We start from the raw sequence: 72089 nt of genomic DNA, 5'->3' as shown, positions 1-72089 counted from the left end.
TTCAATGGCAAACAATGGAAACTTTTATGATAATTCATATCAAATTAAACAAAATCGATATTTTAGCAATAGTCAAATAAAAAGTACGTAATAGCTAGCCAATCACTTTTCAGTAATTGATTAAGGCTTTTATATTTATATTTGACAACATAAGACAACATTGCAATATTTTACAGAAACGCAGCAGTTTATTATAAACAAACGGTAGGATATGACCGGGCTTTGTGTTCTCTATTTAATTATTATCTTTCAGGTGTCTCAGGCTGCCTTTAGTTCGCAGTTATTTACCGCAAAATTAGAGTTTGATGATAAAAAATCAAATAACGAACTATTAGGAGAATACAACTCTCAGTCGCTGATCGAGTGTGCCGCGATGTGTCAAACGGAGTGTAGTATTTTTGGCTACAATCGAATAATGAAGAAGTGCCGAACCCACAAGAAGATCATGTCTGGAATGTTTGCGGAGGCCGAATGGAGATACTACTCTTATGATGGTATGCATTTATGTAGTTATATTTTATTTCGTTATATTCTATCCTACTTTTAATTTCTTTCATGAGTAATTAAAATTAAAGGCCTGTGGGACACATCGCATGTGTACTTTTTGTGAAAAGGCCTTCCCTTGGGCATAAATATTTTTGATTTCTATATATATATATATATATATATATATATATATATATATATATATATATATATATATATATATATAATACGTGTGTATATACCTAGTATATATGCCTAGTATATAAAACCTGTATATATATACCTTGATCATTTTTCCTGATTTAGTTTATCCTACTGATTGTAAGGATCTTCGTGAAGATGGTCACAATAATTCAGGTGTGTATGAAGCTTATCCATTTGGTACCAGCTCCCGTCCTGTCAGGTTTTACTGCGACATGGAAACAATGGATGGCGGATGGACGGTATATTTGAGTGATTGATTGTATGTTGTCATATGTTCCTTTCGAGATTTTTTCACTCCTAGAAGAGACGTTTGGTCGGTAAATATTTGACTTATTAGGTTTCAAAATGACGTACAGCGTGTAAAGTGGAATCTGTTTTGTTATTTAAATGTTCGAGAGATTTTTGAAAGATATATATCTTTTCAAGGCTATCCAAAAACGAATAGATGGTTTCCTGAGATTTGACAAGAATTGGACAGAATATAAGAATGGTTTTGGTGACCCGGAACAGAATGTCTGGATAGGTAAGTGTAGATCTCATTCAAAACGGGCCTTTGATACATTCTCATCCTTGACAAAAGATCGTTTTTACCTATATGCCAATTTAGAGAACAATTTCAAAAGGGTAGGGAATACATGTTCTGTGATCTATTATTTACCGTGGCTTATTGAATTCATGAATATATTTAAACCAAGAAAAAAGAAAGAAATATAATAAAGCGAGAGGGAGAAAATAAATTTAACTGAGTGGCAGGAGCATACACGATTAGTCTTCTTTATCGACAACAAATAAACCTGTAAAAAGGGTTTTAAAGAATTAAAGATTAAATAGTTTAAAATAGAAATTGATTACAACTATAGGGTATATATGATATTTATTCTTCGAAAAATTAATTATGTTGAAGTGCACTTATCAATTGATTTTCAAATACATCTAAAAAAAAAAAAAAAAAAGGAAATGACGTAATCCATCAATTAACGAAAGGAAAGGACTCATCTCTCTATGTTTCCATCGCACTGGTGAATGGTACCACACTGTATGAACTGTACGATAAATTCTCGGTTTCCAGTGAAACGAAGATGTATCAACTCCTTCTGGGGAATGCTACAGGGACCTTAGGTACGTGATAGCGAGAACAATTGTAACAAACAAGAAAAAGAGACAATATTGCACAAGTGAATGTAAATTTATATTGTTCAGAAAAGTATGGTGGAAATAATGAAAATAAGACTTCATCTTTTTTCATGCTATTTGCCCTCGCTTGTGACAAAAATGATAGATTATCGCAATGCTTTGCTTGTTTGAATAAATAAAACTCTTTAACATGTCAAAACTTCTCACTTAGAAGTACGTAATACATATCCCATGTCGATTATATTGCCTGAGATTCAAACTTGGGTCAATTTAATTACGATTTTGCAGCCCTCTGTTCACTTGTAAACTTTTCAACGCTTAGGGTTTTTTCCCCCAAAAATAAAACATAGTAAAATACAAACGATTCCCGCACTTGTTGACCTCAATTTGAAGAAAATGGCCATTGTACTTGATAATGTTATAAAATACGAGTTTATTTAACCAATTTGAATTATATAGTTGTGTTAAGAGATGGCCAATGAACTTTTAACTAGTATTATCAGGGATTTTCCTTACGACTTGAGTGTTAAAATGCTTTTAGAAGTTAAAACCGATTAAAAGCTAATAATATTTTCATTCGATATCAAGAAAAACGTTTTAAATAAATAAGAAATCATAGATGCAACGAGTATTATATCGGATGTGAGCTGTCGACAGGGGATGCTTACTCCTCCATGGTACCCGATCTCACCTCTGACGTTTTAGAGGTCCGTGTTTGCTCCGAATTTGCATTGTTTCAATGGACATTTAAGCTTGATTACTGCTCTTTATCTTAATATTTCATACATTAACATTAGAGCGTGCTGAGTATTTGCAAGGGGGGGGGGGGATAAGGCCCTGCACTTTTTTTCAAACACCTCTCGACTTCGACCGAAACAAACTTGCTTTCCTTGCTGAATTCCTATGTGTTTTGGTACTGATACATGTATGTATACAGAGAATAGATTTACATTTATACCACATTTTCAAAGTTGTGCATTTTGAGTAAGAATATATAGCAAATTTTAATACCGTTGTTACGCCTACTGATGACGGTATTGTTATCACTTGGATTGATGACAGTGGTCTTTAAGGAATGAAAATCAGTATTATTGTAAACAAGTAGGAACTGATCTATATTATGTGGCCGCGTTAATTATTTTTAATTCACTATATAGGAGACGGGATGTTAGACACGGGAGATCCTAGAACTGATCTGTCGGGGGCGTACTTTAGTACCCCTGACAAAGACAACGACGGGTGGAGTAGTGGAAGCTGTGCTGTTAATTGGGGCGGGGGCTGGTGGTTTAACGACTGCTATTACACCTATCTAAACGGCCCCTGGTCTCCGGAAAACTGGGTCAATCCGTGGTTTCGCACAGTTACATCCGGGACAATAGTGAGGGAGACGAGGATGTTAATTAAACGCCACTAGGTACAGCACTCATTCTTATATATATTATCTATGTTTTGTATTTCATGAAGATCTTAAACATATTTGATTTATTTTATATATTAAAGAATTCGGGCATTTCGTATATATTTTCTGAGGGACAGACGGTACAAATTTCGTATCTCTATATTTTTAAAATAATTTTATTTGCTTTTAATGAACAGATTACAAGAGAGAAGGTACGAAATTGGATTTCATGGGATTTTAGCAATGAACATCACGCTGTCTTGAGAGAAGAGACATTTCCTCTGTTTTAATCATTGAAATCTATTTATTTTAATTTTTAATCAATGTTTAGAAATACAATGGGAATAACTGTAAACGTTTACGTTGTGGAAGGTTTTATGATGATCTCCTGAAGTTTTGCATTATTTTTAATAACGATTTTTGCATATACTCTGTAAAACATACATAAATATGTGTAAATAAATTAAAAAAACAGGAATATTTTATTCTTATTATATAAATATTGCATGTGGTTTTCGAGGGGTGAAAATTTTCAATGTTCAACCTTGCGCGGAGAAATTCTGCGCAGTCACTTTTTTTTTGGAATATCACCCGTGACTACATGTTGCTACGCTGGAGGGCGTTGCGTCATCATTCAGCGGGTAATAGTGTTTTTTAACAAATATTTCTCGACGAATCAGATTTAACTAATTTACATGAAAGTATAATATTATCAAATGCTGTCAAATGGAGATACCCTGGCGGGTAGTTATAATCAAGATAGAAATATAGTTAATAAGGAGGACCTTAAACCATATATTTTTAAAAGGGCCAAAAGTAAGGAAATCCGTTTTTTAAACTGGCGTCAAAACTTCAAAAATATTTTGAATTCTGTGAAAGATTACGACAGGCGTTTGGCCAAACATGAAAAAAATTGGACATTTTTTTTCAAAATGGATTGAAAGTATCAGATAAATGTTGAGTTTCAGATTAAGCGTTCGAGGGGTAATATGAAAATCATCTATTCTTCTCTCTTCAATAATTCAGAGGTGAAAACGGAATTAGATTACACGATCAACATGTACCCTTTCAAGCTGACAAAGCAGGTAACAACTTTGTTTTTTATTGTACAGTTCATTATTTTAATTGTACTAGATGAAATAAAGCGCAAGCGCTGGGAATTGAATTTTTACCACCGCTGACGGAGTAATTCGAACTCTTCAGACTGTTAATTACAGATTTGCAGTGAACTTAAGGGCAGGCAATTCGGAAGTTTTTTTGTGCAAAAAATAGTCATTTACATTGTATAAGTATAGATTTAAAAGAAATTTGGATTTAATTCTGCAAGCGGTAATCCAACGTATAGTTCCATTTCTAATGAGGAAATTCTTCGAAATCATGTCAGTTCTAAATTTTTTTTTTATATTCCCAACAATCAAATTAAATTTGAATTACTATACCTATACTGGAATCCTAAACTACCATCCTTACAAATTGCGATACATAGCGAGTTTCAGTAAATGAACTACCAAGTGTCTTTCTTTACTCCTCAATAAAATATGAACAGCATTGAAAGTGAAACTTCAGAGGAAGTCGTGTAAATCAGATGTAAATACTTAAAATCTCTAAGGACTTTAAGAAAATTTGAATAATAAATTTGTACCAATGTCAATAAAATTAAAAGGAACGACTTTTCAACACTTTATACAACCATTCCCTGCGATACTTTTTGACATCATAGACAGCTACTTTTTAAATAACAAGAAGCCCAAGGGCCTTAACGGTCACCCGATTATACTACAACACTGTAAATTAAACCGATAGATGAAGCTATGTTGCCCAAGAGAAAAATGATATTCTGGGATAAACAAAATAATTAGTCTAACTAATCTTTAAAAAGATATATTTACTGGCCTGTACTCCTATCACCATGTAAACAAAATAATAGTGCTTGAGCACTATAAGTAAACCCATTTCATCCCCCCCCTTTGACCTCTCTTGATATTTGAATAACATTTATGTTGAAAGATAGGTATTTTGTCTTATATTTATTTTTCTATTATTCACAAGTCTACCTGATCCTTTAAAACTATGAAAGTGTTTTTTATATGATAAATTATGAAATCTCTTATATAAATCTCTTATTTAATTAATCTTTCAATTACAGTAATACCAGTGATTAATTATCATAGGTGAATAGCTAAGGGAAATAACTTCTAGTAGAATACAAACTAAAAGAGTCCTGCTCAGCACCAGAACACTCGTCCAAATGGTATAGAATTTCACCCCAATGTGGTAAAAAATACACTTGCCCATTACATCTTTGTATTTTGTATGCCCAGGAGCAGAGCAGAAGATCTTCAAAGAAATAACGCATTTTCACTATAGGTTCAACACAGCCCCACCCTAACACCAAAATCCCTGACCCAGGAACTAAGAAAATCACATTTTTTTTTAAAAAGCACACTTGCTCTTCATTACCATGTACTTAGTTAATCTGCTTAATACTAAGAAGCAGAGAAGATCTTCAAAACATTAATGCGTTTTCACTTTATAATCAATAGAGCCCTGCCCTAACACCACAGCACCTGACCCAGGGACCCAGAAGATACTAATTTTGGAAGAACGCAGCACCATTAAGGCAACATTTTCTAAAAAAAAAAAAAAAAAAAAAAGCAGCAAAAAATGAGAGACTTATCGTTTTTTAATACACATCTGAGAGGAAAGATTAAATCGTCCACATCAGGATAAGGGATGTCCAAATTGCTCTTATCCGCGCTGTTGTAAGCATACTTGACGGTATTTAGTAATTCTTCAAATTCCATATTCATATACAGTAGCTCGTCGGGAGAACGCTCGAAACGTGATCGGAAGGTCTTGCTTTTGAATCGCGACTGACCTAAGTCGATAAAAATTATAGGTAGCAACTGTTCCTTTGCCAAGCGCTCGGCACTTTTAAGTGAAAGTTGCGGGTCTTTCGAATGAGACCTTAAAAACCGAGGCCCCGTGTCACTCAATGGCCCCGAGTGCCGAGTAAAGGTCTAAATTTGGAGCCCTTCACCGGTATAATGATGTCTCTGTATGAGTAAAAAATTCTCGAACGGGACGTAAAACAACACGCAATCAATCAAATTCCATATTGGTATAAATGCTGGTTACATCGTATGTTACTAGTAAAACATCAAAAGAGAGTTCTAAAGATTCGATTGGTTGAATGAACATCTACCGTAACACGGGTCTTCGGTTTTTAAGGTCTCATCTGAAGGACCCGCAACTGCCGAGCGCTTGGCACAGGAACAATTGCTACCAATTTTTTATCGACTTAGGTCAGTCGCGACCGTGATTCGAACACATAACCTTCCGATCACTTAAAGATTCGATGTTATTGATAAATCAGTAGTGTCCTTGATGTAGGTTAATTATTTCTGTACGATTTGGATAAAGTATTCATAATATGCCCCAGTTTTCCTTGTTGGTGTATTGCAATGAGCAACAATTGGCCGCCCTGGAGGTAATCGTCTGATATTGCATAGGTCATTAAGGAGGGCATTGCAGTTTGTGTATTTTAGGGAGCAAATAAAAGTGCCCGCATTTTAGTGATTGATTTTTCTCTTTGAAAAATCATAGATCACCTTTATCTATGGAACTCTTGGATTGCATGTCAGTAATTCTTGTTTGAATAAGATCATGCAAGTTTTTAATTTGGTCTTCAACTTGCATATAATGCTTTGAGAGTAACTGACACTTTGCTTCAGATATATACTGATTTCTGTCCACTCAAACTATAGTATTGTTTTTTTTAACGACAATATTGATATTGTTCTTAAGCGAAGAAAGTGCGTTTCTTTCGCTTAGAGTTGTCTTTGAGTTTGTTGATTGTGACAGACGATAATTCCAACTTTGTTTAGTCGATGTATTCTTCAAAGTACAGGTGTATGGGGATTGAAAACTCGACGAATTTAAGTTCTAAATGGGTCGATTTTTGAATCCTCATTAGTATGAAAATGATAGTTGCATCTCAATTTTCTAGCAAACTCGTGGAAATCTTTTAGGAAACACCATTTAACTTGTTTTTGGTTTTGGTGTTGGAATGAATTTAAGCCCTTTGGCTAGTAGGTCATAATCATTGTCCTTTACTTGGTATTTTGACAAGTTGAGGACAAATTTTCGTGGCTCGGTTAGGTGTTTACACGTTTTGTAATGTCTGAGGTTAGCAATGTATGGTTTAATTTAATGCGTTCTTTTAGTGTCCTTTTCCCGTCTATTAAAATACATTGCTATTCTAATAGAGGAAATGATTATGGAATTTGTAATTTGTATCATGGTAGCGGCACTTTTCCTTTGAAATTCACTGTACAATAACTGGAGATAAACCAGCAGTGGGCGGAGCTTACTCTACAGCAAAACTGTGCTGTTTAAATAATTTATTGTACAACTTCCAATTATAAACAAAACATTGCATCAAACTTTATTCTGTCAAGATCTTTGAAAATATACAAAAGTTTTTTTTTCTTACTGTTATACGTATAGAACAGAAAAAAATACATGTGTATTTGAAATTTCCTTTCAAATAAAAAAATGTTCAAAATACATCCATCTTTGACAGTTGTAGACAATGTTTCTCTCAATAATATCTAATGAAACGAAAAGCTGCAATTATTGAAGCAAGGAAATGCTCCACCACTGCTCAAGTTGGTAATATCACTCAAAGCGCTCAGATTTTCACGGCTACATTCACGCTTGATACATGTAGGAAAACACGTTTCTTCTTCACCACCGAGCATTGTCGCAGGGGGCGGATCCAAACACTTTGACACTTTACAAGCGATATCTGCATTTGATCTTTTGTATGCCTGGACCCCCATCTCCGACCTGTGCCCTGTCCTGCCCATTATGTCTTGCTCATCAATTCCACTTTGGTATAATGCAGTCGCGCAAGTTCTTTTCCCAGGATGATTGGTGAAATTTCCCTTCAGTCGCGCACGATCACATATTACTTTCATCATAGATTTTAGTTTATTAACGCCGACAGCCTGAATGCCGTACCGTGGTGGTGATCCAGCCAGCGGCCTTCGGTAGAACAGACCTTCATTTCCAAGGGCCTCCAGATAAACTTTGAAGAAATCCGCCATGCAACGCTCGCCTACAACATAAAAATTCCAAATAAAATATATATAATATAAATCATAATTATGATACGCAATAGGCATAGGTGATCTCTGTTCAATGTTTATACCAGGGAGTCACTAAACCTTAGAATCTAAGTAAATTACGAGATGAAAGGGGGGGGGCGGATCCAATATTCTTCAGATAAAGTAATTAAAGACAATATACTTGCAATAATTTTATAAACAAAATTTAACTTACCAGGCTGGCAGTAATGCCTTATTTGTTTGTTGTAAAGCTCTTTATGCGCCAATCCTCCCTTAAAAGTTTTGGTAGATCTACCAGTGAACTCAATGTATTTTCCTCAACCGTCTTCGTCCACGACAAACTGGTTGCACTCAAGAGAATGGTGTTCATCGTGTCCTCTCAAACCGAAAAACTTGCAACAGTAATAGAAGATAGTGCACTGTGTGTCTCTGCATTTTTCAATCCAAAAACACCCTTCTCCCATATTTTTGCTTCGTCTTCGGGCAGTATCGGGTCGGCCTGCTTACGTTTCCCGCCAATACCTCGACTAAGCGCATCTTTCATTTTACTGTCTAAAATTTTCCGAAAGTCGGCAAATCTTGAATCCCGGGTATCAAGGAAGTTTTTGTCATAAATCCCATTGTCGCGAAGGTATCTTAATATGCCACAGGATATGTAATATAGAGTTTTTGCCGGATATTCTTGACCATCTTTTTTGCGCGCTCTCATTATAAAACGTCCCAAGAAAAAGTTAAGCTGCACAGCGTCCATTGAGACCAACTCTGGTATTGTGTACTCTTGACCTTGACCCTGGCTGTTGCTTTCGAGTCGCCAAGTTTCAAATATGTTGAAGGCCCAACGCGTATTCTTCTTCGTGTTAACATTTTCCTGGCTTTCGATTAAGGCTTGAATTTCGCTTTCGTCAACAACGTTACCAAATCTCGTGCCTTTCGGGTCATTGAGCTCAAAGTTGAAATCGAAGTTCGGTAGGCCTATATCGATAGAGTCCGTTGCTTCTTGTAACTGAATTTCTGCCAGTTGATAATTCATTTCAATTTCATCACACACTTGCGACAGCATAAGGTCATCTTGCTCCGATGTTTCAATTTCATCACACACTTGCGAAAGCGTAAGGTCATCTTTCTCAGATGTTTGCAAAAGAAAGTCTACATCGGCCATGTTTAGTGTCTCAAAGTCCATCATATCATTTAACGCGGCCATATCTTATGACTGTCAACCGAGCTATGCACAATTTGCACGGGACGGCGGGAAAGATTTGTCACATGACAGGAAAATTGTATTTCATTGGAGTTTGGCTGTTTCGTAATGAATAATTATTAAAAAAAAACACGTGTTCAAATGTAAACTTTTTCATTGGACCATGATACAAGACAGTTATTGAATATTTATTTTGGTGTATCCTGAGTTATTTAGGCGAAGGGCGGAGACTCGTGCTTCGCACTCGTCACCACCCTTCGCGATACACCAAAATAAATATACAATAACTATTACTTATTGAGGATTCAAATGAATTTTGTCTATTGCTCGTATGAATTTTGTAAGAGAAGTATAAATGTGAAGCTATACTAACCCGTTTAGTTATCAGAGTGATAAGTTAAAGGGTTTTGTAGTATTCAAATGCATGGACAAAACTTCATAGGTTATATCAATTTATTGGAGTATCACGTAATCTATGTCACGCCTTCAGGATATGGTATCAAATGAATCAATTTAATCAGAAGTCTCTGATGATACTGTAGTTCTACATGTTTTTTGTCCCCCGCTTTCTCTGAAAGTGGGGATATTAATTTGGGTTTGTCTGTCCTTCCGTCTGTCTGTAACACTTTCGTTTCCGCGCGATATCTCAGGAACCCTTTGAGCTTCCGCAATAAAATTTTGCAAGCAACTCCCTATGGCCTAAAAAAAGAACCCTATTGATTTTGAGGTCAAAAGGTCAAGGTCATAAATTCTGTCTGTTTTAACACTTTCGTTCCCGCGTGATATCTCGACAATCCTTTGAGCTTTTGCAATAAAATTTTAAATAACAACTCCCTGTGACCTAAGGAAGACCCCTATTGATTTTGAGGTCAAAGTTCAAGGTCGTAAATTTATACATCCCGTCTGTGTGTAACACTTTCGTTTCCGGGTGATATCTCAAGAAGCTTTTGAGCTTTTGCAATGAAATTTTATACCATAACTCCCTAGGGTCGCTCTCGCCCCTCTCAAAGTGTCCTGCCCCGTTTTTATTATTATTATTTATTGTATTAAAAGTCGCTTGGCATTATTTTTAGCAAAGGGGCATGTGGAGAGTTATTACTTATAATACAGGTTGTCGGTGGACTTTATATTTTTATTACCTCTATTATAACTGTTTAGTAAAGGCTAAATTAGACACCATGTATTGTGTAAAATTTTGATAATATCGAACGTGAATATAAACATTATATGTGACCTAAAGTTTGCATTTAATTTCGTACATAATCAAGTGCCTCCGTGGTCTAGGGGTATGACTCTCGCTTAGCATGTGAGAGGTGCCGGGTTCAAATCCCGGGCGATCCTTTTTTTTTTTGAATTTTTTTTTTTTGGATTTACTAAATGATAGTATTCAGCATGTACAAAGGAAAAGGTCACGGCGTCTGGTTTGTAAACTCATAAAATCATTATTACAGTGTGATAAATATTCTTTATATAAAAAGAATCTTCCATACACATATTAAAGAATAAGCAATCAAATCTTTATATCCATTTGGCAATTTTTATTTGCTTCAATATACATGTATACATTTAATAATTCTACACATCCAGGGGGAGCCCCCCCCCCCGAACTGCGCATGCTCTTCTTTTTTTCCTTAAGCGGGGGACACAAAATCTCTGAATTAGCTTGTTTTATAACAAAGGAAGAGAAAAGTGGCATCTGCACTTAAATCTATGCAACAGCAATAAATAGAATTATAGTTTTTGGTTTAGTCTCTTTATGACAAGATTTATTGACTAAAACTGTTGGAGGAGTACTTTTGTAGCCTTTTGAAAGAATTTCAACAAAATTTCTATTTTTAATAACCATGGCAAGACCATTCATCAAAAACTGATATAAAAATTATGTATATCTGTGTAATGTACTTGTGTGTATATCAGTGTAGTCTACTTGTGTGCAGATATATTGAAATTAGATTGAAACAGTTGGAGGACTAGCATTTTGGAAGTATTTCACAGAAATCTGTTTTTAGTAACCATGGCGACACCATTATTAAAAAAAAAAAAAAATATACACATAATTATTTATCTGAGTTTGAGATATTGTGTCCAAGTTATATTCAAATCAGACCATAACTGTAGGAGGAGAAGTTTTTTTTGAAAGTATAACACATATATTCTATTTGTAGTAACCATGGCAAGAACGCTCACCCCCCCCCCCCCAAAAAAAAATGATTAAAAGAATTATGTATCTCAATGTAGTCTACGTGTGTGCCAAGTTGTATTGAAATCAGACTAAAACTGTAGAAGAAGCATTCTGAAAGTATTTAACAGAAATTTTTATTTTTAAGAAACCGTTGCAACACTGCTCAAAAATATCAAAAACTGATGTACTAAATTATGTATTTTAGTGTAGTCTACTTGTGTGTCAAGTTATATCGAAATCAGACCAATTCGTAGGAGGAGTAGCGTTTTCAAGGAATTTCACAGAAATATCTATTTTTAGTAACCATGTCAACACAGTTCATCAAAATCAAATGCACTAAGTTATGTATCGTAATATTGAAATTAGATCAAAATTGTAGGAGGAGTAGCATTTTAAAGGAATTTCACAAAATATTTTTAGTAACCATGGCAACACCGTTTATCAGAATCAAAAACCAATGCACTAAATAATGTATCTTAGTGTAGTCTACTTGTGTGCCAAGTTATATTTTAGTCAGACCAAAACTGTAGGAGGAGTAGCATTTTCAAGGAATTTCACAGAAATGTCTATTTTTAGTAACCATGGCAAAGCCGTTCATCAAAATAAAAAAAAATGATGTACTAAATTATGTATCTGAGTGTAGTAAAGTTATACTGAAATCAGACCAAAAGTGTAGGTGGTGTAGCGTCTTGAAAAGTTTTTACAGACAGACGTACGGACACCTTACTGTAGCATTATCTCTTCTGGTTTCTAACCAGTAGAGCTAAAAATCAACAAAGAAGTGGACAGTAATACGTATTATTAATTACATTAATTGCACAATAATTGAACATTAATCATTCTCATTAAATTAGCCAGCGTTTGTTATTCCTGCTGTTATACATAAATCCACAGTTAGTATGGTTTGCTTTGTTGAGTTTGGTAACGATGGTCCTTATAATTTAACGTATAGGGTCCTGTTGGCTTCTCCCTTGGGATGGCCGATGGGTCTCCTGTTCTCCAGGTTTGTCATTAGGTGTGTAAGATAAGGAGTGTAGTTTGTCTCGGAAGTCCTGAAATTCCTTAGTATGTTGGATGTAATGTTTCACGATAACTTCCTTAAATTCATTTGTTCCTTGGTAAAGTCTGTAGTAACTTTTCTCATATGTTGAAGAGGTGACCCTCTTAGATTGCAAATAGTTGCTTCCTTTTTCCTTATGTCGTCGTCAGTATAACTGAGGACAGGTTGTGCAGATTCCTTGATTTTGTTCTCTGCAGCTTGTCTTCAGAATAATTCAAACTCTTCATTCTCTTCTTTTCCAAGATTAAGAGTGCAGGAAATTTTTAAAGAAAACCTCGGAGTATACGGACCTGTGCGTAGGGCGTAGTTGTTGATGTTTTCTGTTCTATTTGAGAGGATCAATGAGGATCAGGCTTTTTTCTAAAGTCCCCTGAATTTCGTTGAGTTCAGTAGATCAATTCCAACAGGTAGAATTAGTAGGCTACTGTAATCCGTCAGATTTACATGTAATCAGATTTCCAGGTCCGTAATGTTGGATGCCGCCTCTTGATTTCCTTGTATAACATCAAGCTCCAAGTCAAACGTTGGTTTTTCCATTTTTTTTCAAAGAAAGTCTGTTGCCTTTTAGCATATGTTAAGTTCACATGAGTTGTTGTGTTAAGTAAGTAATGTACAGAACTTCTTTAAGTATAATTTAATGCGCAGTCCGGTATTGGTTGAAATGAATTTTCTTGAAGTTTCTCGGACCCCCCCCCCTTCCTCTAGATCCGCGCATGCCTCTTTTTTTCCTCGCGATCTTCGAGTTCTTCTACAAGTTGTACGAACTCTTTGTTTATGGAATTTAATTAGCAATTCTTTAATCGTTTTTTGTTTTGAACCATTCAATGGCCTTTTCATCACCGAAAGATTTGAAAGAAAATCATATCTCCCAATTTTTTTTTCCAATTTAACATGTACCTATATATAAAAGTGTTAATGAAATAGAAAATTCAGTTCATTTTAATTATTCCTTCATTCATTCAAGAACATGCAGCTAAACACCCCCCCCCCCTTTCATGGACGGTTCTTAAAGCGCAAATTCTCTGTAAAATTAAATACACCTTATCCCTATATATAAATATGCTTACATTCATATTCCACCTCCTTCAACTCCTGTATCTCAGGGTGTATTGCATTGCAAATTTCAGGTCTGTTTTTGTTTTCTATGTCGCTGCAATATTTTTCATCTTCAGATAAGATGATTACGGGCTCTAAACATTTGCACAATTGAACAGAATTACATTTGGAATATTCTTTCAAAAATATCATCATTATGTTTTAGCATTTGGTAGAAAAATTGGCAAATAAGTGGCTATATTTTCCCCGGACATATTAAAAAAGTCGAAAAATACTCGCAATATCTAATCTGGATCCTCCTGTTCCTTTTTGTTGTCCAAATTCGTATGATACAATGGCTCTTTCTCATTCTCAATACTGACACAAATTTCTTTCTAATCTGTTAATGTTATATAATTCAGTTCTCTTATTATGTTGGAATATACATACATATGATTTATGACCTGAAATGCTTAGAACAGTAATAACAATGTTAAGATATTATATCCAAGCTTTATAAAAACCTGAACGTATACTGTATAGCGGGTTTCTTTATCGGGTGTAAAATATGGCCTTTTGCTTGCTCTATATAGCTAGTATGCCAAAAATTTTGGCGGACACCCAGTTCCATGACGTTGTAAAAGAGGGGAAGTTCATCCTCTAGATGAGTTTTCAGTACGTATAATAAAGGCTTGAATACCGATATAAGCAAGAGTGTGAGTAAAAACCAACACCAGATGAAAGATATATTGTTTATCAACAGATTGACCAAAGTTATTCTAATTGTATTCAGTACTTATACGCAACGGTGCAAATTTAGCGATTACAGTTTGTGCGCGCTACCTCAAAACCGCTAAAATAAGCTTAAGTTAGCACCACGCTAAAAATTCCCGCTACAAGGTTTTTACAGGCAAGAGGATTATATACAGGAATGTGAAGTTGCAATTTTCAACAAAGCACCTTCTGGAGAATGGAGTCATTGGTACACACCCTTCTTTCAGGAAGAGAAAACAAACTTTGGTACATTACGGGTGTGAGACTCTGTCATTTATAAATTTGTAACTTCAGATGGTACACACCCTCATTAATGAGTCAAACACCTCTATTTGGAGGTAGTTATATTTATTGGTTCCAAATTGTAAAGGTGCAAACTTTAGCCTTGTAGCCACGATGACTTCAGAATTGTTCTTCCAAACATTAGCACGAAACAAGTATGTGTGTAAGTGAAAATGACTTCCTGAAGAAATCTATCAATATAATGCCTTATATCATTAGCATGATTATGTTATTGTATACAGTTTTTTTTTCGCCCTTTCATACTTGCAAATTTAAATTCGCCTAGTCGTAGATTTACTGGTTCCTTAAATTTGCCCATCTGTGAGTAGGGCGAAAATTTCCCTCTATATTCCCTGTACAGTATTAAATGAAAGCGTAATTTGGAAAAAAAAAAATCCTATAAATTTGGTTATATAAAAAATGACACATATTTCAACACCACTGAAAATATCCTTGTGCTGACGGTGTGTCATCAATGCTCAATGTCTGACATAAGACAATAGAGTTCATCTCCTTTATATGAGACAAAGGAAACAAAAATACACAACGAAAAAAGAAAAATTACTGTAAGAAGTTTTTAAATGCATCTTAATACCTGTGCCAAAAAGCATGATCCTTAAAAGTTTGAATGCCTTTTGATGGTCATTGCCATCCATACAGGATTGCAAAGCTTTTGGGATTTGTAGCCCAGTTAGTTCCTCCCTAGCAACGTTTCAAATTACCTTGATAATGGCTATAATAGAAAGTTCAGTATTGTTTACAGAAAAATAAATATATGAAAAATTATTCCACGATTATCAGTAGACGACAAGATTGTACAAATGGATAATGCTGATTGAATTTTCTGTCTCCATATCATGGATGTCTTGGTGTTCCCTGCTGACACAACTCGCAAAAGAATAAGGGGGCCCACCAAGTCCAAAAGCCATCGAGGTTCTTAATCCGCCTGTGGAATCTTTAATGGTGGTCAGTACCTCTTAAACTGTTTCATACAAAATTGTGTTGGTGGTCACAGGGTTGCCCAGTACAATCCTAGGATTGCCATGATGCAACGTTGTGCACTATAAAATATGAATCGTGGCGAATTCTGAACTTGGAAGAAGGTTCCTAGTCTTCTCACACTCTCTTTCGCCTGCTTATGGCTTCTTGGATGTCATCTATTGGACCTGTTAACCTTTTCTTTTGACAATGTTCTGCACACGGCTTTCAATGAAATTTACTCAATGAAATATATGGAGATAACGAACAGTATTCAAGCTCAAAAGTCCATTATACAATACAAAATAGGAGCAGAGCAAACACGGACCTCCAAACATCAGAGGTGGGATCAGGTGCCATGGAGGAGTGAGCATCCCCTGCCGACCGGTCACACCCGCCGTGTGCTCCTTGTCATGATCGGGAAATAACGGAAAAATCCGCTGACAATTCAGTGTGTAAATAATGGCCGAACAATCAGCATGAAAAACGTCAGTCAGCATTTGACTCAATGATATATTGTATTTGCTGACAAGGTCATTGTATCGACCATAGAACTTACGAAATGATGTCTTTAAACGAGACAGCTGATATTCTTGTTTCATCAACTTTTTTGTCAATAATTTACCTCGTTTTAGAAATTGTACATACGTAGAGCATGCTCTTGCGTATCGAATTAACTGAGAGATATATACCCCGTATGCAGGTGATGAAGGTATATTGCTGCATAAGTAAGGGAAGTTGACGATTGAAAAGTTAAAGTCATCACGTTTATCATAAAGCTTGGTTGTTAGATTACCATTAACGTCTTTTTCAAGTAAAATATCCAAATATGAAACAGATGTGTCAGGCTCTGTGGTATCTTTTATCTCAAGTTCACCAGGATATATCGTATCGACATAAGAATGAAAATAGCCATTGTTAATTGACAATACGTCGTCGATATATCTAAATGTCGAGTTGAACGCCACAGCAAGTGTTTTCTTCTTTTCACGTACAAGATTTTGGACAAATTCTGCTTCATATGAATACAAAAAAAGGTCTGCTAATAACGGGGCGCAATTGGTACCCATAGAAATTCCAATAGATTGTTGGAAGACCTGGTCTCCAAAAACCACATAGATATTGTCAATCAGAAACTCAAGCATCTTTTTATTGTCAACTTCAGAGTACTTGTGTGTACAATCAGAATGTTTTTTAACAAAATAATTTTGCAAATGACCAATGACAAGGTAAGTATATTTACGAGTTCCATTTTTATTGAAAAAAGCAGCTGTCAATGATATCAAAAAGCCTGGACTTTAATTTATCGTGGGGAATGGTTGTGTATAAAGTTGAAAAGTCGTAAGTTTTTAAGCTGTTGATTTTGGTAAAATCTTGTGATTTCAAATTTTCCAAAAGTTCCTTGGAATTTTTAAGTATCCACATCTGATTTACACCACTACTCGAATATATTGTTGCACAGTACTCTTGAAGTTTCTCCTTCACCACTGTTAATATCTTAGTGAGGAGTAAAGATAGAGGCTTGGTTGAACATTTACTGGAACCCGCTATGTATCTTTGTTTGTAAGGATTTTTATGAAGTTTCGGAATCCAATATAAATATGGTACTTCGAATTCATTTTGGTTGTTTGGAATATTAAAAATATTCAAAACTGATATACGATTTTGAAGAATTTCTTCCTTAGAAAGGGAACTATGAGTATAAGTTGGATTACCACTTGTAGAATTAAATCCAAGTTCCTCTAAAATACATTTAATATAATGAGCCTTACAAACAAAGACAATGTTGTTACCTGCTTTGTCAGCAGGGACCAGTACGTACTGATCATGTAATGTATCTAATTCATTTTTCTGGATTATTGAATACAGAAGGATAGATGGTTTTCATATTGCCTCTCAATCTTTTAATGCGCGATTTTAACATACATCTGATACATTTAATCCATTCTGACAAAGTGTCAAAGTCTTCATTTTCATGTCTGGCCCATCGCCTGGTGTAGTCCTCTACAGAATCCATAATATTTATGAAATTCTTACGCTAGTTGAAGGATCTTGGTTCCCTAAATTTAGGACCTTTTAAAATTAGTGATCTAAGGTCCTCATTATTAACTATATTTACGTCACCAGTAATAACATGTCCAGCAGGACTATAGTTATAGGGCGAAGAAGAACATGAACACGATGGAGGATTATGTTTCAGATATTCGATATCCAGGCCCTGTAAAGTTTTCTTGTAATTAAAAAGTTTGGAAGCAATAGTCGATGTATATTTGTAGGAAATACAAGGTGTAGTCTTTAACTTGAAATATGGTGGAATACAAGACTGGACCCTTTTGTGATTAAGAATATTACTTATATTAACCGCGTCAATTCCTTTGTTGGCATATTGAAGTTTAAGGAAAAAACGTATTGTTTTAGCTGCATTTTCTTCAGTAAAACGTGGGGGTTTAAAAAGCCTCGAAAAATGTATCTAAATAAGAGAGAAGACAAGAAAAAAGAATTGAAGGTCTGTAAATATAGCCCTTACATGGGTGAATTCTCTTGGGGTTGAGGAATTTAGGGAAAGAAAAGAACAGTAATTGGTTTTGCTGATAGGATGGTTTTATTGTCAAAATGCACCCGCCGGCTTCTTATAAGGATCTGCTTGTCGTCAAAATACGTTATCGCATCCTATCTGTCATTTACTGTTACTGGATCGCAAGCGTGGTCACTTATCCACGACAGAAGAGTGCGGTAGCTAGCAACAGGTTCAGTGAAATAGATCTGTGCATAAACACTTCGACTTCCCAAAAAGTAGTTGGGCAGTAAGCTCTTACTAAAACTGAAGGAAAGGACGACATTTCTTCTTTATATTGAATATATTTGCTGTACGAAAAAAAATCAAATTCGATTTTTCCTTCTTTGGCAGTTTATGAATGTCTTTAGCCATGATTGCAGACAAAATGAACAATCGCATTGTTATCATTTCCTGATATATTTGGTGCCGCACCATGGCCCTGGAAGGAACAGACCTGCCAGGAGAGCGTCTGGGTTGGTGTCTTGGGGGGCGAAGATCTTTAGGGAGGGAGGAATATGGTGACCAGACGGGTTCGATCGCCGGGGGCCAGATAGCTCTGTTGCGAGAGTATCTGACTGGAGATCGGGGGGGGGGGGGGATTGCTGGGATCTAGTCCCTGTCTGGTCCGTCGCATTTTTCCCCTCTCCCATTGCCTGGTTACAATAGATCTCCGTGTTTTACGAATCATGTTCAGCTTCAAGCTGTATGTGAAAGGTTTAAAGTCATCATTTCGTAAGTTCTATGGTCGATACAATGACCTTGTCAACAAGTACAATTTATCATTGAATCAAATGCTGACTGACGTTTTTCATACTAACTGTTAAGCCATTATTTACACACTGAATTGTCGACGGATTTTTCCGTTACTTCCCGATCATGACAGGGAGCACACGGCGGGTGTGACCGGTCGGCAGGGGATGCTCACTCCTCCATGGCACCTGATCCCACCTCTGATGTTTTGGAGGTCCGTGTTTGCTCTGCTCTTATTTTGTATTGTTTAATGGACTTCTGGGCTTGAATACTGTTCGTTATCTCCATATATTTCATTTAAATACCTAGATAGCTACATTTGGCTATAGCGGTGGATCTAGTGATTTTCCTGGACCTTGGCTGTAATCATAATCGGCAACATCCTTAGTTGCCTTACAATACCCTATCAGGAATTTTCATTTAAAAAATACTAGTAAACTTACCTTTTGTGATTTCAAATCTAATTTTCCGAAAGTTACTTGGAAATTTTAAGTATCCTCATCTGATTTACACCACTTCTCGAATATATTGTTTGCAGAGTACTCCAGAAGTTTTTCTTTCACTACTGTTAATATTTTAGTGAGGAGTAAAGAAAGAGGCTTGGTAGAACATTTACTGGAAACAACTATATATCTTTGTAAGGATTTTTATGAAGTTTCGGAATCCTATATATACATGGTAATTCAAATTCATGTTGGTTAAAGAGAGTTTAATAGTTCCAAAAAATAGTCTAAGAAGATCCAAATAGTCAAAAGAAACGTGCTTTTGTAGCAAACAGGGTATTTTATGCTCAGAAGGTATTCGTGGTCCCGGATATAAAAGTACCTTTTAGCTCACCTGAGCTGAAAACTTAAGTAAGCTTTTCTGATCACCTGTTGTCCGTCGTCCATCTGTCCGTCCGTACATCTGTAAACTTTTCACATTATCAACTTCCTTTCAAGATCCAATACGCAAATTTTAATCAAAGTTGGTACAAAGTATCCTTTGGTAATGGGGAGTTTAAGTTGTTAAAATGAAAGGCCAAGTCCCCTTACAAGGGGAGATAATCAAGAAAAGACAAAAAGGGTGGAATCATTAAAGGGTGGAGTCATTAAAGAAATCTTTTCAAAAAACCACTGGGCCAGAAAAGCTGAAACTTATTTGGAAGCATCCTAGGGTAATGTAAATGTTAAATTGTTCAAATCGTGGCCCCCAGGGGTAGGTTGGGGCCACAATAGGGAATCAAAGTTTTCATTTGAAATATAGAGGAAAATTCAATAAAAATCTTCTTGTCTAGAACCACTTGGCTGGAAAAGCTGAAACTTATCCTGAAGCATCCTGGGGTAGTGTAAATTCTAAATTGTTGAAATCATGACCCCTGGGGTAGGGTGGGGCCACAATAGGGAACCGAAGTTTGATTAAAATACGATGAAAAAATCTTTTTCACAAGAACCACTGGGCCAGAATAGCAGAAACTTAGGTGGAAGCTTCCTGATGTAGTATAGACTCTAAATTGTTCAAACCGTGGCCCCGGCACTACTGTAATGATTTTCCCCTTAGATTCCAAAAAATCCCCTGACGTTCCCCTGTCTGTCCCTGACATTTTCCTGTCTCCCCCTGACTTTCTCCTATGATCCCCTGTCGTTGTCCCTGTCTACTCCCTGACGTCCCCTGACTTTGCCCCTGTTACCACTGTCTAACCCCTGATGTCCCCTGACATTCCCTAAAGTCCCTGTCAACTCCCTGATGTCCCCTGACTAGGCCCCTGACCACCCTGTCAATTCCCTGTCGTCCCCTGACATTCATTTTGACCCAGAAAAGGGATTAAAATATGTTTTTGTTGCTATTTACTTGTGAGAAATAAGTTACTCTTGGCAATTCTTAAGTTTTGTGAAAATATATATTTAGTAAATTGTGATTTGTTTGAATATCTTTAGTAATTTATTTCTTAATATGATTGTATTTGATTGTTTTAGTTTAGTACATGTAGCTTTTAGATAAATTTTAAGGAGAATAAATGCCAGTTTCTTTAAAAAGAATGAATTACAAATTTATTGCATCTTGTCCTGAATGGCAAGTAAATATATTTATATTTATTTATATGTTAATCTATATATCCACATGTATTTATTTATTTGTTTTATTTATTTATTGACTAATTTATTAATTTAATCTATTCATATATTTCTTTTTAAATATATTTTCCTTATTGAATTATTAATTAATTGATTCATATTATATATTTATTTAGTTTTCAATTCATTTTATTCTAATTAATTAATTAATTCTATTTTATTCAATTTATTTGTGAGTTTTGCATAAACGGTCGTAAGGTAAAACAAAATATGCTTCAAAGTATCTTTTAAGCATATTTACATTTCTTTTAATTCTTTTAATTTCATGATGGGTATCAAAATAATTGTCTTATTACACAAAATCTGAATTCGGAATTTGTTTTATTGCTTTTTTTTACTTTGGCAAAAAAAGAAAAAAAGAAAAGAAAATGTTCCTCAAAAACTGTCACGGTTGTGAGAGTAGTTCCGAGGTGTTGATAGTTGACCAGTGACTCTGGGTACAAAGACCAGACACCTATTGTTCTTTTGACTGACCACTATACGCTGTTTATCCTGTGGGCGCACGACCGTATCCGCTCTGCAGGTGTTATTTGTTTCACAACCGTGACAACTTTTTGAGGAATATTTTACTTTACCAAAGTAAAAGGGAACAATAAAACAAATAAAAGTAATTTGAATTTGCTTAAAAAATAGTTTGAAGCAAATTTGTTTTACCCGGAGACTGTTTATAAAAATCTACACAAATTGAATTAAATAAAATTAATCAATAAATTAAAATAAAGGAAATAAATAAGATATAATAAATAAAAAAATTAAATAAATTTATTTATTAAAAATTGAATAAAACAAATACGTAAAAATAAATTTAATAGATAGAATTAATAAATAAATGAAAAAAATAATTAGATAAATAAACCGAAAAAGAAATAAATAGAAAAGATTGATCAATGAATTAAATTCAATTAAATTAATAAATTTACTAAAGATACTTCAAACAAATGATTAGTTACAAAATCAATATTTTTATTTATTTTTTTACTTATTTATTTGTATATTTTTCTAGTTATTTATTTATTTTTTTTATCTATCTGTTTATCTATTTATTTATTTAATCTATTCATTTCTTTTCTTTTAAGTATTTGTTTTATTCAATAAATTTTTTAATTCATTAATTAATTAATGTTACATGTATTTCTTTATTTATTTTATTAATTCATTTTATTTCAATTAATTAATTTTTTTCAATTGTTCCTATTTATTTGTGTAGTTCCCCATAAACAGTCTTATGGAAAAACAAACGATGCTTCAAACTATTTTTAAGCATATTTACATTTCTTTTAATTCTTTTAATTTCATGATGGGTATCAAAATAATCGTCTTATTACACACAATCTGAATTCGGAATTTGTTTTATTGCTCCTTTTACTTTGTTACAAAAAATAGAAATGTTCCTCAAAAACTGTACGGTTGTGAAAGTAATTCTGAGCTGTTGATAGTTGACCAGTGACTCTGGGTACACAGACCAGACACCTATTGTCCTTTTGACTGACCACTATACACTGTTTATTCTGTGGCAGCACGACCGTATCCAATCTGCAGGTGTTATTTCTTTCACTACTGTGACAAGTTTTTGAGGATTTTTTTTTATTTTACCAAAGTAAAAGGGAACGACGAAACAAATTCCAGATTCAGATTGTGCGTAATGAGACGATGATTTTGATACCCATCATGAAATTAAAAGAATTAAAAGCAATTTGAATATGCTTAAAAAATAGTCTGAAGAAAATTTGTTTTACCCGGAGACTGTATATGAAGAACTACACAAAATGAATTAGATTTAATTAATCAATAAATTAAAATAATTGAATTGAATAAAATAAAATAAATAATTTTTTTAAAAATAAATCCATTTGTTTATTGATAATTAGATAAAACAAATAAGTAAAGATAAATTAAATAGATAGATTGAATTAAAAAAAAAATGAATTTATAAATGGAAAAAAGAATAGATAAATAAGTAGACAAATTAATAAATAAACAGATACATGAATTAATAAGTTCAATAAACAAACAAACAAATACATAAATAAATAAATAAATAAATAAAATAAATAAAGAGATAAATATATTTACATGCCATTCGTGCAACACAAGACGCAATAAATTAGGAATTTATTTTTTTAAAGTAACGGCATTTATTCTTATTAAGATTTATCTGAAAAGCTTCCAAACAATCAATAAAATAATATTTTGAGAGAATTTGCTAAAGATATTTCAAACAGAAAAACTAATGATTAAATCTACATTTTCACAAAACTTTAAAATTGCTAGGAGTAAGGTATCGTATTTCTCACAAGTAAAAAGCTACAAAAACATATTTTAATCCTTTTTCCTGGTCTAAATGAATGTCAGGGGACGACAGGGGGTTGGCAGGGTGGTCAGGGACTTAGTCAGGGGACATCAGGGAGTTGACAAGGACGTCAGGGAATGTCAGGGGACATCAGGGGTTAGACAGTGGTAACAGGGGCAAAGTCAGGGGACGTCAGGGAGTAGGCAGGGTAGTCAGGGACAACGACAGGTTATCATAGGAGAAAGTCAGGGGGAGACAGGAAAATGTCAGGGACAGACAGGGGAACGTCAGGGGATTTTTTGGAATCTAAGGGGAAAATCATTACAGTAGTGCGGGGGGTAGGGTGGGGCCACAAGTATTACAAGGGGGAAAATCTGGTGACAAAAAGCAGAGCCAGTTACTCAGGTGAACGTTGTGGCCCATGGACCTGTTGATATTGGCTGTCTTACCATTGCCTTGCCACCTAGGCTTGGTTCGTAGGTCTGTCCGTTGACCAATGAACACCAAAATGGAACCACCCTTCAATCAAAGTATACCCACGATAGTATTACTTATGGTCTCGGTCCCCAGCTTTGGACCATAGGAAATCTTGCCGTAAGCTCTTTTATTTATCTTCTTCAAAGTCCCAAATTTATTGCTTTTTAGATAAGAGTATTAATAGTAACTTAAAAAAAAAGCTTAGTTATATAATCTCATTTACCTTTTATGTCATTATTCCGTAATATAAAAACGAAATATGCACCATTATTGAGTCTGATTTGTAAACAAAAAGGAAGAAAATCAATAAAAATTATAACTGAACTTCAGCATATTAAATTCTTAGTTACTCTTCTAACAGGTTGGGTACAGTTCCTTTTTCGAGGAAGTGTTACTATAAAACGGGATTATTACTCTTTTCAGTTTGTTTGTTTGTTTGTTTGTATGTTGTTTAACTCCCACTCGAGAATATTTCACTCATATGGAGACGCCTATTACTCTTATCAGTAATAAAGACATTACTGTATACGGGAATTTTCGTCATATTTTTAAATGAAATATATGGAGATAACGAACAGTATTCAAGCTCAAAGTCCACTAAACAATACAAAATAGGAGCAAAGCAAACACGGACCTCCAAATATCAGAGGTGGGATCAGATGCCATGGAGGAGTGAGCATTCCCTGCTTACCGGTCACACCCGCCGTGTGCTCCTTGTCATGATCGGAAAATAACGGAAAAATCCGTCGATAATTCAGTGTGTAAATAATGGCCTAACAATTAGTATGAAAAACGTCAGTCAGCATTTGACTCAATAATAAATTGTATTTTCTGACAAGGTCATTGTATCGACCATAGAACTTACGAAATGATGACTTTAAACGAGACAGCTGATATTCTTGTTTCATCAACTTGTTTGTCAATAATTTACCTTATAAAATAATGCCCCAAATCCGTTTATTAAATAAAAAGTGCATGAAAAATACGATGTTGATGTGTTTAAACTTTATTAAACCAACCTCGCTGACAAAAAAGTTCGGTCCCTTAGTGCTGCAGACAGGAGTAACGTGAGATTTAATCGTCATGAGTTTTCTTCCAACCGATGTGATTATTTCCCATATAAGTATATTATTATTTGTTCAAAAACGGAAAATTTCATAGCTTGGTTTCGTGGAAGTGACGTCTTTTGAACATGCATAGGAATTTAAACTCACCTGTAGCAGTAATCCATGACTTTTACTTCAATTTTCCATGTTGATAAATGATACGAAAAGTTTGGAATCTTATAAGGGCGTTCATGCTAAAACCACCAGACTATCTTTTAAAATTTAATATTTCAAACAATTATTTTCATCTGTAAAAGAAGCAGTTTTTACAAAGTCTTTGAAAGAAATGATATAAAATTCAATAAGAACGAATAATTTCATGAACGAGTTAGCAAGTGCTGAACGTATTCAATCTCACAATTTAAACACAGATAAGCTTCCGTAAGAAATTTATATCGTAGGAATGTTTCATCACTCTTTCAGCATTTTGCAGCGATAAATATTGTACTTTTTAGCATACATACACTTAAGAGACTATAAATATTTAGAGAATGTGAAAATATTCTTGCACTTAATCTTTTATTCAAGGCAAACACGAGAAAAGAGGATAAACCATTGAAAATTCCCGTATTCAGTAATGTTTTTTATTACTGAAAAGAGGAATTATCCCGTTTTATAGTAATTCTTCCTCGAAAAAGGAACTGTGCCCAACCTCTTTATGTCAAACATTTATTAGAGCATGTCCTCAGAGTACAACGGTAACTCTGTTTTATGTGAATCATTTATACTTTCCGCATTGAAAGTAGAAACTCTTCTGCATAAAAGTCAAATCTTGGAGACGGAATTAGGCAAGATACAGTGACTGTTATAGACAAACAAAAAGATGGAAATAGTTGATTGAATTGAAACTAAAATCCTTAAATCATTATGGGTTACAAGACGAATTGATGTATCATGTATATAAACCGGTCATAAATGGATACGTTACAGAAGTGAAAATAGATATCACTATTTACTTACATTTAAAGAAAAGTAGAAAATCTAATTTGCCTATTTTCTATAAAGATATTTTTTGTTATTTCAGTGAATATGAAAAGGCAATAGAAGCATCAAATTTATCTAATGTCAAATTTGTACAGCAACCACAGTGGAATAGCACTTTTATCAAATCAAGCGTAATAAATGTTTTAAAATTTGGATTGTAAGTATTAAAAGATCTCTTCGACGAATGTAGTAAATTTAAAACATTACAAGAACGCATTAATACTCTAGTAAATCAAATTAGCTACGTGAATACAAATTTTAAAGGAAAGTAGTACAATGTTACGATACAGAGTATATTGTTTGATATTAAGTGTTGTATTTTTAGGTCTCCTGAGTCGCTCAGGATCTATTGCTGTCCGTTTTTGTCCGTCTTCGTGCGTCGTCCGTAAACATTCGAACATATTCAGCTTTTTCTCTAGAACCGTTGAGCGAATTTCAACCAATTTTGGAATGTTTCATCTATGGGTGAAGGGGAACAAAATCATAAATGTTTATGAACCTTAAGGGATGAACCTTAACCCAAGAAAATTTATGCAATCTTTTAAAGTTTTTCTTCTTTACACCCTGGACATCAAGCATTTGAACTGTTGGCATGATTTTAGTAAGCATTTAACCCCTTAAAAAAATTGATATTTATGACCAATTAGTCGAGGGTTCTTTAATTAATGTAAGGCTCTGTTAATGATATAGTAAAAGTTCATACATTATTTAAAAATCTTCCTCTTTGGTCCTGGGTTTTATGCAAACAATGTGCATGATTAAGTTGAGCAAGGATGTCTCTTCCAAAATTGAGAAATTCTTGACCCCCTGGTTCAGGTGTTAGGGTAGCGCTCTATTGATAATATAATGAAAATGTGCATTTATTTACCTATTTATTGCTTGAAGTCTTCTTCTCCGCTTTCGGGTATTAAGCAGATAAACTAAGTGTATGGTTATAATGAGCAAGAGTGCCTTTTCCAAAATCTTGAAATTCAAGACGTTTGGGTGTTACATATATGTGGATCTCTATTAATTATGTAGAGAGAATTTATAAAATTATTTCTTTGAAAACCTTCTTCTCTGCTCCTGGTTATAAAGTAAACAATCTGAATACTTGGTAATAATAATCAAGTGTGCTTCTTCAAATTGTGAAATTCATGGTCCCTGGGCCAGGGGTTCTGGTGTTAGAGCGGTATTTCATGTTGAACTGTTAAAAAACAAACGTGTTTAAAGAAACAGTTTAATGTCCTACAAATTAATGAGAAAAATGCTTATGTTTTGTTTTGTTGACTTATCTTGTTGGTTATCCTCAATACCCCGGTTAACTGGAATATTGGACATAAATATTATTTATAATTTTGATTTAAAAAATCTTAAAGAAAAATAAGTAGAAAACAGGATTATAATCTTCTAAGGTAGGCGGGTCTGCACTAATAACCTTAGAAAAGTGTCGAAATTTTTTAGTCCATGATGATAAACGTAGACAGTCTTTGACCTTTTCAATGCCTCTATTGAGAAACTTACTTAGGTGCTGACATGCATTTAATAATAATTAAACATTCAAAGAATACAAAGGGTTCAATCAATCCGGGAGAACACAATGTAGAGATATTTCCTGCATGTTCATGTTGAATAAGGTTTGAGCTGCAGTATCAGTTTCTATTTTATGTTTTTATATTTTTTTATTACCAAAAAAGTATGCACGATTTTATTTATTGATTTTATTATTCTATACTCTATAAACATCAGAAGACAATCAGCAAATACGTATTAGAAAACATCAAATTTCAACATTTATTTTTTTTTCATAAAGAGAGCCTATTTATTATTCGTTCAGCTATGCATGGATGCAGCAGCAATAGGTAGACATAAAAAAGACTGTCAAATGGAAAAAAAAAAATATAATGATACAGGGAAATGCAGATAAAATATCTTAATAAATATGAAGATAACGAACAATAATCATTCTCAGAGTTCAATCAAACAATACATGTTTTGAAATTTTACGACCATTGAGAATTCAGGGATCGTTTTCGTACCATCAGCTACATGTTAACAGTCTCATAAAAAGTCCAGTCTCTAAGGTATCAATTAAGTGCCTCATGAAATAGTTAAATTTTTCCAATGTTCCCAGTTAAGTGAAGTGTTTTATTGACAGCGTTCAGAAAAGAAAACGAAACATTTTATTAGCGCAGAATTTTTGATAAGCCAATGAAAAAAGTGGTTTTTGTTCTAAGTAAGTTCGACCATATTAGGTAAAATTGTAGCTCCCTCCAATCCTTTTTCTAAATTTTACTATATATGATCTCAGTATTACATCGAACATCATGACTTCAAATTATACACAACATTATACTCGAAAGTAGGCGTTCATTATAACCACCCTAGAAGCAATTGTTATAAGAAGATTGAATGCATTACACTAGACATCTTTAAAAAAAAAATGTTGTTTACCCTCTCCTGACTGACTGGCTAAAAATGGCCTCAAAACTTTTTTAACCTCCAGGAAACAATGTTTTTTTTCGCAATTTTATTTCAATATATTTCGGAAATTCAGCATTGATATTAAAATCTTATGGGAAAAACTTATCCACCTACCTACCGACCCATTTTTTCACCCTTGGTCGGGAGAGGGCAAAAAAAAAACATTAAATTAAAGATGGTCCTTGTCACATTTTAAAACTACTGCCTGGTTGGCATAAGACAGGGGATAAATCTTTCTTTCGAGAAGTGAAATCTTGAAATATTGCTCTTAAATATGAAAAAGTGCGCACACACACATTTTTGTTTAAGAAGTTATTTGATAATACGCTTAACAATATATCAATCTTCATTTTGACTACCAAATTTGGCATCTTCATGTAACATATTAGAAAATACGAACAAAATATTTCTAATTTACAATTTATTTACAACATTTTCATTCTTTTCAGATATCAGAATTCATTTCATAATTTACAATTTGAGGAAAGTATTAAAAAAGCTATAACCACGAAAAACGTAATCCTCACAATTAAATTGTCTTTCTATTCTGTTTATAAACAAGCCCGTAATCTGAAGAGGGACAACTGTTTTTCCTTCAGGTTATTTTCTTGTATCCCCTCTTTCGAAAATGGATACTACGTCCCTCTCTAAATCAGATTAAAAAGGCCACAATGATTAACACAGATGTGTCATTGTCTCCTTTATTAGAACAGTAGTATCAGTGTCAATGGAACCGCAATATGTTGCTTCTCTTTTTAGTCCACATCTGCTGTATATAAGAAATAAATATATATTTTAGGAATTCAAAAACTGAAAATATGTACGTTTTATCCCTCGGACATTGTTGTATGAAAATTCTTAATTTCGGAATCCAGATTATGATATGAATAATGAATTTGTTAACACATTTCATGAAATTAAAAAAGAAAAAGAAAAGAAAACAACACACTTTAAGAATGAATGTTATTATAATACTGAATTATTTATAATTTTCTTATTAGCTGAGATCAAACATTAGAAAAAATACTCCGTTATATTCTATTGCATGTGACCTCCCAGATGAATATAAGAATTTGTTTCTTTTTTTTCTTTACTATTTTTTAAAAATATTAATTTTATTTAACTTAAGACTAAAAACAGATTAAGAACTTAATTATTTCACCTGCACCAGACTTCAAGTCAGATGAACATAAAATCTGAGCACGTAGGATTTTGTTCTGATTCTTAATTTTTGCTATTAATTTAGTATAAAAATTAACATTGAAAGACTTGTTCCAATGTATCATTTTTGATCCAACATAGTCAAATCCCTTCCCTGTCATGAACCCTAACCCCCACCCAAACCTTTGGAAAAGATTTTGAAGTTGGGGAATTCTCATTTTGGACTTGTTAGTTCATTTTAGTTTTTTGTTCCTTCCTATCCCTCTCCCTCCTCTGCACTCAGTTGCTTTGTCATTTATTTTTTCTTTAAAATAGATTTAAAAATTCCATGTTAATTTAACTGGTACTGGTTACGTTTATTTGAACCATGTTTTCTTCTCATTTCATTGGCTACATGCGCGGATCTAGAGGGGGTCGGGGGGACCTTGGACACCCCCCCCCCCCGAAAAGGAGGACCCCACCATCACCACCACGAAATAGGTTTTTTCACGTATGGGAAATAGAGATTTTACGGGGTTTTTTTTGGTTGAAAATATTTTGTTGTAAATATTTAACTGGCCCTTCAAACTCGATGAATATTGCATATTAACAATGAATAACGTACCTAGTGACGTTTTATCAGCATCATTGTCTCCTTCACGGACGTTCCATACGTAACTGTAGGATACCAAAGAAACACCCAGTTTGTTGAGGACCAGGGACCGTTCAGGAAGCCATAGTAACAGTGGTTAAGCCACCAGCCTCCTTTATACTCAACAGCGCAGTTACCTGTACTATATCTATCGTTGTCCCTGTCTGAGGTTGTGAAGAACATTCCAGACAGATCATAACGAGAATAACCAGTGTTTAAAATACTGTCACCTATGAAATAAAATAACGATTGATTGATTGTATGTTGTTTTACGTCCCGTTCGAGAATTTTTCACTCATATAGTGACGTCACCATAAACCGTTGAAGGGCTTCAAAATTAGAAATAAATATGAAATAACTTAAACTTAAAATATTACTAAGCTACTTAGACAGATAATTTCATTTGTTGTAAGGTATACTGTAGCGCATGCTGTATTGATTAGTGCTATTAATCTGAGTGATAACATCGTTATCACCTGTACAAAAAATAAAAGTTATTGTATGTTCCCTTGTCTAATTGTCTAATTAAACGATTAACCCAAGACAGCGTCAACATAAAATAAAAATGTACATTGATAAGTGAAGAGATAGGATCAAACATCACTAAGATATGCAAATTTGGAATTAAGAGTATTTCCAATGCTTTGGGATTAATACGGAATTTATTTCACAAGTAAGTCAGGATTTTTTTTTGGACATTTCTATGTGTGCTGCAACATAAAACCAACATAAGAGATGAGCGAATAATCAAGTTTCTCAATGCGGTTTACAAGGTTGAAAAGCGATATGAAAGAGAGTTCTGAATATTCTGATTTCCAAATAATTGTTACAAGTTTGAAAACTGGTATAAGGGTTGTGTGAATGATCAGTTTCTTAATGCATGTTACTCGTTTGAAAACCAATATGCTAATATTTCGATTTCAAATAAGTGTTATAAATTTGAAAACCGTCACAAAAGAGTTGTGGTTACTTTAATTTATAAATATGTGTTACAATTTGAAACCGACATGGGAAAAGTGTGATTACTCCGATTACATAATACATTTTACAAGTTTGACAACGACATGAGAGGTGTGTGAATACTCCATATCTTAAAGCTGAACATGATTCGTAAAAGCAATGTGTCCGCCATTTTTGTTCGGATTCTCGCTATATCTGAGGACCCCTATATAAAGGGCCTGACTTGGACACTGTTCAGTATAATCAGTCGACAGCGGTGTAGGCGGACGTATGCTATACAGCACTCGGTAGCGACAAAAATAACTAATACCTCGTCTAATGCAGGAAAGTAAGATACAAAAAAAAAACTTACAATTATAGTTGTACAGGTCAGTGCAGTATACAAACAAACACAGTTACACGTAACTACAATAAAATGTAAACAAAGGTAATGCAAGATAACCAGCACGAACACGGGTCGCCATTCCACGCCGATACCCGTGACAATAAAGCAGCCAGGTGTAACGAATGCGAAGAGTATACCCTGGTGTTGATGTATCGTAGATATAATATCGAAAATGGCGTATGCCTATTTACGAGTCCTGTTCAGCTTTAACATGTAATACAAGCTCAGAAAACCGACATCAGAAAGGTGTTAATACTCCGATTTCCAAATACGTGTTAGAAGATTGAAAAGAAAATGAGAGGTATGAATTGAAAAATATCTTTATACGTGTTACAAGGGTCAAAACTGCTCACAGTAGCCCAATGGAAGAGCGTTTTCGTCGTGATCGGGAAGCCTGGGTTCGGTTCAACCTTCGTGCCGAGTCAAACCTGAGACGTAAACATAGATAGTGGCTGTTCCTTCGTCAATCGCCCGGCATTTGAAGTATAAGTCACGGGTTTTTCGATTGAGACCTAAGAGACCGAGGTCCGATGTTACTGTAGGCGTTGGCATGATAAAGAAGCCTCAATGTTCAGCAGCCCTGAGTCCGACTATAGGTCTTATTTTAGACCCTACACCGGTATATTGTGACGTCTCTTTATGAGTGAGAAATCCTCGAATGGGACGTAAAGCAATCGATCAATAAAAAAGGTTGAAAGCGACATAACAGAATAATGAATACTTTAATTTTTTTATACGTTTTACAAATTTGAAAACTGACATAAAACCTAACATACATTCAACTGTAAAATTATTCATTTGAACCATTTTTCTCTCTCTCTCTTTTGTTTGTAAGATGCACATTCTACTTATTACATACCTAGGCTTCCTGTAGCATTTCCCGCTAGAAAGAGTTTGTAATTCTCTGTTTCATTGGAAACCGAGAATCGATCGTATAGCTCATACAGTCGGCTTCCATTCGACAGTGTTATAGAGACATACAGGTACGAGCTCTTTCCCTTTGTTAACTGATGGATTACTTCATTTCCTGTGTTAAGATACTTTTGGAATCAATTTATGCATATCAGCATAATATACTACTGTAAGAGTTAAGACAAATATTTCCCAAGGAAGAATAAATTGACCATTGAAAATGCTTCTTGTATACTTCAAACTTTGTCCTATAAATATGTTGATATTTGGGTTACGTGTAGTTGCTGTGATTCAAAAAGACTGTTTAGCATGGATATGAAATGGTATGATTTGATTTCCCTCTCTTTTACGTTTAATTTTTTTAATTTAAAATATGAGAATTCAATAATACGCAGTAAGTGATTATAACCTATTCTTAAAATTAGGACATTCAATAACTTTGATTCTCTTTCAAATTTTGATGTGTCTTTACAAATATCATTTGACAAATTTCAAAGGCGAGTCAATCTTCTGATTGTATAGAGGTTTATATGTACCGATCCAGATATTCGTTTCCGGTGCACCAAAACCATTCTTGTATTCTCCCCAGTTCTTTTCAAAGCTCACGGTTCCATCCACACGCTTTTGGATTGCCTTAGAAAGATAAAAACATATTATTTTCATTTACATCTGTATGATAAGATGGACCCATAGTAATTGTTTCCTGTTTCATGCCATTTACAACATAAATCTCCTATAAAATTTACACGATATTTAAATTTATAAATAAACTAGATACCGTCCATCCTCCGTCCATTGTATCCATATCACAGAACACTCTGACAGAAAGGGAACTGTTGCCATAGGGATAAATCTCGTACACCCCTGTATTGGTGTAACCATCTTCACGCAAGTCCCTACAATCTGTAGGAAGAACTGAAAAAGGGGGATGTGAAAAATGTATCTTAAAAATAAATATTTTCTTTGCAGGATTTTGAAATAAAATATTATCTCTTTTTTTTTCTCTTTAAAACCATTGTAGTTATCAATACTTAACGCCGCTTAGTAAGCTACATGTCTCTGTATAGATGTTTTGAGCAGTGGCAATGAAACATACATTGGCGTACATATCAATAGTGCAAATTTAATGTACTTAAAGCATTATATATATATATATATATATATATATATATATATATATATATATATATATATATATATATATATAATGTCGCTCTTTGTCAGATATTATGGGAATTAACAGTTCAGCTATTGCAGAAAAATGATCATAACCCGGGTTATATATTTTTACTGCAACATTAATGCGCATATTTTAAATTAAACGAGATGTTTGTGAAACACAAATGCCCCTTTCCCCTCAAATAATCGGAAATTTTTTCAACAGAAGTTGACCTAGATATTTTTATGATAAATCTGTATACCAAATTTCATATCATCATGTGCAACCTCTGCAAAGAAAATGAACGGAAACTGCAAATAATCTAAACTGATTTTTTCTAAGCCCAAGGGGCAAAACCCTGTCAGAAATTGCTCAACCGTACCCAAAAGAGAAGTTGAACTAGATATTTTTATGATAAATCTGAATACCAAATTTCATTTCATAATGTGCAACCTCTGCAAAGAAAATGAACGGAAACTGCAAATAATCTGATTTTTTGTAAGTCCAAGGGGCATAACTCTGTCTAAAATTGCTCGATCGTACCCAAAACAGAACTTGACCTAGATATTCTTATGATAAATCTGTATACCAAATTTCATTTCAGTATGTGCAAACTCTACGAAGAAAATGAACGGAAACTGTTGGTGGACCGACAAACAGCAGCAAAGCAATATGCCCTCCCTTCTTCGAAGGAGGCATAAAAAAGCATTTTTGAATTAGCAGAGTTAAAAAAGAAGACACATTTTGTTTTTCAGAAAAATCGAAAATAACTTATAAATGAAGAATGAAACATTATGTTGGAAGCTGTTTCCTTATCTAAAATTTGTATTTTATTGTGGTATAACTGTTAATGTTTTTTTTTAACCAGATGTGTCGTAACGCCACGAATGCCCCCACCGGCAGCCAAAATTTCAAATACCATGCACAAATGTGCATCTATAACTTAGATAATAAAAAGAAACTGCAAATTGTAAATTGCACATTTGTAGCTGAGGTAATGATTAGAAATTGTAAATTTTTAAATCTTTTCTGTTTAAGAGGGATAACTCTTTCAAAAATCATCAAACTACCACCAAATTCAAAATTGACCTGTTTTTTCTGGTGAAGTAACTGCACATGCAATTTCAACCTTATATACATCCCTGCAAAAGTAAGAGAGCGGAAACTGAAAGTTTCTTTTTTTTTACTAAGTTCAAGAGTAAATCATTGGACCATGACCAAATTCGAACTTGACCTGTATTTCCTATTAAAATACCTGCACATGTAAATTCATCTTTATACATACATTCCTACAAAAGTAAGAGAGCGGAAACTGAAAATTTCTTAGTTTAAAAAAACATCAGACCATGACGAAATTCGAACTTGACCTGCTTATTCCTATGGCGTATCCATATGTCAAATTTGAGTTGAGTGTGTGAAACTGTTACCGAGATAATGAACGGAAGGAACGTCAATGATGACAGAATGATTGATTGAATGTCGTTTTACGTCCCATTCGAGAATTTTTTTACTCATATAGAGACGTCACCATATACCAGTTAAGGGCTTCAAATTTTGACTTTTACTCGGCACTCTGAGCCATTGAGCAGTGTGGGATCTTTATTGTGCCAACGCCTGCCGTGACACGGGGCTTTGATTTGTAAGGTCTCATCCGAAAGCCCCGCAACTTTCACTTCAAAGTGCCGAGCGCATGGCAAAAGAACAGTTGCTTCATATTTTTTTTTACCGACTTAAGTCATTCGCGGCCGTGATTCGAATTCATGACCTTCCGATCACGTAGCGCCACCGACTGAGCTACCGTGAACGGTGATGATGGAACAGGGTAACACTACATGCCCCCGGCAATTTTATGTATAAATTGCTAATGTTGAAAGAAATAAAGAACAATACATACTATGAGAATAGTACTTCCAACCGGTCTCCTCAGAAATTTCTGACGTGTAGATTTCTTTGTGGAGACGGCACTTTTTCAGAATGATATTGTATCCATAGAAGCCACAGTCATTTTTACACATTGTAGAACACAAACACAACGACTGTGCGTCGTATTCTCCTAAAAGTTCGTCAGTTGACTTTTTATTGTCAAATTCCAGTTTTGCGTTATATTTTAGCGAAATCTGAGTAGCTTGAGATACAGATAAGAAGACAATAGTCAAACCTATCACACAAATATTCATTATGTCGTACTTTGAATGCGACAGTAACTCCTGCAAAATTATACAAAGTAAAAAATTTATCTTCCGTCTGCCAATTATAAATATGAAAGCATTAATCCTTTAAGGGAAAGTGATTGGCTGGCCGCTAGTACATGTATTTTGTACTATCACTGAAATATCGATTTTGAAAACTTAACTGGAGCCTCAACACAAATTAACACACATCAGCACTTTGTTTCAATATTTTACTCTGAATCTCATGTAGGTTTAAATATTGAAATAAAGTGCTTATGTGTATCCCCCATCCCCGGAACAATACTTGTATCAAGAATCTATACTTATAAATTAATAAATTTTGCAAATAAACACCGAAACAGGTGCACCAGAGTTCTTACTTACTCCTCTAACAACACACTAGATGCAAGATGATGTCCGTAAACTATATTTAGATTTCACTCGCATAGTAAGTATCGTACATTAAATTAAAAGTCTACTTTCATTTTCTAGAAACAGCCATGAAATAGCAAAAACGTGAGTACGTTGGCGTTTTCGGTTGGCGGATCTTAGTTGCTGGCAATTTTTTATGAAACTGACAACCACTGGATGAAAAGTCCAGTTTCCGCAAAACTGAAACTATATGGAAACCTTGCTGAAACTTGACGTTGAAGTTTCCTGTATGGTTTCCGCTATGCGGAAACCATATAATAGTTTCAGTAAGTTTCTGTAGGGTTTCCGTATACTGAAATTATTAGATTTGTTTACTAGTGGTTTCCGCAAAATGGAAACCAGCGTGAAATTAAATTTAACGACAATGTAACAATACTTATTAGTTTCATGAGGTTTCAGGTTCCGGAAACTGTTAATTTCGATTCCTTAAGGTTTCCGCAATGCTGAAACCAACCTGAAATTATTTTCATCAATTTTTTTAAAAGAGTAGATAAATTAACTAACGTTACTTTTTTATTTACTAATGCTTGTAAAGAAAATTTAGGTTTTTTTTTTTATTATTAAATCTAATAATTCATATTCAGTTTACGACTTGTGTCCGCTCTGTGTATACTTGATTTAATGGTTTAGATTTGATTTTCTTTTTTCAATTGAAAAATGGATATGTAGCAAATGAAAAAAACTAACGGTATGTTTTCAAACGTAATCAATTCCTCTCGCGAGGATTTTCTACAGTTCCCTACTCGAGCCCCCCCCCCTCCTCGGGAATTGATTCTTTTCATAGCATACATCATGTACAATGTACACAAAAATTACGTTTGTGTCAAGGGGTGATATATTTGGGGGGAATAATTCCCGGTTCCTCCATTTACAATAACAGATTTACAAAATTAAACGTGTTAAATAAATAGTTTGTCTTCATATTGCATGAAATACAGATAATTACCAGAGCCAACATGACCCGAGAAAACAAGATGACTGCACCTAGTAAGAGTTATCAGACATGAAGTGATATACGTTTCGCCCTGCCGTCATCTGACTTCATCTTGCTGCATATGTTCCATGATACATGTTGAAATATTACTAATTATGTATTTCAAAAGTTCTCTCTTACACCGTCGATTATTATGTTTAATTTAGTTGTTTAGATACACCTGCACTTGTGTATTATCTAATAAACGTGTTTTTTAAAAAAAAATAAGAACATATGTATAGTAATTCAGGAAACAAGAAAGCGCCATGTTAGCTAAAATAAATTCATAATTATAATTCTGATACCACCTGTCGAGAAATACACGCAACCTTAGGAACTTTGGAAGCTCTTACATACGTGTCATTGTATGATTATAATGACAAGTGTGCCATACTGATGTTGTTTACTTGTTTCTAATTTTCATTGATAATGAAATTAATAATAAACGTGATAATGCTTCAATAATTTAATCTGTTAACAGCACAACACTACTGACTACAGGAATCCATTTAACTTGATATGTAAACTCTTTTTACTAATATATTCAGTGTTCGACAGAACTATATAGCGCAATAGTTAGATGTTTTTATTATTACATTATGTTTAACATTATTTGTGTCTCTTCCTCATGATCGAATACAACTTAACCGTGATTTAAAAGACGTTAATCTTATCCGTTCTCCCATGGAATCACTCATATTTATTTAATTAAGGAAGGCCACGGATTTACTGCATAAAAAATATTACAAGAAAACATGTCCTGAAAATTTGATGTAAATGTTCCTTAGGATTTGCAGCATATTAATTTTTATCAAATTTGCCTACATGATTTTGAAGGACAGATGATACAAAAAGGGATGCCTGGATTGGTATAATATTTTTGGGCCTATTTTTGTTGCAAATGATGCAAATAATAAATTTCTGAAATATTAAGAAATTATAAACCTTCTATGATGTTCAAAATTCTACCTTTCTGCAACCATCCTTATTAATCTTTACAATTTTTTTCACTTCAAATCCCGTTATTGTGAAACTTTGAATGAAAAAATTAAAAACTACGCAGTAAAATTTGTTCATTTTACTCATATAAACATGACTCAAGTTGTTATTTTCATATTTTTTGACAAAAGTTTGTTTGTATCGTCTGTCCTTAATGCAATATTACTGTAAACGCGGTATAGCTTTTAGCAATGTGTTTAATTATATTCGTATTGAGAAGCCTAATGTGCTGAGTATGTGATTTAAACTGTAGAAGTAAATTTCTTATAATACCATGCAGTGTGTAAGTTGATCATATTTTCAATTATTTACGTTGAACCTCACTCACGGGCACCTGTCTTCACGTGCCACAGGTGAGGACACGTGTCGCAAAGACACCTGCTTCTGTGTTAGTGTATTTTTTGTATATTCTATGTGATTTGAGAGGTTTTTCTACCTAAGGGGAACAATGGACTGTGACCAAGCGTATATACATCAGCTGTATATGGTATACACACACCAGTAGCCTTTACTAGTGACACCAAGGTTACTGAATAGGCAAATTAAAAAAAAATCTAGCACACACTAAATAAAACTTTACATAAAATCACACACATCAAATTGTTACAAAAAATATATATAATTTTTTTATATAAAATGTTTCATACAAGCTTAAAATGTCGAGTAAGATTTTTCTAAGCGTAATTAATTGATTAATGTTGATTAAAAGAAAACAAAAACATCCAAACCATTTAGATATTTTTCTATCAATCTAGTATAAATCTACCGGGAATCGGAAAATATTTGTTTGTTCAATATACTATTTCAAAATTTAAAGATATTATTTTAAAAATTGTATGAAAAGAAATCGGCAATCAGTGGTATTCCTTGTTTGCCACCATTTTAAACTTCAAATGTTGAAAATATTATGAGAATGTGAAAATACAGTCTATCAGTGTTTATTTCATGACTTTTTTATTTGGTATTTTATGAGAGTACACGATTTTCTATCTATCAAATTTAGGGCACTCCGTTTCAACAACTACTATAATTACTTTACATAAGCAGGTTTTACATGTATACCCCCCGCGATCCCATGATCAATTTGGTATTATCGTGCAGAAGTGCTAATTCTGTGATATTCAAGAGAACTTTTGCAGTAAAAACGTGAAAGCTTTCTTTAAAAAAAATAAAAAATAAAAAAGCTGCAAAAATTATGTTGAATTTTCAATGTAAACAATGGACGGCCATTTTTGGTGAATCACTAGGTGCGTATCGCGCCAGTATGCGTCTCGCTCATTGGATAGATTCTCAGTAGAAGAAAGAAGGACAAAATGGCGAAAGAAATACCAAGAATTTGCTCAAGAAAAATAATATCTAGATGAGAAGACCTTTTGATTCTACATAGACGAAAAGCATACCAAATGACAGATTGGATACAGGTAGCTATTTCCTATAGTACAATGACCTTCATTTTTGAGTTTATTATCTGAAATTGTAAAAATAAGGTTGGGCTGAAATGGCGCATTTCAAAAATTCAAAATGGCCATAGTACAGTTTTCATAATTGTGAAAAAAATTACTGGTAAATCATTCTCAGCTTAGGTAGTAATATATAATTTATCGTTGATAGAAAGTCTGCATTCAGTTTGTACCATTGTATTTATCTTTCATGTATTTCGTATGATAAATAGAATATGCTATTGTATTCTTTTACATCATGTAAATTTTCTTTACAACGTCTTGTAAATTTTCTTCACAACGTGTCGTAGTATTCCGGAGTTTTAAATGCAAGTTGGTTTTTAGACTGTAATAGCGTTATGTACTTATATCCGGTGTTAACTTTTTCATTCGGAAAGGCGAAAGTCGGAAAGATCAGACCCCACGCTTATTTTTTTTTTTTTCAGAAAAGGTGAGCTATAGTGTTTATTATACCTTATTGTATTCATTATAATTCATAGAAATAGGTTTCTGAACCCCGTTTATTTTTGCTGAATTGTGTCATAATTATTGGTAGTAGACTGTGCTGCATTCCGGAGGATGGGGGTCATTTTTTTTAAACATAGAATGGTAAATATTAGATCATGTTGGGATAATACCCTCACTGTATCATGTAGTATTGTGTCTCTGTGTAACTGTGTTATGCCTATTTGTAGTTATGAAAGTAACATTTCTGAGAACCTGCAGACTTTGGGCTTAAGTTTCCTATTATCAGATTATCAACACAAAACTGAGTTGATTATAATATGAAAGTGACTTGATAATTTAGAAGCCTCATAATGTTCAAGTTGAAGTATTTTATTAAAGTTTCAAAAGCTATGATCATATATTAAACGCATGTTGAAAGTGCACAATATACATAAGCATCTTGTCTTACAAGGTATATGATTATAAGAAAATATTTTAATAATCAAACTTAAAATGATGTTTATTTAGATCAAGTGTAATTTTAAACTGACACATAAGACATATGCATGGTTTGATCTTCTATGAAACAATCAGACTTGATTTTGTAACATAAAACTTGATTTTGTAATTGTTCATCATAAATATCATGTTTTTATTTTCACTAGAACTGTTTAAATGTGGTTCAGTTGCTTAATATATCATAAATCACTGTAGAGTCACAACCATCTAAAACACTGTCAGAACAGTATTATCGGGTAATATGAATTCTGCATTCTATAAATAGAGTATGTGGTCTGATGTAATTGCCATTTTCAATCTCTAAAGGTAGTGATCCATAATATTTGTTTGTTTGTTATATAACGTCCCTTTACTCCATTTCGATAATTTTTCATTCATGCCACCAACACAGTCTCATCTGAAGGACCAGACTCCATGTACCACAGTGGATTCGGAGCAGTCGCTCTGACCACTGGGCCACATTGGCCATATGACCCATTATGAAAATTTGACATAATACTTCTCTGATCTTTTTTTTTTTTGGACTTGATAGAATGACTGATACGGAATTAGATTTTGGTACTCTATATGTTTTTAACTGTTTACCATTTGCCTTATTTCTATTACTAAGTCAGCTCTAAACAATGGCCACTAGAGACTCCTAATTCTGACTAATTATACAGATAGAGTGATCTGCCCTTGATGTAAAATGCAATAAAAGAAAATTAAATAAGTGACCATGTCCTTATCCTGTAGATTATAATCTTGAATCTGGAAAGGCGTACATATCTTCAACAAACTTATACATGTATGTAGTCTTGTTTTTATGGAAAAGTATAATTTATTTAATTTTTCCCACTCTCAGAGTATGATTGCATATCTCTTAGATGTTACAGGTTCCTTGACTTAAAAAAATAAATAAATATTAATTAAATCCAATTGTAAAAAATGATTAAACTATAGCCACTAACCAAGAGTTAGGTGTCTTACATAATTTATAATTAATATATTTTAATATTACAAGATTTACATTTCTATTTTATACTACAGTTTGCTATTTTATTCATTCTAGCATTTCAATAATACAAAATATACTTAAAAGTTAAGCAGGTGGCTTGTATATATGTCTTGAACATTGTTATCTAGTCTTTGAAGTCTTTGAAGTCAATTTAGTTAATCCCCTGTGCAATTCTCTTTTGTTACCCTGAAGACAGTATAGGTGTCACAGAAATTAACACTTTACCTGTCCACATCACTCTATTGTAAAGATGTCAAACAATCCTGAGTAAATTAAATAATCATTCAATTCCCCTTAAGGCAAAGATTATATTTTATCCAAAAAAAAAAACAACAAACAAACAAAAAACAAAGAGATAATCTCAGTTGTAGTAGTGTGGCATCAAGAGTAGTAGTTTTAGCAGCAAGAGAGTTAGGAGTTGGGGCTAGAGCAGGCAGTTAGCAGACCCAGTTTGACATATGTATATAATGTACATATTTCTGTAATAAAGACTGGAAAAGGAATTATCTTGTGTCTTAATCCTTGACGGATCTATGTCAAGGACAGTAACCATGTCTAATGGTTACTGAGTGACCGAGTGTTGAGGCCAGGTGTGCGCGTGTGTGCACTACCTATTCTGGGTGGACCCCTACCCTCCCCAGATCGGCAGTCACAAAATTTCAAGAACATTTAAATCGATGTTGTAATTTGGCTGTCACTTAGAGTGTGTCCATTTTAAAATGTTCTGAATTTCCATCAGATTTTTATACGCCCGTCTTTAGACGGGGCGTATTATGTTATGGCGTTCATGTCCGTCTGTCTGTCCGTCTGTCTGTCTGTTAGCTTTTCTCGTGTCCGGCTTATAACTTTAGTACTATTAGGCCTAGGATTATCAAACTTTGTCAGCTGATACTTCTTGGGTAGAAGGTGTGTCGCACTCCTAAAAGTAGGTCGCTCTGACCTTTAATTAAGATGCTATGGCCAAATATGGAAAAATCCTGTCCGGCTCATAACTAGAAAACTATTAGAATAAAACTGTCTTTTTACTATTAGATTACACAATCCCAAAAATGCAAGAGTGTTGCAGTATCCTTATTAAAAATATGTTAATTCAAGAAAATACTTATTTTTTCATTATATACTTTACAGCAATCTATAACAAATGTAATGTTACAAGAGAAATTCCACCTCTCCCATGGGTGTAATTATCAAGCACTGGTCAAGGAGAATTTGATAACAGAAAATTGCATGTCAAATTAGATTTGTCAAATTTGTTTTCAAATTTAATATCAGATTGACATAAATATGCATTTTTATTGCACTACAAAGCAGATAGTATGTATAGATCCATTCATCCGTTGGGAGTAATGAGTGGACATGCATCCAGTTAAAGATTAATTAATGAGTTCAGTGTAGGAAGGCTAGCTGTCTCAATCATTTCTGTTAGAGGATCTCTGATCAAGCAGCTCTTAACTGTATCCTTTGGGAATTAGACAGAAGAAATGCTTGTCAGTGTATAGCATATGTCATTTGATGGCCAACCTTTTATTTTTGATATTAATTTGATATAGATTAAGTTGTTTAGACTAAATTGATATTGTTTAATGTGATATTTTTAATTAATTTGTTGAAAATATCAACAAATTCAGAGCATCATGTCTCACAAATCTGAAAGCTGGGTGGGGGGGGGGGGGGCTGCAGATGGGCATTTGTCAAGCTCTAACACAACCAGTTGGAGATCTTTTATGTTATATTTGTTATAATTAATGCCTACACCACAGGAAATGTATAAACAAATATTATGAGGAATGCAAAAATCATTGAAATCCTTGCATCAAGGTTGACATGATTTTTTTGCACTCTAAACTGTTTATGACAATTGAACAATATTTGACGGGCGTATCATGCTGTGGCAGGGCACTTTATTTTCTGTGTCACAACTGTCCATCAGAGTTCATTGTAAATGAAACTGCATGCAGGGTGTGAGGAAATGGATATGCAAGTGGTCTTCAAGTCTTTTCTGAGCTCTTTTAAATAATTATTATTGCACTATCGTAAACTCTATTTTCATTTCAGATTCTACATGTAGTATCCACCTAACAAATCGTCTGAAAACGTAAAGAGGATGAAGAATACTTCTGATAAAAAGTAATTCTTAGTAAGCACTTCTTATTTTGCTGTAATTTAGGGAATAAGGACTAAAGTACAAAATATTTGTTTTGATATTTTTATTGTCTATTGTGTATTGTATTCTAACTACATGTATATTGAAAATTTCAGAGGTTTAATCTCTGTATCTTTCATAGTCACACTGATGGTTGTCAGTGTGTGTTTGTGTGTGCGGGAGGGGGGGGATAGGCTGTTTTCCTTTACTGTGTAAGCTTTATATGTATGATTTTTCTACCAAATTAACAGAATTTGTCCATGTTTTCTAAGGGAGTCCAAGTAATTTTTTTAATTACTTTCCTATGTACATTTAATAACTTACCTAATGCCAGAGTGGGTGGGTTGGGGTTGGGGGTCCAATTTTTTAGCCATGTTTGGAATTAAGCATTCTTTGATCAGTGGGATTCAAGTATGTTTAAATGAAGTGCCACACCCTCTTTGAAAGAGAAATACATGTATCTTGGAAAAGAGGGAATAATTTAGGGTACAATATAAATTTTTATTTTCAAAAACATAGATCTGCATGTACTTATAGAGTGCAGATTCATTTTTGTTCAAATCATATTCCCTGGGCCCAGGCTGAGGCCACAATAGAGGGTCAGAATTTGACATAGGAATAAAGAGGAAAAATTCAGAGATGAACAGAAATATTAAGTCATTTTACAGGCTGTCCAAACATAATTCTCTGTTTTATGTCACACACATGCTAATGTCTTCAATAAAATGAATGACCCCTTTTAGTAAAAAACAAAAAGAAGTATGTCAGCCACACCTTGTGAACTACCTATTAAAATTATATGAATTATTTCAAAACAAGTATTTAACAACAAGCCTATTTATGTTATTCAAATATCATGAATCATGGCCTATGGGTCTAGGGTGTGGTTAAAAGAGGGGGTTATATTTTGATGTGTGATTAAAATGAAAAAAGAAATCCTTTATTTACTCTGAGACTCTGGAACAAAGGGATAACATGTAATATCGATATGCATATACATGTGTGTATATACTCATGTACATTTGGATTAAATTTCAAGTTTGTTTAATTTTATTGTCCTTAGAATTTAAAAGAGGCAACTTTAATAGACTAGCAAGTACACATACATTTTTAGATTATTTAAAATCATTCTAGTAAAAAAAATGTTGAAATATTGAAATTTAATAATAATTAATAAATCAAGGGCTTGTACTATAACAGCATTAGGGATTCTGTTAAACTATATTCATATATTTTTCAATAGGTTCAAATAGCTGATGAGCAGGTCAATCCAACTTGAACATGACATTATTTCTACAAGGATGAAACCACGTCTCTGGTGTACTTAAGCATTGACATGTTAAAGTCAACAGAAACGGGAACAGGTCATACATGCAGACTACAGTGTTGTGTTGCACAGTTCAGAAAACATAAATCCACCGCTAACATAAGTGCAAGCGAGTCGTCAAGAACTGAAGTCAACCACTCAAGGACTTTTCTGTTGGATTATTATGGACTACAAACTGATTATTTGACAAAGGAATCCACTTTGATGCTTGTTGGCTACCATTAATGTGAAATTAAGCATTTATTATCCCAATTACTTTTACATATTCTTGATGATATTAGACATGCATCTTATTGAAATTAAATTTAAAAAAAACATATGATTTGTTCGAATTGTTTTCTGAAATTGACAGTTTATGTTTAGTGAAGGAGGTATGGTCAATCTGCTGTGAATAGAAAAGACATTACATAAATGAAAGACATTACATTAATGAATTACACTCATGGCAGGGCTTGAAGAAGCAAATAATAAATTTTGTTTTAGTTTTCAACTACCATCATGAAAAAATGCCAAGTAGAATCTTGACAAATAGTATAAAATATCAACTCTTAATTTATCTATTGTGGAGGCTGAGACTATATATATTGAACTTTCTTCAAGTTTCCACAATGCGGAAACCATAGTATACTAATTGTTTATCAAATGTTTAGGCACGCTGAAACCATTCATATACTTCAAGTTTCATCAAGATTCCGCAATGCGGAAACCATAGTATGCTGCATGTATATCAACTGTTTACGCATGCTGAAACCTTACATATTCTTCAAGTTTCATCAAGTTTCAGTTGCGGAAACCATTTGGATTCGTGGACACCTTAAGTTTCCGCACTGCGGAAACTTGATGAAACTTGAAGTTTCAGTACTGAAACTTTGCGGAAACTATTAGTAAGCTTAAGTTTCCGCAGAGTTTCAGCAGTGTTTCAGCCATGCGGAAACTGTTTTTTTCATCCAGTGAACAAGCAATCGTTTATTTATTTCATAAAAAGTCATCACTGAATTGTTCAATCAAAACTTGATTTAAATGATATAAAAGAAATAAGTTGTGATAACCGATTAAAAAGGGAAATGTGCAAATTATGTTCGTCATTCACCGATCTTAATATTTATGGAAGCTTCTAGAACAACATATAGCATCGAGCCCGATGAAAACAAGAGGCTCAAGGGCCACATCGCTCACCTGAGCACTGGCTAGGAAAAAGCAGAAATAAGTTCAGTCTTGAAAAGTTTTGATATAAAAGTGGTTGGGGGGGGGGGGTGATTTGAACTTGCATCTATACTTCAAAGGGATCCTTTTGAATTAATATGACAAAAAATGGCCATGCTATTCTTATTGATATATCATTTGTATTCCTTTGTATAACTATTATCCACTGTTATGGCCCCTCTATTCTCCTTAGGGTCATGATTTGAACAAAATCTGAATCTACATTAACCGAGGATGCTTCCATTTAAACATGACTAATTATGGCTTTGCTCTTCTTAAGAAGATTTTAAAAGGCTTTTTTCCTATGTATTCCTATGTAAAACTTAGATCGCCCATTGTAGTCCCACCCTACCCCTGGGGGGTGTCATGATTTCAAGAAACTTGAATCTTTACTATCTGAGGATGTTTCCATATAAAAATGACCAATCATGGCTTTGCTGTTCTTGAGAAGAAGATTTTTACAAATTTTTCCTATGTATTCTTATTTAAAACTTTGATCGCCCTTTATGGCCCCATCCTACCCCCGGGGGTCATGATTGGAACAAACTTGAACCTACACTACTTGAGGATGCATGCTTTCATATAAATAATTATGACCAATCGTGGCTTTGTTGTTCTTGAGAAGATTTTTAAAGATTTTTCCTATATATTCCTATGTAAAACTTTGATTGCCCATTGTGGCCCCACCCTACCCAGGGGTAATGATTTGAACAAACTTGAATCTACACTACCCGAGGATGCTTCCATTTAAGTTTCATATTTTCAAGCACAGTGGTTCTTGAGAAGATTTTTAATGATGCCATTAATTTTTCACGAATTCATGATTATCTCCCCTTGAAAGAAGGCTTGGCCCTTCATATGAAAAAACTTAAATCCCCTTTACCTAAGGATACTTTGTGGTAAGTTTGGTTGAAATTGGCCCTGTGGTCCTTGAGAAGAAGATGAAAATGTGAAAAATTTACAAGAACAACAACGACAATAGACAACGGACAAATTTGATCAGAAAAGCTCACTTCTTGAGCCTTCGGCTCAGGTGAGCTGAAAAGCTTTTGTGTGAATGGTCATTGAAATAATGGTAAATCATTGATAATACTACATGTGAATATATATATATATATATATATATATATATATATATATATATATATATATATATATATCGAAAGACTATTGTATGCGTATTAAGTTTTCCTAATAAATTAATTTATCGGTAAAATTTGTATATATTCCTCAATGAGAGCATCTCGGCAACGAAACCGAAATTCAACTTGTATATTTATATGTATTTATCTCAATCAATGATTTGATAAATTAAAAATAAACTGTTTTCTTTGTTTCTTAATCAAATAATAAACCTTCAGTTTTTGTATAAAAAGCGTTAACAAGTATAATTATTAAAAGGACACTTGAAAGAAAAAAAATTAAAACAGGGCTTTGTCGTATTTCACAAATAATTTTTATGAGATATGTGAGTAAAAATGTATGGAAATAAATTCACTGGCTTAAATGAAGCGTTTTTCTACAAGGCATTTTTTTTTCCAGTACGGTATACGTTAAGAAAGATCTACTTGTTTTCTTCATACAATTGTCATATCTGACATGAATTTGACCCTTTGATAAACACAAAATTCACACAATTTTATTTTATTCACGTGTACATATACCGGTACCTGGAACACATTCATGCAAGCGTGCATTATCTAATGAAAAATGTGAAGATAACAAACAGTGATTGATTAGGAAAAAATACAAGCGATACAAATCTGTAAACAGGGCATAAACACGGTCCCCCTCTAAAACTTAAAAGGTGGAATCAGGTGGCCAGGAGGAGTAAGCATCCTCTGCTGACCGATTAGACCTGCTGTGAGCCCTGTGTACTGATTATGTAGAGGTTATATTCCGTGGTCAATTTATGAATAAACACATGGGCCTAACAATTGGTATGAATTATGTCAGTCAAACAAGTGTATTTTTTTCCTAACATTTCTGCTATGTTTCACAGTTGTATTTACAATGGTATTTCAGTTCACATTATTTTCTGGCTTTTTTATCACATTAATTACCACTGGCCTATATGTTGTACGAAAAATTGCGTCTTTTTTGTTTTGAATGACAAAATATAACACGTTTAGCCTTTTAGAGTAATCTTTGGGAATTTAATTCAACTAATTTTATATGCTTGACAATTTAAAAGTTTTATTTCCTTTTAACCCTGACAATATCAACATTTTTTTTTTCTATGAATGTAATGTTCTCTGTATTGCTGAAAAATATCACTTCACCCGCTTAGCAATAGCTAGAAAATTTAAAAAATAGTAATGAAAAAATCCTTTCTCCACCTTTCTTTCATGTTTGAGTTAGAGAAACAAAAAAAAAAAAGAAGAAAAGAAATGGAAATGTGATGTTATCAATTTTTTGGATATCCAAAAAAAACCCCCATCAATATCAACTAGGTTTACTAATATATTAACAACAAAGGAAATGAAAAAAAAAACATTCAGAAATATTTCAGTATAACAATTGATAATTTTGTTCATGTTAAGTAAGATTGAAGTGTAAATATAATGAACAGATATTCTAAAAATTCCAATTAAACTATGCAAATTATGAGCAGAGCCAACACGGACCTCTACAACTGAGGTGGAAACTGGTGCCTTCTCAAAAAATCCTTGATATAACTAATTTCACGAGTGACATACCTTAAGAGTATAGTGATGAGGCTTACTGTTGAGAATGAAGACAAATTCATCAAAAGACAAAAGAAATATGAAAACGTTAAATGCAAAGAATGCGTTTTACTTTCGTATATAGTTAACAGAAGTTGACATATTGTTACAAAGGTTACAAGATGATATCTACTTTTTCTATTAGAGAAACTGATTGTATATCAATTCTAAATAACAATGATCCTTTGCTGAACACAGATGACACACTTTGCACCAACATTATTCAGGTACATATAATTATACAGTACCGTCACCTTGAATGTGTTTTCATGAAAATGTCAAGTTTCACTCAAGTGTGAATTCAGAAAATTCTTTGAATTGTTAAAATTATAATTTTAGTGATATCTCTGTTAATATTTCTCTTTTTTCCCTTTATTGTCTTCTTTATGAGTGTACTTTCTCTCTTGAGGAATACCAGTGAAGACTTTTTTTTTTTAAATATAAACCAAAATTTCACAAATACATTGAGCGTCTCTGTGAAAATCGATATACATTAAAAATGTGTAATTTCCTCAAATATCGACAGCTGGCTTTGGCATTCATTTTGATAAAAGTATATAATGTTTTTCTCTGAATGTATTTTAATGCTCTAGCTGATTGAAATATTTATTAGAAATCCACAGAAAAAATCCCACAAGGGAGACATATAATATTTTAGCCTCGTTTCCTTTTATATATTTTTCTTTCAACTGACAGGGTATTATTGAATGCTAGTCTCCTCGTTGTTAACTGTACGCATAATAGATAGGTTTTCTTTGTGTAAAATGATATCGAAATTTAAACCTTCCTCATACGTTTGTGCTGATTGGCTACCGATGTAAAAAGAGTATTGACAGCTTAAATTTTTACGTAGATTTTTGACTATACACTAAAGGAAAAATTGTCAGAAGTATCGAGAACATGTGTCTTAAGTTTTATATCAGGAAAAACTCAAAGAGTATCTATCAAATTTACTGAAGAACTAGTTACAAATGTACGTAATATATATTCTTCTTCTATTTCAAGTAAAAATAGAATTTGTTATCTCATTAAAAAGGAAACGTGTTTTGCAAAAAGGACTTCTTTAGAACAGGACATTAAAATTAATCAACACATAGATGAGAGATATGACAACATTTAAAAAAGCTCCCTCTCTCTCATTTTAACGATTTTGCTATGCTATTCTTCATCACTGAAATGTGCAGATAACGATCTGTGATTATGCTTAAATATACACATAAACAGACAATAAACAAAAGTCTGTAAACATTCATTGCTTTTTTTTTTATTTATGTAGCAATATACCTTTATCACCTGCATGTTTTTCCCCAGCAAATTCTATGGTGGATACAATAGCCTTCTTTGCAACTACCAGCTATTTTTAGTCGTATCTTGATTAACGTCTTTCTTTAAGTCGTATGTTGACTGACGTCTTTCTTTTACGTGTAGTCGTATGTTGACTGACGTCTTCCATACAATTTGTGAAGCCATTATTTTCACACTAAATTGTCTACGGGTTTGATTGGACTCAGAGCACGATTTCTTATCATTTCATCAATGACCTCATGACAAGTACGACTTTAATTCCATTCCGCGATATGCCATAAATCATAAGAATGGAATACAATGTATCAGTTTCAATAAATTCAACTAAAAATTATTTTCATATTTAATTACTACTAATAACATAAACAGCTCTTATGCTACTATAATATATTTCCGAGAGTCCTTTTTTAATGCCCTGTCACAGATTTGTATTCTTTGTAGATATTTTGAGATCGATGAGTCTTCGTTATCGTCACCTTTTTCATGCATGTAGATTTTAAAACATATATTTAATTTGATTAACGTTTTTAAGCAAACGTTTGAATACTTATTTTTACGCTAAAATTCATGAATTTACTTACAAACATATATGCTTTGTTCAAGTGTACATGTATTGTGTGATAGATTTTGTTTGTTTTTATTGTTTAACGTCCCTCTCGAGAATATTTCACTCGTATGGAGACGCCACCACTTGCCGGTGGAGAGCTGCAAATTTTTGACTTATACTCAGCACACAGGGCCCATTGAGCAGCGAGGGATCTTTTTCGTGCCAGCACCTACTGCGACACAGGAACTCAGTTTATACGTTCTCATCCGAAGGACCGGTCTCTACGTCCCATAGTGGGACTCGAACCCGCGACGTAAGGATCAACTCCTTACTCCGCGACTCTAGAGCGAACGCTCTAACCACTGAGCCACCAAGGATGTGAGATTATCGTTCACAGAGATTTTTAACTTGTTAATGAGCTTCATAAACAGAGTCTTTAAATCACTGTTAGATACCTCTTCGTGTTCCACTTCCTGTCCTTATTTCAGACCTTGTTTTGCGTCCTGTTTATCCTGCTGTTTTTCTTGCCTTTTTCGTCACATGTTCTTGTTTCGAGTTTCCTATGTGGAGAAGTATTCAGTAGATATTGGTTCATCAAAAAGTATAGAAAACGAACTTGATTCAGCATCTTGTATCGTAATAATTTTTTTTCTGCAGAATCCCACACTTCAATATACTGCTGTTGCTTACATTTTCCTCACTTTTTGTCTCGCAAAAATTTCATGCCATTTGGGCGCACCCCAAAACCGAAACTTTTAATGCCATTCTCGTTCCAATCTTATAAGTGAATCTGCTTGTCACATGAATGAATATGAGTGATCGTCATGTTGAACAAAAATTATACCATTTAAATAATTAGAGTGCCTATTCTGCTAATAAGAGACGAAGTAAATTGATATCATCTACTCTGGCTGTACCAAAAGGTCTTTTTGATTGATGGGTTCACAACTGGTTAAAGTGCTCTTGTCTGTCTCCCACGTTCTACGTCACCAGGTCTACACTTTGAAGAAAAACTTCGAGGACTTTATAGTTTTATTAAAATGAGAAAGAGGTTGTAATTTTTTTGTGAAAATTGGCTAAATAAAGTCCTTTTGAATTGACAAAAAATCTGTTCACAATCTATTGGAACAATGCAATGGAAGTCTGTACTTCTTTTTCTCGTTTAAAAATTCAAAAGAAAAATAAGATATTGGAATATTAATCAGAAAAAGTATTGAATAATTTACTGATTAAGGAATAAAGGTAAAAATTTTTAAAAAGTTTGACAAAAATCTTTCTTGGTCAATTTGCTCAAAACAATTTTTTATAAATTTTTGTTTAAATTGTTATTTAAAATCTGATGGGAAAAACAAGGATTATCAATAACAAGAATCATCTCTTATTTCCAGAGATGGCATTGTTGACCTTGTGACCAAATCTGAAATATATTCCTTTTTACCCTGACAATATCAACATTTTTTTCTATGAATGTAATATTCTCTATACTGCAAAAAATATCACTTCACCCGCTTAGCAATAGCTAGAAATTTAAAAAATAGTAATGAAAAAATCCTTTCTCCACCTTGCTTTCATGTTTGAGTTAGAGAAACAAAAAAAAGAAAAAAGAAAAGAAATGGAAATGTGATGTTATCAATTTTTGGATATCCCAAAAAAAAAAAACCCATCAATATCAACTAGGTTTACTAATATATTAACAACAAAGGAAATGAAAAAAAAAACATTCAGAAATATTTCAGTATAACAATTGATAATTTTGTTCATGTTAAGTAAGATTGAAATGTAAATATAATGAACAGATATTCTAACAATTCCAATTAAACTATGCAAATTATGAGCAGAGCCAACACGGACCTCTACAACTGAGGTGGAAACTGGTGCCTTCTCAAAAAATCCTTGATATAACTAATTTCACGAGTGACATACCTTAAGAGTATAGTGATGAGGCTTACTATTGAGAATGAAGACAAATTCATCAAAAGACAAAAGAAATATGAAAACGTTAAATGCAAAGAATGCGTTTTTCTTTCGTATATAGTTAGCAGAAGTTGACATATTGTTACAAAGGTTACAAGATGATATCTACTTTTTTTATTAGAGAAACTGATTGTATATCAATTCTAAATAACAATGACCCTTTGCTGAACACAGATGACACACTTTGCACCAACATTATTCAGGTACATATAATTATACAGTACCGTCACCTTGAATATGTTTTCATGAAAATGTCAAGTTTCACTCAAGTGTGAATTCAGAAAATTCTTTGAATTGTTAAAATTATAATTTTAGTGATATCTCTGTTAATATTTCTCTTTTTTCCCTTTATTGTCTTCTTTATGAGTGTACTTTCTCTCTTGAGGAATACCAGTGAAGACTTTTTTTTTAAAAATATAAACCAAAATTTCACAAATACATTGAGCGTCTCTGTGAAAATCGATATACATTAAAAATGTGTAATTTCCCCAAATATCGACAGCTGGCTTTGGCATTCATTTTGATAAAAGTATATAATGTTTTTCTCTGAATGTATTTTAATGCTCTAGCTGATTGAAATATTTATTAGAAATCCACAGAAAAAATCCCACAAGGGAGACATATAATATTTTAGCCTCGTTTCCTTTTATATATTTTTCTTTCAACTGACAGGGTATTATTGAATGCTAGTCTCCTCGTTGTTAACTGTACGCATAATAGATAGGTTTTCTTTGTGTAAAATGATATCGAAATTTAAACCTTCCTCATACGTTTGTGCTGATTGGCTACCGATGTAAAAAGAGTATTGACAGCTTAAATTTTTACGTAGATTTTTGACTATACACTAAAGGAAAAATTGTCAGAAGTATCGAGAACATGTGTCTTAAGTTTTATATCAGGAAAAACTCAAAGAGTATCTATCAAATTTACTGAAGAACTAGTTACAAATGTACGTAATATATATTCTTCTTCTATTTCAAGTAAAAATAGAATTTGTTATCTCATTAAAAAGGAAACGTGTTTTGCAAAAAGGACTTCTTTAGAACAGGACATTAAAATTAATCAACACATAGATGAGAGATATGACAACATTTAAAAAAGCTCCCTCTCTCTCATTTTAACGATTTTGCTATGCTATTCTTCATCACTGAAATGTGCAGATAACGATCTGTGATTATGCTTAAATATACACATAAACAGACAATAAACAAAAGTCTGTAAACATTCATTGCTTTTTTTTATTTATGTAGCAATATACCTTTATCACCTGCATGTTTTTCCCCAGCAAATTCTATGGTGGATACAATAGCCTTCTTTGCAACTACCAGCTATTTTTAGTCGTATCTTGATTGACGTCTTTCTTTAAGTCGTATGTTGACTGACGTCTTTCTTTTACGTGTAGTCGTATGTTGACTGACGTCTTCCATACAATTTGTGAAGCCATTATTTTCACACTAAATTGTCTACGGGTTTGATTGGACTCAGAGCACGATTTCTTATCATTTCATCAATGACCTCATGACAAGTACGACTTTAATTCCATTCCGCGATATGCCATAAATCATAAGAATGGAATACAATGTATCAGTTTCAATAAATTCAACTAAAAATTATTTTCATATTTAATTACTACTGATAACGTAAACAGCTCTTTTGCTACTATAATATATTTCCGAGCGTCCTTTTTTAATGCCCTGTCACAGATTTGTATCCTTTGTAGATATTTTGAGATCGATGAGTCTTCGTTATCGTCACCTTTTTCGTGCATGTAGATTTTAAAACATATATTTATTTTGATTAACTTTTTAAACAAACGTTTGAATACTTATTTTTACGCTAAAATTCATGAATTTACTTAAAAACAAATATGCTTTGTTCAAGTGTACATGTATTGTGTGATAGATTTTGTTTGTTTTTATTGTTTAACGTCTCTCTCGAGAATATTTCACTCGTATGGAGACGCCACCACTTGCCGGTGGAGAGCTGCAAATTGTTGACTTACAGTGCTGCTATCCCACAAGTTGACATGGGATGGGTTTGGATAGGATTCAGGATTGAGGATTCACGATAGAAACATATACCGTAAACTGGAAATTTTTGCTGTAGATAAATTTTTTGCAAATTTGCGCGTGCATTGTATTCGCAAAAATATATTTCTTCAAAATAAATCAACAACAACAAAATGATAAAAAAAAAAAAAATTGCTATCTTTAACATGAACAGGTGTTCGTAAGCAGTGGTCATTTTAAGAAACCTGTTTATACTAACAAGTTAATTACCCGTCATAATCCGTGCGTGAGAATGCCTTCACTTCACCGATGGTTTGAGAGGCAGTATGTCTCTTTTAAATTATTTCTCTAAGAGAGGCCAGTTGTTTAAGAAAAAATGTTTTTATCTGAAGGTTTGTTAAAGCTGACATCGTTTAATATAATTATTTTATGTACATGCGTGTTTTATTAAAATAGTATGAAAACTTTAAATAGTTTAGATGTTTTATCTCGTAAATTCTAATATTTTTATCTGATTGTTGAACATTTGCATTGTTTAGTATTGTATGTACACGTGTAATTTATTGAAAGTACATAATCCGATAATTGAATGTTGGCATAGTTTAATATTGTATGTACAATGTACATGCGTATGCGAAACTGGTATGAAAATTTTAAGCACTTTTTAATTCAGCACCATGAATGCCAATTCGCAAAAAATTGAAACGTAAAAATTAATCAACAGCTTTTTGACCCAGATTCGCAAAAATAAATCGACGTAAAAATTTCCAGATTTACAGTAGTAGTTAATCCAATCCTATCCTATCCTGTATCCTACAGCCAATCAGATTCGAGTAAAGGTTGATTCATATTTATTAATATTAATGCACTTAATCAATCACATATTATTTTATGTGGGAATTTAATTGTAATATTAATATCACAAATGATAGGAGTGTTAAAATCCTAAAAGACTGTGTAAATATCTTAAATGTAAAAGATCTATGGTTTGATAAATATAAAAACCTAGATGGTTTTACATGGTGTGACGCTTCTGATACTCCCAAAAGTAGAATAGACTTTGTCTTTATAAGTGATGAACTACTAAATCAATTCAAAAATATATCAATTAGAAAGATTCCAGGAACGCATAGCAATGGAATAAGAATGTCTGATCACAGAATGTTGAAATTTGAATATAAAATGGTTGAAAATAAACGGGGGATGGGATATTGGAAAATGAATACCTCTATTGGAAAATGAATACCTCTATTTTAAGCGAGGATGATTATAAGAAAAGTATTATTCAGCTAATACGAAATACTGAAAAGCTAGATAAACCATATCTGGAAAAATGGGAAATCTTGAAACAAGATGTCAAAAATATTTCAATTAATTTCTCCATTAAACGCCAAAAAACTTTTAAACAAAACATAATGGATATAGAGAAAGAAATTTCTGAAATTGAAAATTTACCACATTATTTAATAAATATGAATAGGAAACGAGAATTAGAAACTCAATTAAGCAACCTTTATGATAAAAGGACAAAATGGGCACAAATTCGATCACGTGCAAAATGGGTTCAAGAAGGTGAAAAGAATACAAAATATTTTCGAGGTCTCGAAAAAAAACATCAGAATCATAACGTTATTAATGAAATTGAAACTGATAAAAAAGAACTACTTTCTACAAACTGTGATATTTTAGGAGAAATGTGTAACTTTTATGAAAAACTATATAGCTCAAAATTGATACCCGATAAGAATATAAACTCATATCTAAACGAATGTAATATAGAACCCTTAACTGAAAATGATAAAAATGCATGCGATATGTTTCCTACTCTTGAAGAATGTAAAGAGGCAGTTATAAATTTAAAGACAAACAAATCCCCAGGATTAGATGGAATACCAAATGAATTTTATCAATGCTTTTGGAAACATTTATCTCCACTATTTTATGGTATGTTAAAAGAAATATTCCAAAACAACGAGATGAGCTTCTCGCAGAAACTTTCTGTTGTATCATTAATACATAAAAAAGGAAGTAAATCCTTATTGAAAAATTATAGACCAATTAGTCTAACAAACACTGACTATAAAATAATTGCTTTTATTTTTGCTAGACGCTTACAAAAGATAATTGATAATTACAAAGAGACGAGCAAACCGCGTATATTAAAGGGAGATTCATAGAAATAAATGCCAGGTTAATTCTTGACATTTTTGACTACTGTGAAAACAACAATCAAGATGGTTCACTTCTTTTTTTAGACTTTGAAAAGGCATTCGATTCCGTAGAATGGAATTTTCTTTTTAAAACCCTCGAACAATTTAACTTTGGTAATTGTTTCATAAAATGGATAAAAATCCTATATAAAAATCCTACTTTCCGATTAAAAAATAATGGCTGGATCTCCAAAACATGCGAAATGAATAGAGGAATTCGGCAAGGATGCCCAATATCTGCAATATTATACCTTTTTGTAGCGGAAATATTGTCAGAAAGAATTACAAACAACATCTACATTGAAGGTTTTAAATATAAAAATTCAGATAAAGAAATAAAAAATATACAACACGCAGATGATATGACATTGGCACTTAAAAACATTGAATCATTATCCCAAGCTATAAGTACAATAGATCTATTTTGTAAACACGCGGGATTAAAGATCAATTTAAACAAGACAGAATGTATCCTTTTAGGCTCTTTAAAAGATCAATATAACAATGTGGAAGGTATAAATATAACAAATCATGCAGTGAAATGTTTAGGAATATACCTAGGACATGATAGGATAGAATGCTACAATAAAAATTGGATGAAAATATATCATGAAATAGAAACTTTATTTGAGTCTTGGAAGAAAAGAAAATTAACACTTTTTGGCAAATGTGTAATAAATACCTTAGCTATTCCTAAGTTGATTTATAAGGCCACAATACTAGAACTACCAGATAAAGAATATGTAAAAAAGTTAAATATATTAATTTTCAATTTTATTTGGAATAAAAATGAACGAATAAAAAGAAATACTGTGATAGGGGAAATAACTGAGGGTGGCATAGGTTTGACAGATATAGAATCAAAACTGAAGGCATTAAAAGCAGCCTGGGTTCCTAGACTGCTGTTAACCAAGCATGTAATAAAGGACTTTGTAAACAGCTTTTGTAAAGCTCTAGGTATTGATTTGCAGTATCTTTTAATTACATCAGAAACAGTTAAAAAGATTTGATATTGTTCAACACATGCCGCTTTTTTATAAAGAAGTTTTTTCATGCTTTAACCTTTGCAAAGAAAACACAAAACTAGATACAGCACACACATTTTTGACAAAACCTATTTGGTCCAATAAGATCTTTACCTACACGGGAAAATCATTTTGCTTTCAAAACTTGGTGAAAAGTGGAATCTTATATACAAAGCACTTATTTAATGAAAATGGAAATTTAAAATCTTTAGACGATCTTTCTTGTGTTATTAAAAACAAAAGTAACTGGCTTTGTGAATATATGATAATTAAGACAGTATTTATAAAATATGAACAAATATTTGATTATTCGAAGATAAACTTCATCAAAATAGATAATCCTATCTTAACCCTTAAAAAACAAAACACCAAATTTTTCTACTCTAAATTAAAAAAGGAAAAATTACAAACTCCATGCTCTCAAAGTAAACTTAATATCGAATTCCAAATAACAAATATTTCGGACTGGGAAAATATTTATTTACATAAAATAAAATTAATGGAGGACAAAAAGTTAGCCGAATTTAATTACAAGCTACTAAATAATATACTATGCAACAATTTATTTTTAAGTAAATGGAATAGACAAATAAACAAATATTGTAAAATTTGTCAAAATCAATTGGAGAATACAAGACACTTAATTTTTGATTGTAAAACTGTTTCTCAAATATGGAGCACAGTCAGTGAATATGTCTGTTTTCCTGTTCATTGGAAACACATTGTTATCGGATTATGCTTTGTTCAAAACAACACAATAAGACTATACAATAAACTTTTCTCTTTTATTGCATATAAAATATATAAACACAAAATGTTTTGTCGAATTGATAATATTAAAGAAAGTGAAAATTCTCTGATACATGCTTTAAAAGACTCTGTTAGGTCCTATGCAAATGTTATGAAAATTATGAAAAATACTAATGATGGAATTTACTTTCAAAATTTGTCTTTGAATTTATAAATTGTTAACTCTTTTTAATTTTATTTTAAACGAACACTCACTGCAGGGTGGGTCAGTCATCCTGTTATAAAATCAACCTGGAGGTAATGTGGATGGACTCTTTAGATGTTATTTTACCTCCGGTTGAATGTGAGTGTTTCTCCAATGATATATATTTATAAAATCATCATTATAGTCAATTTTACTATTTACAATTGACAAATATTTTCTTTGTATTTAATATTATGATTTTTTCAAATTTCTATGACCTATGTGACCATGTCCTCAGAAAATGTAAATTGTGTAAAGATATATATCTGTAATAATTGCATTATTCACACGCACACACAAAAAAAATAAAAAATAAAAAAAAAAAAAAATTCATATTTCAGAATTAATTACAGAAACGGAATATGTTAAAACGTTTACAAAAGAAATATTTATAAAATTACAATAGAAAATAAACATTTTTTGTTTATTTTAACACAAATTAATAATTAACTTCGAGTGACATTGCGTACAATTTAACCGTGAACGATCACCGGAATAATCTTCGCATGTAAACAACGAAGAGTTCGGACATCATGAGATCTTATTTTCTTCAGCATGTTTGGATGATTAAGCCAATTCCTACTTGTTTGAAAGTTCAGTAACATGTAACTGTGTTAAATGTGCTGTTTGTGTGGATAATTCTACACAAACCGCCAACGGCGGACAAACAGATCGATATCGCAGTTGTTTGGTGCAAGAACATGACTGTAAGTATACTACACACTGTTCATGTGTGCATGTTTATACATTTCCCTCCTTTAAACAATGTTATAATGACTTGAGCTATCAAAAATTTTATTCTATTATAATGTAGACAAAAATCGGGTGTGGAAAAATAGGAAGGGGAGGGGGTTAAAAATTTACAAATACTCTGTCATGATTCAATGTGTTCTAAAACAATAAGATGTATTATGCCTTTTCCAGTTTGTTATAACTATATTATTTCCCTACTGTGGTTTAAAAAATGTTGTTGTTTTTTTTTTTATTTGAGTGCAATTATAATAAAATAAAGACAGAATCATTTCTTATGCTACTGTTTAAATTGTATTATAAGCCAACTCAGCTTTAGCTTTAGTGTGCCTATTCTGCTAATGAGAGACGAAGTAAATTGATATCATCCATTCTGGCTGTACCAAAAGGTCTTTTTGATTGATGGGTTCACAACTGGTTAAAGTGCTCTTGACTGTCTCCCACGTTCTACGTCACCAGGTCTACACTTTGAAGAAAAACTTCATGGACTTTATAGTTTTTTTAAAATGAAAAAGAAGTTGTAATTTTTTAATTTTTATTTATTTATTTATTTATTTTTTGTGAAAATTGGCTAAATAAAGTCCTTTTGAATTGACAAAAAATTTGTTCACAATCTATTGGAACAATGCAATGGAAGTCTGTACTTCTTTTTCTCGTTTAAAAACTCAAAAGAAAAATAAGGTATTGGAATATTAATCAGAAAAAGTATTGAATAATTTACTGATTAAGGAATAAAGGTAAAAAAGGTAAAAAATTGTAAAAAGTTTGACAAAAATCTTTCTTGGTCAATTTACATAAATTTCTCAAAACAATTTTTTATAAATTTTTGTTTAAATTTTTATTTAAAATCTGATGGAAAAGCAAGGATTATCAATAACAAGAATCTTCTTATTTCCAGAGATGGCATTGTTGACCTTGTGACCAAATCTGAAATATATTCATCTGTTCAATCTTGTTTACCGGTCACTGTAGCCTACTCGCTTCCATTCTCTTTCGTCACGTTCAAGCTGCGTCAAACCGGACAAGACGTAAACATAGGTAGTGACTGTTCCTTCGCGTAACCCGGCATTAGTAGTGAAAGTCACAGGTCTTTCGGATGATGTTTTAAAAACCGAGGTCACGGTAGGCGTTGGCACGATAAACAATGGCCGTAAGTAACGAGTATAGGTCTTTTGATGCCCTTCACCGACATACGGTGACCTGTCTGTATGAATGAAAAAATTCTCGAATGGGACAACATACAATAAATCTTGTTGAAATCATGCGTGTAAACCTAAGCGAAAAAATTCTCGAATGGGACAACATACAATAAATCTTGTTGAAATCATGCGTGTAAACCTAAGCAATAAATAATAAAATTTAAGACACCTCCGCAGATCACGGGCAGCTATAATATGAATATTGCGATAAGCCATAGCTGCCTTACGGCTTTTAATAAAGTGTCATATACTTGAATGATCTGCATGAGGTTGAAATAAGAGTGAAAATTATTTGCCTTAGTTAATTTAGTGAGGTCAGCCAATACAACAATGTAGAAGTACTTGGATTAAAGAATGCTTTCTTCAATCTAGTGCCCATCAGCAAGGAATATTTTGGAATTTTAATGACCTCGTTAGATAAGATAAACACTCCAAAAAATTTCAGGGAGAAGGAAACCAACGAATTCTGTTACATCTGAGGATAATTTAAATAATTGGAAGTAGAAAAATAACATAATAGAGGAAAACAGGAGTTTGTATTACTAACCAAAAAAACAGGACACATAAAAGAATTCCTAGAATACGGAAACTAAATACAACTTCATCGGTTAAAAAAAAAGGGGGGGGGGGAGTACTAGGTGACCAGGCCCCGGGATCATGAAACATCTTAAGCATAAGTCAAAATCTTTAGGTTGTGCTAAAATTATGTATAAGTGAAGCAGTCCAAAATTAAAATATTCTTCAATATTGCATTAAAAGCCTTGATATCGCCAATTTAGAGATTAATTTAATATTTAATAAACGTTTTGCAGGCAGTTGAAAATTTGACTTAAGTCTAAGTCTTTTTAATGATGCTGGGACCAGATTGAACACTAGGCCAACGAATGCCCCGAGGACACAGAGGAATTGGTGTGAGATTTAGAGAAATTTGAGAAAAGAAGAAAAGTGAAAACAGGGAAAGGACACTAGCAACAGTGACCCAGAAGAATAAACAGAAAAAGAGGAAACAGGAATGGAGTGATTTCTCTTCCTCCACTGGGTAGCAAAAGAAAGGCTGAAATTATAGCAGAAAATTAATAGACATTCTTTGTTCGTTAATAAAGAATGAAAACATACTGTGAAATCTGTTACATTTCAAATGTAAAAATAAATACGGTGAAAAAATGGTAAAGAAAAAAAAAATGCTGTCATTCGTTATTCTTAATGTGAATTACAAAGGATACAGACATGTTTTTATAATCATGGCTGAGGTCGATAATTAAAACAATAACACAGTGCATGAGAATAGAGATTGGAGTGTAATTCTTAGTGAAGATCCATCCCTCTTTAATACTATTTATCTAAACTGAGAATGGGCAAGGTCCATCATGGAACGCCTGCACTGCCAAAAGCTACTAAGGGTGTTGAATATCTTTCGCACAATTTTGAGTTAATAGAGCAACAATATTTGGGCAGAATACATCAGCACATTGAAGAGTATGAAATTCTATAAAGTTAATTGATTTGACTGCATAAGTAAGTAACAAATGAATCTGTTTGATAATTATCACGGTATAAACTTGTAAGGAACAAAATAAATTCGCATTAAATTGGTGTAATATTTTCTTTACGATAAGGGTTTCAGGAAGCGAGTGGACAATGAAGAAGGGCACTAATGCCAAACAAAAGTGAATGTAACGAACGGTGATCCATCTCAAAAAAAATCAAAAAGTCAATATAAAACCGTGACCAGTGCATGGAGACCCCCGGAAATTCAGGAAGTGGGATCAGGTGCCCTTGGAAGAGTAAGCATCTAAGCAAATTAAGTTGGGATTAGGATAACGGCTTTACTCTCCTCAACTCTGTGTTCTTCTACTCCTACAATTTATGACGCCGAGAAAAGGGAGCAAGTGTTACCAAAAATTAATTTTCTTGATTTGTTGGATATAAAACATTCAGATTCACACTAGAGCAACAACTAAAGATCATCATCTTTAAGTTCTTAGAGGGACTGGAACTTCATTTGACGATTTTTGACGTGTTCGAGGCACACCGCAATGAAGCCCTAATCGATACATTAAAAAAAGTACAAGTGTTGTGTTTTTGTGCAAACAAGTTGTACTAGCTGATAAACTAAAACCCTTCGACTAAACGGTCAACAAAAAGTACAAAGAAAACATGAAATTAAAATTCCAAAGCTGATACTCATCTCAAAAGAAATGTCTGAAAATAAACCTTGTGAAAGTGCGCATATTTCACAGATCGATCTTAAAACATCTGATATCAGACCATTACACGCTAAATGGGCTATTAAGCTTCTCAAGGTCTTTGAAAAAGATTTAAAATTCCGCGCTTCGCAGTACAGTTAAGGCAACATTTTCTATAAAAAGGCACCAAAAACGAGACACTTAAAGTTCAACCGTCTTATTTATTAGCATGAAACTCTATCTGAAATATCTTAATGGCTTTATGAAGAGTTTGTCCATCGCTTTTCACATCGGTATTTTTTGTCATCATGTGACCCTCTAAAGTCACGTGAGCTCCGATTTTAGGTCAAAATATGAAATGTCAAATTTAACCAAAAAGTGCAAGGGCAAGGCAAACAATATTTGAACTGCACAAGGTTTCATTGTGTCCCTTGGTATCTATCCTATCGAAAAACTGATGCTCATTCAGTCAGATTTCTGAGATATTTAAGTTATCCATTGAAAACAAACACCAGTATTCAAAAATAGGGTATTTTTCATCATTTAATCGGAAATTTTAAATTGCCTAATGAATTACAAAGAAATGAGCATCACTTTTTAAAAACTATACAGTAAAATAAAGAATTTAAAATAAAAACCTACCTCTTGGGTTGTCGCCTTGCCCTTGCACTTTTTGCTTAAAAATTGAAATCTTAACACATTCATTCTAAATATAGTTTTCAAACGCATCACTGACCCAACATGGGAGATAACTCTGTGGTACTTAGTAGAGTTTGTGTACCTCGCAAATTTTAAACAAATACCTACGGACTGCGCTGGGCTTTATTTCACTAAATCAAAACGGTATGCATAAAAAATCTTTGACTTTACTTTGTTTTGTATATCTTCGTTCTTTTATACGCTACACAAGACGTATTTGACACCTACCGCATTTCCTCCGTTCGCCTAAAATTTGCCGCAACATCCATCATGCAAATAAATTGGAAAATGCCCATGGTTAAAAATATTGAAAGATTCAGTCATTTGTAATAAAAATAAAAAATAGACAGCCCCTATCATTGATTAAACATTTATTCTTCCTCAGTAGACACACAGAAAAAATATCTCCAACAGAACTTAGTAGTTTTTCTTTCTTTTTTTTTTTTTCCATATGTGATTATTTTAGTTATCAAACCTTCAACTGTTTATGGATTCTAGACTACGTTAAAAGTTTTAAGAACAGAAGGAAGAGATTGGGGTGCTTACTCCTGTATTTAATAACCTGTTTTCCTTTCTACAGATCTAACCCCCCCCCCCTCCCACCAGTTTGCCTCTGGCTCCTTTGATACCATATACTTACTGGCATGTTAAAAATAAATTATTAAACAGTGTTTACATCAGGTTTTACTTATTTGGGTATTGTAGCACAAATCATATCAGCGTAGGGGGGAGGGGGGCTTTAGTCTCATGTTTTTGAGTAATTATCAGTCAATGCGCAAACAAGATAATCATAGTAAAAACTTTGTAATACAGAAACAGATACTCTGTTAAAGAACAAGTGAACACAATATACATGCTGAAATTTAGATCTTGTTGTACCCCAAAACACAGACAGGCGCATACCAGAATGGAAGTGAAATGTAAGCAGAGAACGGCTGGGGTCCGCTTTGAGACCCCCAGTGGGTCCAGATGAGGGCCCAGGGGCGAAGTCCCTGGAAGCTCATGGTTTTTACCAAATATTTCATTCAAAATCATGCCATTTCGATTTTCTTTAGAAAATACAAGACATAGTAATATTGTTTTTAACACAAAGTTAAATACTTCCGTGCAAATTTATTGTACATGTAGAGGCTGAATATTTTTTTAAAAGATATATTGGTATCATCTTTCGGCAGCAAATATAATTAATAATTTCAATTTTTAATAAAAATAATATTTCAAATCATATTCTAGTGGATCACAGCATTCAACGGTTGATATTTTCTCAAAGATCTTAAACTAAATTATCAATGTGTTGTAGAAGAATTACAAATTAATGAATGTTTTATTTGGTTTGGCAATGATTTAATAAAACATTACAATTTTTTTTTTTTTATAAAGACATAGTAATATAGAATTTGAATTTGAATCGAAACAGTATGAGATAAAATAATTTGAAACAGAAATATTTGCTGGATGGTATTGATATTTTTTCTCTTCTCACAAATCTCTCTCTCCCTCCCCCCCCCCCCCCATTTTTTTAAATTTGTAAACGATGTGTACGCACCTGCCTATTTGCGTATAAGCAGCTACGCGCCTGTCAGAATACATGCAAGTAAAGATACTCAAATCTTAACAGCCTTCAAACTTTCACTCCATTATACTGTTAAAAATTCAAAGTATTAGTTATCTAGAAAATTTATTTAATTAAAAACAGCCTTTCAAATTCAAAGACAAGCTGTAAAGGGATTTCTGAGCAGGTGCAAATATTTCAAACAGTCCACAATTCAAACAGTTCTTCTGGATGAAATCAATTCTGAAAACAAAATGAAATACCATTATGGAAGGTTCATTGGTGTTTTAACAAGAGGCCCATGGGCCACAACGCTCACCTGAGTCTATATGGCCCAATCTGCTTTGTCAGCAGATTTCTTCTTCTATATATTCATACGTAAAGCTTTGATCAACTGTTCTAGGCATAACCTATCCCCAGTTGCCATGTTTTGAATGAAATTGAATCTAAACTTTCTGAGGATGCTTCTATATTCATATAACTAATCATGGTTTTGCTATTCTTGAAACGGAATTTTAAAGATGTCTGCCATCCTACCCTGGGGGGGGGGAGGAAGGGAGGGGGGTTCAAGATTTGAACAAACTTGAATCTACACTACCTAAGGATGCTTCCATATCAATATGACTAATTATGGCTTTGTTGTTCTTGAGAAGAAGATTTTTTAAGATATTTCTTATAATATATTCTTTTGTTAAACTTTGATCCCCGATTATGGCCCCACCCTACTACTGGAGGATGCCTTGAACAAACTTGAATCTACAATACTTGGGGATGCTTCAATATCAAAATGACTAATCACGGCTTTCCTGTTCTTGAAAAGATTTTTCCTATTTATTCCTATGTAAAACTTTGATCCCCCATTGTGGCCCCACCCTACCCCTGGGGGTCTTGATTTCGACAAATTTGAGTCTACACTATCTAAGGATGAATCCGTATCAATATGACTAATTGTGGCTTTGTTGTTCTTGAGAAGAAGATTTTTAAAGAATTTTCCTATATATTCCTATGTAAAACTTTGATCCCCCATTGTGGACCCACCCTACCCCCGGGGGTCATGATTTGAACAAATTAAAATCTACACTACCTGAGGATGATTTCATATCAATATGACTAATTGTGGCTTTGTTGTTCTTGAGAAGAAGATTTTTAAAGAATTTTCCTATGTATTCCTATGTAAAACTTTGATCTCCTATTGTGGACCCACCCTACCCCCGGGGGTCATGATTTGAACAAACTTAATCTACACTACTCTGAGGATGATTTCATATCAATATGACTAATTGTGGCTTTGTTGTTCTTGAGAAGAAGATTTTTAAAGAATTTTCCTATATATTCCTATGTAAAACTTTGATCCCCCATTGTGGCCGCACCCTACCCCCAGGGGTCATGATTTGGACAAACTTGAATCTACACTACCTGAGGATGATTTCATATCAATATGACTAATTGTGGCTTTGTTGTTCTTGAGAAGAAGATTTTTAAAGAATTTTCCTATGTATTCTTATGTAAAACTTTGATCTCCTATTGTGGACCCACCCTACCCCCGGGGGTCATGATTTGAACAAACTTGAATCTACACTATGTAACGAAGGTTTCCCATAAGTTTCAACTTTTCTGGCCCTGTGGTTCTTGAGAAGAAGATTTTTAAAAGAAGACACCAAATTTTCACTTATTCTTAATTATCTCCCCTTGGAAGAGGGCATGGCCCTTCATTTGAACAAACTTGAACCCCCTTCACCCAAGGATGCTTTGTGGCAAGTTTGGTTGAAATTGGCCCAGTGGTTCTGGAGAAGAAGTCGAAAATGTGAAAAGTTTACAGACGGACGGACGGACGGACAGACGGACTACGGACAAAATGTGATCAGAAAAGCTCACTTGAGCTTTCAGCTCAGGTGAGCTAAAAAAGTGATACTCAAAACAATGCATTGAGTAACATGGAAAGCATATATACATGACTCTACTGTTTTTATTATCAAAACATTTCAATAATCTTGCTAGGAATATGTATGGTTTAGAGCTTATATGGAGCATACCTTTTTATTTTATTGGTGGAAACACTTGCTGCCTGAATGAATTGTTCAAATTGTTTGGGAGTAGCTACAACACAATATATATGTAATGAGTGAAAAACATAATGATTACTTTTGTAGAATGAAATGACATTGCATTGTACAAAACAAACCATGCTATATTATATTTTCTGAAATTCATAAAATAAATGGAAACAAACTTTTGATACAAAACTTTTCTGGGAAATTCTTTCACCTGTACAACATTTTAAAAAAAATATTTAACACTGGCATACTATAAAATTAATGTGAAATGCTTTAGTGTGATCATATCCAGTGAAGAAATTGATGCATCTATTTTGATAGTTCTAGCTGATGTAAATGTTAGTTTTAACCAGTTCTGTGACAGCTACAATGACAAAAGAATTATACATATAAACAGTACATAAATACATGTATATACATATCAGACTGACTTAATGTACATGTAGTCAGACAAATGAAAATTCAAACATTTTATCTTCATTAATGTAGAAATTCTACAAATTTACAGCCTAGTGATATAGATAGTAAAAGTTCTATGATGAATTTAAAATATGAAGCACTGGTAAAAACTGAAATCTTAAAATTCACATATTTTTGATTGCCAGAGGTAACAAGAGGCCCAAGGGCCTTAACGGTCACCTGAGTATAATACAACAATTTAGAGAATCCATAGAGTATAAAATGAACTGAAAAGTGAAGCTTTGTTGCCCAAAAGCAAGAAAAATAGGGTGATCAGCTTCAACAAAATAATTAATCTAGTGTTCATTAACAGTTCATAAATTAGGTTCTAATCTGTTCCCCATTTATCACTATCACCATACAGTATATTAACAAACTATCAATGCTTCTGTACTATTTTAATTCCTTGTTGAAATCTCTTACATTGGACTCTCTTGGTCTTTGATGAACATTGAATAAGACAAGTTATTTTTGTCTCATTTTTATTTATATATTACTTACAAGTCTACCTGATCATTAAAACTATGAAAGTACTTTTTGTATTATACAATAAAAAATCTTGCAAAATTCTCTTATTCTATTAACCTTTCAAGTACATTATTTACAGTGACTAATTATCAAAAGTAAATGGCAAAGGGGAATAACTCCCCTCAGTAGAATACAAATTAATAGAGCCCTGGCCAGGACCAGAACACTTGACAAAATGGCCCAGATGTTCAAAAATATTTATCAAAACTTTTACTCTTTTTGCCTCTGATATGCCCAGGTGCAGAGAAGATTTTCAAAGAAATAATGCAGTTTTTACTACAGATTCACTACATTATCAATAGAGCCCCCCAGCCCCCCCCCCCACCTCCCATCCCCACCGAGAAACACCAGAGTCTCTCACCCTGGGACCAGAAGTTTATTCATCATACATGTAAGTAATCACTTTGTTTATCTGATTAACACTAAGGAGCAGACAGGATTATTTAACAGAATTAATGCATTTTCACTACATTATCAAGAGCCCCACCCTTACACCAGCACATCTGACCCAGGGGTCATGCAATTCACTACTCTGGAAGAAGTAATCATGCTCATCATAACTATACACTTAGCTTCTTTGCTTTTTAACCAGAAGCAGAAAAGAATATTTTCAGAGAAATTTTGCTTTTTCACTATATAATCAATAGAGCCCCCCCCCCCTTTTCACCAGAACCCTTGACCCTGGGGCCATGAAATTCACAATTTTGGAAGGGGCATACTTGCGTATCATAACAATGTACTAATAGTTTGTTTAAATAATACCCAGGAGCAGAGAAGAAGATTTTTAAAGAAATAATTCACCTTCACTATAGGATATATATGGCCCCGCCCTAGCACCAGAACCCCTGATCCAGGGTCCATGAAATTCACAATTTTGGAAGAGGCATCCTTGCTTATCATAACTATGTATTCAATTTGTTTCAATAATACCCAGGAGTAGAGAAGAAGATTTTTAAAGAAATAATGCACTTTCACTATATGATTTATATAGCCCCGCCCTAACACCAGAACCCCTGACCCTGGGGCCATGAATTTCACAATTTTGGTAGAGTCACTCTTGCTTATCATAACTATGTATTCAATTTGTTTCAATAATACCCAGGAGTAGAGAAGAAGATTTTTAAAGAAATAATGCACTTTCACTATATGATTTATATAGCCCCGCCCTAACACCAGAACCCCTGCCCCTGGGGCTATGAATTTCACAATTTTGGTAGAGTCACTCTTGCTTATCATAACTATGTATTCAATTTGTTTCAATAATACCCAGGAGTAGAGAAGAAGATTTTCAAAGAAATAATGCACTTTCACTATATGATCTATATAGCCCCGCCCTAGCACCAGAACCCCTGACTCTGGGGCCATGAATTTCACAATTTTGGTAGAGGGCTCAATGCTTATTACAATCATGTCAACAGTTTGACTGCTTGATGTCCAGGAGTAAAGAAGAAGATTTTTAAAGATTGCATTAATTTTGGTGGTTTTAGCCCCACCCCTCAGGCCCCAGGGGGGCAGGGACCATGAAATTCACAATTTTTGTCCCCCTTCACCCATAGATGCTATATGCCAAAATTGGCTGAAATTGGTTGAGCGGTTTCAGAGAAGAAGCTGAAAATGTTTAAATGTTAACGCACGACGCACGTCGCACGACGGACGACGCACGACGACGGACAAAAACGGATAGCAATAGGTCACCTGAGTGACTCAGGTGACCTAAAAATTAAAATTTATAGGGTCTTATACTCTTGTATGTACAGTGCACATACATTGTACACTGTGCAGTTTGACTTCACAAATACACTGTAAGTGTGACTGCATCTAAATTATACTATTTGATATCATGACGTGCTGTGCTTATATTATGTTACATGTTTGTACATGTATGCCAAAGGACAACATCATTGCATATTTAAAAGTGTGCAACTTTCATAATGTGTGTGTTTTTGTGTATGTGTGTGCTTGGGGGTGGGGTGGGGGGTACACACAGGACACTGCATTGCAGTTTGTGACGGACTGTAACAATACATCTTATTGTACATGTTCAAGGTTATTTTACATCGATGTAAAGAATAGTATGTCTACATGTTAATACCTATGCACATACACACCTTAATGAACAGAAAGGGACCTAGGGAGGTAGTGCGGATCGTCTCAGTTTTCCATGATTTCCCGAAATAACGTCATCATCTTCTCATCAAAAAGATAAACAAGGCCCAGGTCTCTTATTTTATCCCTGTTCTCTTTAAAGATTGCCTGATTGTTGCATTTATCCACTGCATATCTCAGCTGCTGTCGCCACGTTTTTAGATGTAAACAACATTCCGTGTCACAGAGTGCAAGCGCTTGGCTGAAGCCGAATGCAGCCAAACGACACAACAAAAAGAGAATTATTTCGAAGACGTGTTGTTACTATATAAGAGAAAATCACTAATGTTTATTTATTTAAACCTGAAAATACAGACATTCATTACAAAATCTCGCAATCATCATTAAATAGCTTTTTTGAGCTCTATTTCCTTATATGGATCTATCAAGGCGGAGCAACTGTCATGACGTCAAACCTCATTATGACCTCATTACCATATTATCTTCATGTGTAGCCTTAACTGTACTGCGTTTCACAAGCGTGAGTATTTCCAGCACATAGGTTTGATAAGCTGCACTGTATACAACATATTCTATGAACTGATGCTTTTAAAGTATTTGATATAAAATCACAGAATTTCGTAACTTTTTCATGAAATATATGGAGATAACGAACAGTATTCAAGCTCAAAAGTCCATTATACAATACAAAATAGGAGCAGAGCAAACACGGACCTTCAAACATTATAGGTGGGATCAGGTGCCATGGCCGAGTGAGCATCCCCTGCCGACCGGTCACACCCGCCGTGTGCTCCTTGTCATGATCGGGAAATAACGGAAAAATCCGTCGACAATTCAGTGTGTAAATAATGGCCTAACAATTAGTATGAAAAACGTCAGTCAGCATTTGACTCAATGATAAATTGTATTTGCTGACAAGGTCATTGTATCGACCATAGAACTTACGAAATGATGACTTTAAACGAGACAGCTGATATTCTTGTTTCATCAACTTATTTGTCTATAATTTACCTCGTTTTAGAAATTGTACATACGTAGAGCATGCTCTTGCGTATCGAATCAACTGAGAGATGTATACCCCGTATGCAGGTGATGAAGGTATATTGCTGCATAAGTAAGGGAAGTTGACGATTGAAAAGTTAAAGTCATCACGTTTATCATAAAGCTTGGTTGTTAGATTACCATTAACGTCTTTTTCAAGTAAAATACCCAAATATGAAACAGATGTGTCAGACTCTGTGGTATCTTTTATCTCAAGTTCACCAGGATATATCGTATCGACATAAGAATGAAAATAGCCATT

At 33.4% G+C, this 72089-nt stretch overlaps 1 protein-coding gene, 1 long non-coding RNA gene and 1 pseudogene across 2 annotated transcripts; 1 reads left to right on the top strand and 2 right to left on the bottom strand.

The window, feature by feature from the left end:
- Nucleotides 1-7836: 7836 nt before the first annotated feature.
- Nucleotides 7837-9556, bottom strand: LOC133199218 (uncharacterized; annotated as a pseudogene).
- A 19539-nt stretch (nt 9557-29095) lies between these two features.
- On the bottom strand, nt 29096-35973 carry LOC133198928 (fibroleukin-like). The gene is made up of 6 exons (XM_061334838.1): nt 35708-35973; nt 33433-33569; nt 33191-33287; nt 32602-32769; nt 30371-30627; nt 29096-29371 (listed from the first exon to the last, which is right to left on the bottom strand). The coding sequence occupies exons 1-5, from the start codon at nt 35826-35828 to the stop codon at nt 30371-30373; spliced, it is 780 nt and encodes a 259-aa protein (XP_061190822.1). The 5' UTR covers nt 35829-35973; the 3' UTR covers nt 29096-29371.
- Nucleotides 35974-40262: 4289 nt separating this feature from the next.
- On the top strand, nt 40263-45565 carry LOC133198935 (uncharacterized). Its single transcript, XR_009722677.1, has 3 exons — nt 40263-40278; nt 43846-43917; nt 45177-45565. It is a non-coding gene; the product is annotated as an uncharacterized LOC133198935 (long non-coding RNA).
- The last annotated feature ends 26524 nt before the right edge of the window (nt 45566-72089 follow it).

This window comes from Saccostrea echinata, unplaced genomic scaffold (assembly GCF_033153115.1).
Source record: "Saccostrea echinata isolate AGI-Se365-2 ecotype Australia unplaced genomic scaffold, CSIRO_AGI_Sech_v1 ptg000033l, whole genome shotgun sequence".
In the NCBI taxonomy this organism is placed as follows: Eukaryota; Metazoa; Mollusca; class Bivalvia; order Ostreida; family Ostreidae; genus Saccostrea; species Saccostrea echinata.
The sequence above is the reverse complement of the archived record's forward strand: the minus strand, read 5'-3'. Positions and strand labels throughout refer to the sequence as shown.

Coding starts and splice junctions, on each gene's coding strand:
- LOC133198928 (XM_061334838.1), bottom strand. CDS start 35,828: ATGTGTAAAAATGACTGTGGCTTCTATGGATACAATATCATTCTGAAA. Junction 33,570..35,707: donor TTGGAAGTACTATTCTCATA/GTATGTATTGTT, acceptor CCCCTTTTTCAG/TTCTTCCTACAGATTGTAGG. Junction 30,628..32,601: donor AAATGCTACAGGAAGCCTAG/GTATGTAATAAG, acceptor TTTATTTCATAG/GTGACAGTATTTTAAACACT.